Below are 58,877 nucleotides of genomic sequence, written 5' to 3'. Positions count from 1 at the left end.
GAAAGAGGGAACCATCGCTATGTTTAGATATACAGCATATTCACATGACGTATCCATTTGTTATTTCAGGTCATAGCGGAGCTCCAGAAAGACGAAGGGTGTGCGGCCTCCTGTATGTCAGGACTGCCCAGTCCCTGCCCACCTTCCAGCACCTCCTCAAGACTCACCTCTTCAGACAGCACCTGTAGAACTCCTATTTTCCCTGTGGACACTTTATCACTCTCCCTTAATGTGCTTACTTGCTCTTATCTGCTCCCTATTTTACTGCATTTACTGTACTGTAATCTGCCACAAGTGTTATTCAATCTGTAGTATTTTGCATTTAATCATATCCTGATGTAACTATCACTGACACTGTTATCTGCTCTGATTATTGAATCGTATTTTGTCATATACTTGTACTTTTTAGAACTGAAGTCATTGTATTTTCTCTTGCTCTTATATGTATGAATACTTGAACTGTGATTCTTGAAATGTATTTTTGTTTATGATTGTAAGTCACTGTGGGTAACGGCGTCTGTGTCCTCAGAAGGCTCTGATTATATTACGATTACTATCAGGATCATATAACAAGTACTGCTTTATTACAAATTGAGCATAAACTGCATTTTCGTTTTAAGTAAATAAAAAGTTGAAAAATGGTGAAAAGCTTTAAAATTGCATTGCTGCTGCTGCAAATAATAGGGTTAACACCTAAAACGAGTGTGTCCTCAGAATTAGCATGTGCCTTGTTTTATGGTCATTCCTTACTCAGCAATGCGACCATAGCTTCACTCTAATATGAAATCCATTTAATGTAAAACAAAATGTTTCTGGTAAAAGATGTACGATTCTTAACTCCAGAATAATTCATTTTCAGAGACAGCCTAAAACTATTGTAATTATTGCTATAGAAGTACCAGTTCTTTTGGATCAAAATACGGTTACTGCCAGGCTTGTGGACTGAGGCAGTACTGAAACTTTCAGTTCATTATTATGAAAACAATAAATAAAAAATGGGTGTATACTACAGCCGGTAGATGGTGTCAAGTGTTTTAAAAAAATACTATTTGCAAAATAGTATTTACTAATTTCTATTTAAAATACATGTCTGGCAACCTATTTTCTATTTGTATTTTAAATAAATATGGAGACCAATGTTTTCTATTTAAAGAGTTTCCGAGACTATTTTGCCCATCCTTGGCATTCAGCTGTTAACTGTAAGGTTGGTTTCCAGCCCGATTGCCTTTCCGGGCAGCCTTCTCAATAGAGTCCAAGCTTCCGATTTCATTTGCAGTCGTGAAGGGTGCGGTGGCCAAGTGGTAAGGCGTCGGTCTCGTAAACCGAAGATCACGGGTTCAATCCCCGTCCGTACCTTGTTGCTGTCTTTAAAACACTATTTGTTACTTGTTTGTACCTTTGCAGTTGAAATGAAAAATTCTATAATGCAACTTGTATTTTAATTTAAATAAAAATAGGGGTATTCGGATTTGAACCCGGGATCTCTTGATCAGCAGTCAAATGCTCTACCACTGAGTTATACCCCGACTCCAACAACACCATTTCCTATCAAGCACAACCAACGGTGCCGAGCTGTCAGTTTCAGAAATGCAACCTGTCAAGGCGAGTGATTTTTTACCTCGTATCCCGCAGAAAATTCCTGTGGTGCAATTGGTCGGTGTGTTTGGCTTTTAACCCTTTAAGGACCGAGATTGTGTCAATACCACATCATACTGAAATTTCAAATTGAAAGCCACAGCTTGCCTTGCCAGACGGCTTTGACAGATTATTTAAGAGAAGCTATAACGTTCCCCAGAGTGTCCTGAAAACAAGGACACCCATTCCAAGATGCGACTGTAACAAATTGATTTTTTGTGCATTGTTATAGGAAGAGAGTCAAATACAGCCAAAAAAACGCTTGGTCCTTAAATAGTTTAGCAAACGGTTGGTTGCTTGTGTAGCAGGTCTTTATATACATATAGCTACATTTATGTTAATAATTTGACTACGACACCTTGTGTTTATTGAGGACAAGGACGTCGAGTGGTTGGTTCCCGCGCAAACTCTTTTATCCAGGGGAAACCAAGCAATCATATACCAAAAATAATCTTTACAAGTTTTTATTAGTAATTGTTTTAAAAATCTCAAGCACATTAACAATAATGTAAACCATATGACAATGCCACCTTCACTTCACAGTCTAACAATTGTCTAGTAGATATACAGTATATATATATATATATATATATATATATATATATATATATATATATATATATATATATATATATGTATAGACATGAGGAGGACTTGCATGGACACAGTTAGTGATGAACCTAATGATCCTTGTGAACCCGGTCAGACAAACCAGCATAAGAGAGAAAAGAACCTCAACGGGCACAAGCCTGGAGTTAAATGACCAAGAGCTTGTGAGAACTGCATGGGACACAGTAAACACAGATCTCTGCTTTGCATTGGAAAGGTTAAGTGGAACAGTTGAAAAGAAGCTGGATAAATTTAGGGACATCATCTACGCATATGGAAGTGAGAGGTTTGGAGTTGAAAAAAGGAAGGAAAAAGTACACACTATTCCTGGAAAGTCTAGACGGCAGCAGGAGATTGAACGCTTAGTTAGAGAAAGGAGACAGCTGTAATCTGCCACAAGTGTTATTCAATCTCTAATATTCTGCATTTAATCATATCCTGATGTAACTATCACTGACACTGTTATCTGCTCTGATTATTGAATCGTATTTTGTCATATACTTGTACTTTTTAGAACTGAAGTCATTGTATTTTCTCTTGCTCTTATATGTATGAATACTTGAACTGTGATTCTTGAAATGTATTTTTGTTTACGATTGTAAGTCACTGTGGGTAACGGCGTCTGTGTCCTCAGAAGACTCTGATTATATTACGATTACTATCAGGATCATATAACAAGTACTGCTTTATTACAAATTGAGCATAAACTGCATTTTCGTTTTAAGTAAATAAAAAGTTGAAAAATGGTGAAAAGCTTTAAAATTGCATTGCTGCTGCTGCAAATAATAGGGTTAACACCTAAAACGAGTGTGTCCTCAGAATTAGCATGTGCCTTGTTTTATGGTCATTCCTTACTCAGCAATGCGACCATAGCTTCACTCTAATATGAAATCCATTTAATGTAAAACAAAATGTTTCTGGTAAAAGATGTACGATTCTTAACTCCAGAATAATTCATTTTCAGAGACAGCCTAAAACTATTGTAATTATTGCTATAGAAGTACCAGTTCTTTTGGATCAAAATACGGTTACTGCCAGGCTTGTGGACTGAGGCAGTACTGAAACTTTCAGTTCATTATTATAAAAACAATAAATAAAAAATGGGTGTATACTACAGCCGGTAGATGGTGTCAAGTGTTTTAAAAAAATACTATTTGCAAAATAGTATTTACTAATTTCTATTTAAAATACATGTCTGGCAACCTATTTTCTATTTGTATTTTAAATAAATATGGAGACCAATGTTTTCTATTTAAAGAGTTTCCGAGACTATTTTGCCCATCCTTGGCATTCAGCTGTTAACTGTAAGGTTGGTTTCCAGCCCGATTGCCTTTCCGGGCAGCCTTCTCAATAGAGTCCAAGCTTCCGATTTCATTTGCAGTCGTGAAGGGTGCGGTGGCCAAGTGGTAAGGCGTCGGTCTCGTAAACCGAAGATCACGGGTTCAATCCCCGTCCGTACCTTGTTGCTGTCTTTAAAACACTATTTGTTACTTGTTTGTACCTTTGCAGTTGAAATGAAAAATTCTATAATGCAACTTGTATTTTAATTTAAATAAAAATAGGGGTATTCGGATTTGAACCCGGGATCTCTTGATCAGCAGTCAAATGCTCTACCACTGAGTTATACCCCGACTCCAACAACACCATTTCCTATCAAGCACAACCAACGGTGCCGAGCTGTCAGTTTCAGAAATGCAACCTGTCAAGGCGAGTGATTTTTTACCTCGTATCCCGCAGAAAATTCCTGTGGTGCAATTGGTCGGTGTGTTTGGCTTTTAACCCTTTAAGGACCGAGATTGTGTCAATACCACATCATACTGAAATTTCAAATTGAAAGCCACAGCTTGCCTTGCCAGACGGCTTTGACAGATTATTTAAGAGAAGCTATAACGTTCCCCAGAGTGTCCTGAAAACAAGGACACCCATTCCAAGATGCGACTGTAACAAATTGATTTTTTGTGCATTGTTATAGGAAGAGAGTCAAATACAGCCAAAAAAACGCTTGGTCCTTAAATAGTTTAGCAAACGGTTGGTTGCTTGTGTAGCAGGTCTTTATATACATATAGCTACATTTATGTTAATAATTTGACTACGGCACCTTGTGTTTATTGAGGACAAGGACGTCGAGTGGTTGGTTCCCGCGCAAACTCTTTTATCCAGGGGAAACCAAGCAATCATATACCAAAAATAATCTTTACAAGTTTTTATTAGTAATTGTTTTAAAAATCTCAAGCACATTAACAATAATGTAAACCATATGACAATGCCACCTTCACTTCACAGTCTAACAATTGTCTAGTAGATATACAGTATATATATATATATATATATATATATATATATATATATATATATATATATATATATATATATATATATATATATATATATATGTATAGACATGAGGAGGACTTGCATGGACACAGTTAGTGATGAACCTAATGATCCTTGTGAACCCGGTCAGACAAACCAGCATAAGAGAGAAAAGAACCTCAACGGGCACAAGCCTGGAGTTAAATGACCAAGAGCTTGTGAGAACTGCATGGGACACAGTAAACACAGATCTCTGCTTTGCATTGGAAAGGTTAAGTGGAACAGTTGAAAAGAAGCTGGATAAATTTAGGGACATCATCTACGCATATGGAAGTGAGAGGTTTGGAGTTGAAAAAAGGAAGGAAAAAGTACACACTATTCCTGGAAAGTCTAGACGGCAGCAGGAGATTGAACGCTTAGTTAGAGAAAGGAGACAGCTGTAATCTGCCATAAGTGTTATTCAATCTCTAATATTCTGCATTTAATCATATCCTGATGTAACTATCACTGACACTGTTATCTGCTCTGATTATTGAATCGTATTTTGTCATATACTTGTACTTTTTAGAACTGAAGTCATTGTATTTTCTCTTGCTCTTATATGTATGAATACTTGAACTGTGATTCTTGAAATGTATTTTTGTTTACGATTGTAAGTCACTGTGGGTAACGGCGTCTGTGTCCTCAGAAGACTCTGATTATATTACGATTACTATCAGGATCATATAACAAGTACTGCTTTATTACAAATTGAGCATAAACTGCATTTTCGTTTTAAGTAAATAAAAAGTTGAAAAATGGTGAAAAGCTTTAAAATTGCATTGCTGCTGCTGCAAATAATAGGGTTAACACCTAAAACGAGTGTGTCCTCAGAATTAGCATGTGCCTTGTTTTATGGTCATTCCTTACTCAGCAATGCGACCATAGCTTCACTCTAATATGAAATCCATTTAATGTAAAACAAAATGTTTCTGGTAAAAGATGTACGATTCTTAACTCCAGAATAATTCATTTTCAGAGACAGCCTAAAACTATTGTAATTATTGCTATAGAAGTACCAGTTCTTTTGGATCAAAATACGGTTACTGCCAGGCTTGTGGACTGAGGCAGTACTGAAACTTTCAGTTCATTATTATGAAAACAATAAATAAAAAATGGGTGTATACTACAGCCGGTAGATGGTGTCAAGTGTTTTAAAAAAATACTATTTGCAAAATAGTATTTACTAATTTCTATTTAAAATACATGTCTGGCAACCTATTTTCTATTTGTATTTTAAATAAATATGGAGACCAATGTTTTCTATTTAAAGAGTTTCCGAGACTATTTTGCCCATCCTTGGCATTCAGCTGTTAACTGTAAGGTTGGTTTCCAGCCCGATTGCCTTTCCGGGCAGCCTTCTCAATAGAGTCCAAGCTTCCGATTTCATTTGCAGTCGTGAAGGGTGCGGTGGCCAAGTGGTAAGGCGTCGGTCTCGTAAACCGAAGATCACGGGTTCAATCCCCGTCCGTACCTTGTTGCTGTCTTTAAAACACTATTTGTTACTTGTTTGTACCTTTGCAGTTGAAATGAAAAATTCTATAATGCAACTTGTATTTTAATTTAAATAAAAATAGGGGTATTCGGATTTGAACCCGGGATCTCTTGATCAGCAGTCAAATGCTCTACCACTGAGTTATACCCCGACTCCAACAACACCATTTCCTATCAAGCACAACCAACGGTGCCGAGCTGTCAGTTTCAGAAATGCAACCTGTCAAGGCGAGTGATTTTTTACCTCGTATCCCGCAGAAAATTCCTGTGGTGCAATTGGTCAGTGTGTTTGGCTTTTAACCCTTTAAGGACCGAGATTGTGTCAATACCACATCATACTGAAATTTCAAATTGAAAGCCACAGCTTGCCTTGCCAGACGGCTTTGACAGATTATTTAAGAGAAGCTATAACGTTCCCCAGAGTGTCCTGAAAACAAGGACACCCATTCCAAGATGCGACTGTAACAAGTTGATTTTTTGTGCATTGTTATAGGAAGAGAGTCAAATACAGCCAAAAAAACGCTTGGTCCTTAAATAGTTTAGCAAACGGTTGGTTGCTTGTGTAGCAGGTCTTTATATACATATAGCTACATTTATGTTAATAATTTGACTACGGCACCTTGTGTTTATTGAGGACAAGGACGTCGAGTGGTTGGTTCCCGCGCAAACTCTTTTATCCAGGGGAAACCAAGCAATCATATACCAAAAATAATCTTTACAAGTTTTTATTAGTAATTGTTTTAAAAATCTCAAGCACATTAACAATAATGTAAACCATATGACAATGCCACCTTCACTTCACAGTCTAACAATTGTCTAGTAGATATACAGTATATATATATATATATATATATATATATATATATATATATATATATATATATATATATATATATATATATATATATGTATAGACATGAGGAGGACTTGCATGGACACAGTTAGTGATGAACCTAATGATCCTTGTGAACCCGGTCAGACAAACCAGCATAAGAGAGAAAAGAACCTCAACGGGCACAAGCCTGGAGTTAAATGACCAAGAGCTTGTGAGAACTGCATGGGACACAGTAAACACAGATCTCTGCTTTGCATTGGAAAGGTTAAGTGGAACAGTTGAAAAGAAGCTGGATAAATTTAGGGACATCATCTACGCATATGGAAGTGAGAGGTTTGGAGTTGAAAAAAGGAAGGAAAAAGTACACACTATTCCTGGAAAGTCTAGACGGCAGCAGGAGATTGAACGCTTAGTTAGAGAAAGGAGACAGCTGTAATCTGCCACAAGTGTTATTCAATCTCTAATATTCTGCATTTAATCATATCCTGATGTAACTATCACTGACACTGTTATCTGCTCTGATTATTGAATCGTATTTTGTCATATACTTGTACTTTTTAGAACTGAAGTCATTGTATTTTCTCTTGCTCTTATATGTATGAATACTTGAACTGTGATTCTTGAAATGTATTTTTGTTTACGATTGTAAGTCACTGTGGGTAACGGCGTCTGTGTCCTCAGAAGACTCTGATTATATTACGATTACTATCAGGATCATATAACAAGTACTGCTTTATTACAAATTGAGCATAAACTGCATTTTCGTTTTAAGTAAATAAAAAGTTGAAAAATGGTGAAAAGCTTTAAAATTGCATTGCTGCTGCTGCAAATAATAGGGTTAACACCTAAAACGAGTGTGTCCTCAGAATTAGCATGTGCCTTGTTTTATGGTCATTCCTTACTCAGCAATGTGACCATAGCTTCACTCTAATATGAAATCCATTTAATGTAAAACAAAATGTTTCTGGTAAAAGATGTACGATTCTTAACTCCAGATTAATTCATTTTCAAAAACAGCCTAAAACTACTTTAATTATTGCTATAGAAGTACCAGTTCTTTTGGATCAAAATACGGTTCCTGACAGGCTTGTGGACTGAGGCAGTACTGAAACTTTCAGTTCATTATTATGAAAACAATAAATAAAAAATGGGTGTATACTACTATTATTATTTATTTCTTAGCAGACACCCTTATCCAGGGCGACTTACAATTGTTACAAGATATCACCTTATACATTATTTCACATTATACAGATATCACATTATTTTTACATACACTTACCCATTTACACAGGTGGGTTTTTACTGGAGCAATCTTGGTAAAGTACCTTGCTCAAGGGTACAACAGCAGTGTCCCCCACTGGGGATTGAACCCACAACCCTCCGGTCAAGAGTCTGGAGCCCTAACCACTACACCACACTGCTGCCGGTAGATGATGGTATCAAGTGTTTTAAAAAAATACTATTTGCAAAATAGTATTTACTCATTTCTATTTAAAATACATGTCTGGCAACCTATTTTCTATTTGTATTTTAAATAAATATGGAGACCAATGTTTTCTATTTAAAGAGTTTCCGAGACTATTTTGCCCATCCTTGGCATTCAGTTGTTAACCGTAAGGTTGGTTTCCAGCCAGATTGCCTTTCCGGGCAGCCTTCTCAATAGAGTCCAAGCTTCCGATTTCATTTGTAGTCATGAAGGGTGCGGTGGCCAAGTGGTAAGGCGTCGGTCTCGTAAACCGAAGATCACGGGTTCAATCCCCGTCCGTACCTTGTTGCTGTCTTTAAAACACTATTTGTTACTTGTTTGTACCTTTGCAGCTGAAATGAAAAATTATAAAATGCAACTTGTCTTTTAATTTAAAAAACGGAGTATTCAGATTTGAACAGGGGACCTTTTGATCTGCAGGCAAACGTTCTACCACTGAGCTACACCCCGACTCCAACAACACCATTTCCTATCAAGCACAACCAACGGTGCCGAGCTGTCAGTTTCAGAAATGCAATCTATCAAGGCGCGTGATTTTTTTACCTTGTATGTCATTTGTAAAGAAACTAATTTGATTAAAAACCTAACGTATTAGAGGTCAATTGTCTATTTGAATGTGTCCACTAATGGGCACATTTCCTTGATTGCAAAACTTTCTTACCTCAAATGTGACATAAAGCGTACATACCTCTTATACACAATGAGATATAAGTCGTCAAACTAAGGAGAAATTCTTCTTCTTCCACTTTTTAAGGGTGTGCAGTGACTATTCAAACAGAAAAGCTAAATAACTGGACATCTACCAATCATGTGATTCCACATGTTGGTCAACGTCAAAACATACCAGGGTGCGCAAGCAGTTTGATATCCACACCGTTTATATTAAACAAACTAGAATCTTTGGTTCTGTTGTTCAGTATTTTCTTAAAGTGCCTTGCTCAAGGGTACAGCAGCAGTGTCTCCCACCTGGGATTGAACCCATGACCCTCCGGTCAAGAATCCAGAGCCCTAACCACTACTCCACACTGGAACTTGGCATTTAGAAGTTATGATCTGTAGCCTAATGTACATGAAAGACACCGTAAAGCACACTTTTTACAGGCTCTGTCAGTGTCATTTGTGACTTACAAAATGAAGTTACATTTTATAATGTCTCTGCTATCTGTTTATATATCAACCACACATGTGATTACCCAACAAAAAAGCCAGCCATGCATACGCATTATCATACTTGAAATGTAACATTGTTGTACAATCAAGAACACGATCAAGTTGCTTTAGAAAGGCAGGCATATCTGACCTGATGTACTCGGCTGGAAAATTAGCACTGAAACAAGTAAGATATTTGATATTTCATTTGTTAGCCAGTTTCCCGGTGGTGCAACAAGTGAGTAACTCATGTAATTAGAAATGCTTGTGAAGCGCAGGATCGAATTCCTACTTCTGTGAGGAAGTGTGCGTGTATGAACTTGTTTTAGATTTTAAATAATAATAATTACATTTTCCAAAATGCAAAACTAAAAGAATCATATTTTATGATATTTTTAAAATAAACTTTTAATCATACCCTGATGTAACTATCACTATTATCTGCTGTATTATTGAATTGTGGTTTGTCACACTTATACTTTGCTTGAACAAAAGTTATTGTATTTCTTGCTCTTATTGTATTACTTGTATTGTAACACTTGAAATGTATTTGCTTACTATTGTAAGTCGCCCTGGATAAGGGCGTCTGCTAAGAAATAAATAATAATAATAATAATAATAATAATAATAATAATAATAATAATAATAATAATAATAATAATAAATAACTAATTGAAAAAAAGAGAAAGAAATAATACATGCTTCCTTCCAGGAGTAATCTAGGCTATATTTCAAGGAAGCATTGTCTTGATTCTGGTTCAGTCAGATCACGTGATGTGGTGCTTCATGCGGAACACTGTTTGCTTCAGGGGGTTCGAGGCGGGTTACGTCATTTGTTTGCTTCACATGAAGCAGTGGTCATTTGAATCACCTGAAGTAGTGAATCACTGAATCATGTGACTGATCCGAAGCCTCAATGAACCCCGTGTATGATTTGAAGCCTGAATGAAGCAATGAACCCCGTGTATGATTTGAAGCCTCAATGAACGCCGTGTATGATTTGAAGCCTGAATGAAGCAATGAACCCCGTGTATGATTTGAAGCCTCAATGAACGCCGTGTATGATTTGAAGCCTGAATGAAGCAATGAACCCCGTGTATGATTTGAAGCCTCAATGAACGCCGTGTATGATTTGAAGCCTGAATGAAGCAATGAACCTCGTGAATGATTTGAAGCTCAGCGCTAATGTAATTGAATCACTTGAAGCCCCTCTCCAAGACACATAGGCATTCTAGTATCAGGCATAGCATTAATGGGTCATTAGTTCAGTGTCTCATCGGTGTCTCTCGGATGGCTAGATTATTACAGATTATTTTTAAGCATACAACATACTTGAAGTGTAACCCCAAGTCAATTAAAACCTATTGAACATTTAAAAAAAGAAAAGTGTTTTTAAAGAGCATAATATATAGAAACACAACATCATAATAATGTTGATTTTATTACATTTCAGTGAAACATACTTGAATGCAAAGATTTCTAAATATACATCCATATATATTTTTATAAAAAAAAAAAAAAAGCATATTACATATACGAACCCGGACCGCTAGATTGAGGTTGATTACTTCATCTCAATAAACTCATAGAGCCGTCACGGATCCCACAGTCATAACACAAACATCAACAAGATATGGTGCTTTAAGGTGTAGTGGTGTGTTTTCAATAGTATAGCAATTTGATATTTATAAATTATATTTATTTTGTTGATGTATCACAATGAAATAATATTGAATTCAAGGCTTCTTTGACAAAGGTTTGAAAACACATTTTACTAACAATTATTTCTGGAAAACATCTCAAATAATCATTACATTTATTTTTATAATAATTAACAATTATTAAACTCCCCCAATTTCACATAATAGCAGCCAGCATATGTTTATATATATATATATTGTGTGAGATGGCAGGGAGGGGGTTAAAACCTCTCTGCAGGAAAAACATGTGCGGAAGGCACACGTTTGTTTTGTTTAATTGTTTTGTTTAATTGTTTGTGTTAATTGTTTAATTGTTTTATTGATTGATCATTACCTGCACCTGGCTACTATTGAAAATTGGAGCCAGGTGCAGGGTTTAAAAGGAGAGCAGTCAGTCTGCTCTGGGCAGCTGCTGAAGAGGGTAGAAGCCCGACTGTGCTGGTGTGTGGGTACAGCCGTAAAATTAAAAAAAAGGTAGAGTGAAGCCTTTTTGTTGTGTGCGCTATTCTGTTTGTTTTTGTTGCAGGTAAACAGCTTAGCTGTCCTGTGTTTAGTTTAGGTTCCTGTTTTGTTTTAGTTATTGCTCAAAGAAGAGCTAGGTGTTTGTTTTGTTTATTTTTGTTTTTGTGTTTCATTAAAAAAATTGCGCAGCCGCGCTTCAAAAAATCAATTTCCGTGTGTTGGGTCAGTGTTTAAAGGGGCAACGAACCGTGGTGGGTGCGATTCTTTTACAATATATATATATATATATATATATATATATATATATATATATATAGTTTTTTAATTTAACAAAGATGAATTGAAATTCATTTAAAATGTAATTTGACAAACAGTATATTCTTCCTTCCAATTCTAACCTACGTCAACGAAGCATTATTGATTCGAATTAAAGCGATGTATTGGTGGTTTGTGTTTCCTTTTGTAAATATACCATCAAAACGGTTCGACAGTGAAGCTATGACACCGTCAGCAAGATTTTACTCCGTGAGCGTGCGTGACTGAACACCCCGAGCGTCTGCAGCTTCAGAGGATCCGTAGAACTGCAGGCGTTTGTGTCACGTGATGTATTGCTTCATGCGAACCAGTTGAACCTTTGATTCACAACACTGTTTGCTTCTAATGGTTCGAGACGGGTCGAAGCGGGTGAGGCTTTGTACCCATCACTAGGAATAGTCTGTCCCTGTTTAGAGAGGGACAATTTAACTAGACCCAAAAAATGCATTTGTTTTGTTTCAAATAAAGCCACGCCCTGGCGTGTTTCCTTCTAGGTTTTGTTTTCCTTGGATTTAGTATTGCCTCCTACACACCACAAGGACATGATCCTGAAAGACAGCAGAAAAAATCATTACTGTGTATATATATATATATATATATATATATATATATATATATATATGCATCAATGGATTATGGAAATGAAAAGTGGTGCTGTAGTAGATGCTGGGAAACCTCTCTCTCTCTCTCTCTCTCTCTTGCTTATTTTGGGGTCCATGAGAACATTCCTTTGGTAAAGTTTGTGAACAAAGGCATAATCCATGGTCTAGGTGGCTTGTGGCTGATTGCTTCAATGTTTGTTCTGAGTACTGAGTTAGGGAACACAAGGTACAGTAGTACAGGTCTAGTATTCATCTTAGGAGAACTAGCTAGCATGGTAAATACTTTGTAGAGAGCCTCCTATACTTTATAGGAGGCTGTGTGGTCCAGTGGTTAAAGAAAAGGGCTTGTAACCAGGAGGTTCCTGGTTCAAATCCCACCTCAGCCACTGACTCATTGTGTGACCCTGAGCAAGTCACTTAACCTCCTTGTGCTCTGTCTTTCGGGTGAGACGTAATTGTAAGTGACTCTGCAGCTGATGCATAGTTCACACACCCTAGTCTCTGTAAGTCGCCTTGGATAAAGGTGTCTGCTAAATAAACAAATAATAATCATAAGCGAGGGTCCAAAGGGAATTGTTCAAAATGCTGTATATACAATACATGTTATACAGTGACACTCGGTGGTGGTTCTTGGAACTGCAATGAAATAATTCAGGAAAAGCATTGCCAATTTTAGTTTAATTTTTCAATGGGTGATGTTCTAATTTACATATTATATTTGTTTGTGTTGAGACAAAGGGAGGATTTGCACTTTGTATGTTTCAATAGAGATCTTGCGAATTAATAATCATACTTATTATGATGAAACAGATAGTTGAAATAAAAGAAGCAAACATTTCTTCTCTCACAGACTGCATCATGTAGGCAGACATCACCAGGTGAAGAGGAAACCTCAAGGTTGAAATTAAATCATGTTATCAAAATAATTAATACTGCACTTGATTTTCTTCTAGGTGCTGAAATGAGGTGATTCTGATTTTGATGAAGATTCAAATGTTGGGACGGGTGAAGACAACAATGAAGCATTCAGCTGATGATCACATACCGAATCTCTTTCACTCCAAGAACAGGACTGAACATTGAAACTGTTGTTCTGTTAAAGAACAAATGGACTATGAGATCACCTTTCATGGACATTAGTTTTTTAAATAATGGGATATTTAAATGATATACTGTACCTGAGCGCTCTCGTCATGCCAATAAAGCATTTTTGAATTTGAATTTGAATTTGTATTATTGAATATGTCTGGAGTGAATGAAGGGAAATGTATGTTAATGTTATTTGTAACAATGGGTTAGCAATAGAAATATTGTGTAAAATGATTGCGTTTGTGGGTATTGTAAAGCATATCACAAGATGTAATGGGGTTTGCATAATTAAGGAGAAAAGGGGTAATTGTTTACTAATGTTGCAGATAGATAGTTAAGCATTGATAAACTATTTTAGTACTTATTCAATGTTGAGTGATCATTTTTGAAGTTAGTTTAAATCAATCTGATGTGAACATAATGTTGATATGGTCTGAAATATGGATTCTGGAAGAAGTGATTTTTACATACACAAATGTTAAAATACTGTTTTACTACAAATGCGAAAAATTGTAAGAAATCAAATCTGTAATAACTTTAGAATGTCTATTTTTGTGTTACACCTGTTAAACATCTGTACATGGAAAATGTGTTTTTTCCCCTCTATGCTAAAGAGAATGATGATTCATGCTGCTGACACCTATGATTCCAATAAGCTTCAAGTGAATCCCTTTCCTGAAATTACAGATAGATTGAAACAACTACTGGGAGAGGAAGAAAGGATAAAGGTACATTGAGCAGAAATACAGGTTCCAGTGGACGCTCATCAAGACAAAACTGATGAATTCATACATGAAAGAAATTTGGAATTTCTGTACAAGAATACATACTGGGATTGTCTGTTTAAGGGAGCAGTAACCTGGAGTTGAACTATTTTTGTAATCATACTGATGATGTTTATATATCTTCCTAGAATGATTCACTAGTATTATGGTGAAATAATTCGAATTCGCACAAAGAAACTTAAGGAGTTGTTGATTATAGGAATTATTGATTTAATAACCCTATCGATGGCAGGTATTCAAAGACGGGTAAGATCTAGGATGCATCTAGACAACCTAAAACAGAAGCTTGTCGCTGGGATTAAATTCAATCTTAAATCAATTCCTTATAAATCACTACTTTTGATAAAGTTTGTATTATTTTGCATCACTGTTATGTAATTGAATATGAACTATTGTGTCCTGTGTATGATGGTGAGATACTCTCATATATTATATTTAGAGCATCTAAGGGATGATTGTAAGGAAATTTGACAGTCCATATTAATACATTGTTTGTATGGTACTTTCAATGGAGAGATATTGAGCACAGAGTGCAGGTGGGGTATTTTGGAATGCAGTCTCTCTCAATAGATTGCAGGGACAGCAAATATGACCATTTATGGGCATTTGTGGAAAGGGTCTCTGTTGTGCTCTGTTTTGGTTGCACGGGGGGATGGGAGAATCTCAGAGATAAGAGATGCAGAGGAATGTCTGTGAGGCTTGGGGACTGGCCACGTACACAGGTTTAGGTGGGGAGGGTCTCAAATGATGTCATTACAGGGGAGTGTTCTATGTTATTAAAAAGTGATTGCAGCCATTGTCTGGGGCACAGATTCCATCCGCTGTGACCCAGAGCATGTGTCTCTGCTTTCTTCAAATAGTTATATTCTTGTATTGCACCAATAAACATATTTTTGACTTTCACTGATATTGTTTTTCAGTTTTCATCAGTTTTTCCTTACACAGCCTATGTCAAAACCAGACCTTGTTTAAAAGTCCAACAGCTGTTTCGACGGAAAGAGCAAAATATTTTTTATTAATTTTATTGAAATCTGTTTAGCTATTTTTCGGTATTTCTTAACAACAGAGATTAAAACATTGTTTGATGATTTGAACTCTGTATCCATTATTATGTTGACATTTCTACCAACAGAAATACTGTTAGCATCGCGATTTAATCCAGCTCTGTTATTATTAAGGCAGAGTAATAGTAATAGATCAGGTAAGAAATTACTGCACAGTCACGTGATCTTGTTTAGCCAATCACAGTACCTAATTTATCCAAGCCATTTTATTAACTCAGACAATTTCAATTAATTTGGTATTTTATTATTTTTTGATTACTTCACAACCCATAACCACAGAACACCACTTTATTATCTTAATTAAGAGTATTCAAGTTCAACAAAGAGCAAGTACAATATATATAGTAACTGTCTTCAGTGCTACATTAAGAGGAAATCCTGTTTAAAAGCAAGTACACTATTTTTACAGTTACTGTATTCAGTGCTAACAAAATCAGATTATTATTTATTAGTAGACACCCTGATCCAGGGCGACTTACAATTGTTACAAGATATCACATTATTTTTACATACAATTACCCATTTATACAGTTGGGTTTACTGGAGCAATCTAGGTAAAGTACCTTGCTCAAGGGTACAGCAGCAGTGTCCCCCACCTGGGATTGAACCCACGACCCTCCGGTCAAGAGTCCAGAGCACTAACCACTACTCCACACTGCAAAACATTGACCTTACATATTGTATTGTATATATAAGATAAATGTTTTTCAATCTGATTTTGTTTCCATCATTCTTTTGTACATCTGGAATCAATAGCAGGTTAATACGTTTCTAACTGAATACATTATTTTCAATGCTTATTAAAGTGTTTTTAAACACTTAAGGGAGCCAAAATATGTTATGCCAAAATAGATTTTCATATTCCTAGAGGAATCCTTTTGTAATGTTGTAAATTAATTTAAATATCGTATCATTGATATCGGAATTTCAAAAACCGTAGGAAAAAAATAATAATTTAAGACTCAAATACTGTGAATTTGATATTGTGGTAACGCTACTTCTAACAACTTCTTCCTCCCCCTCCCCCTGTCTCCCTCCCTCTTCAATTTCATGAAACTCCCCATCCCCTCCCCTCCTCCTCCACCACCTCCTCCCATAAACCCCCACTGCTACGGCGACCCCCACACCAGCCAACACCCCCAGGGCCACACCCACATAAGCGCCCGGTGACAAGCTCTCTTTTCAGGGGTTGAAAAGTTGGCTCATCTGGTGGAAATCCTCAGGCTGTGCGATCTTCCACAGATTGGTTTTGGAATCTTTGACCCAGGACAGATTGCCCTCGCTCATGATCATGATCGTGTTAGTCATGGCGTTGCTGACCAATGGTTTACGAATAAACGGCGGCAAGCGTATATCGGGCAGCTGCCCTTCGGTGAACTCGCTGGAACGCACGCAGTACATAATCTGGCATCCATCGCTCATTCCTGCTAGGTGTTGGCTAAAACCTTTAGGGCATTTTTGGGCTGAAACCTCTCCATTCTCCTTATCCTCCCCCCCCCTCTCCACACTTAAGGGATTCCCAGTGTGGCAGCTAAAAAACCCCCCGAACGGGACTGAATTCCCTGCCTGCATTTCATAATCATTACTCACGCACACTTTCATCCCATCAAACAGCTTCAACTCTACGAAGCCAGCCGGGCATGACTGTGATTTGGTGAGAGGGTTTGGACTAGCAGAGGTGTACAGGCCTCCGAAAAGGTACCCCGAAAGAGATGGCACTTGTTTTTGGGTCGCTACACACCAATAGGCATTGAAACGGGCTTTCCTGACCCTATAGATGTCACCACAGACTTGATTACAACTTTTAAAGAACAAAAATGTTGTTTTGCATTCCTGGTGGCATTCGTAAGTACTGTAGCCTTGTTCCTTGTTATCTGTTTGGAGTTTGACTGCGCTGTATTGTTCAGGACAGGAATAGGCACCTGTTAGTGGGTTTTTCTGTTCCAGTTCGTGGCATAGATCCTGAGAGTCTGTCGTTAGTGCCATACAGTCCTGAAACACGCCTCCGAACGAGAAATTCGTTACTGTGGCCTGGCAAGAGCCGTCGTCTACATTTGCATGGAAATTGAAATTCGGCGACTCTACCTTGACGCAGCCAGGGACGGTGTTGACTTGGTAATAGGTCTTGATGGCTTGGGTCACGGCCAGCACCAGTTTGTGGATTGTAGGCTCTGATAAGCCCAGTAGAGACTGCTGGTTAAACACAGCCGGCAAAGGCAGACCAGCGCGGTCAATCGCCACCAGATTATTGGCGATGCTTTCTTGCCATTTCTGCAAGGTAATACCAGGATAGAACAGGGCTCCTCCGTGGCTTTCAGTGACCGAATAGGTGATGTTTCCAACGTACTGCTGGCTAGCGGAGTCCTGAGTCGAGCTGGAGGCCCCACTTTGGTTGCCGAATCCCACGTTGACGACATCGAAGAAACGCAATCCAGCAGAGACGCTGATGGACCTGGAAGAAGAAGAGTCCTGGCTGCCCGAGAGGACGGTGGATTTGAGGAAGTCCTCCTGGACCAGGCTGGCTCCAGCGTGCACCGTGGTGAGGACGTGGGTCCCGTAGTTCAGCACCAGGGACTCGGAGAGGAAGCCAGCCAGTCGGGTCTGGTTGTTCTCCAGGGCCTCGGCGATCTTGTAGACCTGATCTTGGAACCGTGGGTCAAGGGAGAAGCCTGGAGTGGACTGGACTGAGTAGAGGAGATTACGAACCTGGAGAGATGGGGAGGGGGAAGGAGAGTGGAGGGGGAGAGGGTGAAAGAGGAGGGGGGAGGGAGAGAGAGAGAACATTATCAAGTTTAACTAAGAGTAAGTACAATACACAGTAACTGTCTTGCTAAGTTAAGAGTAAATCAAGTTTAACTAAGAGCAAGTACAATATATATAAATATATATATATATATATATATATATATATATATATATATATATATATACAGACGTGCTCAAATTTGTTGGTACCCTTACAGCTCATTGAAATAATGCTTCATTCCTCCTGAAAAGTGATGAAATTAAAAGCTATTTTATCATGTATACTTGCATGCCTTTGGTATGTCATAGAATAAAGCAAAGAAGCTGTGAAAAGAGATGAATTATTGCTTATTCTACAAAGATATTCTAAAATGGCCTGGACACATTTGTTGGTACCCCTTAGAAAAGATAATAAATAATTGGATTATAGTGATATTTCAAACTAATTAGTTTCTTTAATTAGTATCACACATGTCTCCAATCTTGTAATCAGTCATTCAGCCTATTTAAATGGAGAAAAGTAGTCACTGTGCTGTTTGGTATCATTGTGTGCACCACACTGAACATGGACCAGAGAAAGCAAAGGAGAGAGTTGTCTGAGGAGATCAGAAAGAAAATAATAGACAAGCATGGTAAAGGTAAAGGCTACAAGACCATCTCCAAGCAGCTTGATGTTCCTGTGACAACAGTTGCAAATATTATTAAGAAGTTTAAGGTCCATGGAACTGTAGCCAACCTCCCTGGGCGCGGCCGCAAGAGGAAAATCGACCCCAGATTGAACAGAAGGATAGTGCGAATGGTAGAAAAAGAACCAAGGATAACTGCCAAAGAGATACAAGCTGAACTCCAAGGTGAAGGTACGTCAGTTTCTGATTGCACCATCAGTCGCTTTTTGAGCGAAAGTGGGCTCCATGGAAGAAGACCCAGGAGGACTCCACTTTTGAAAGAAAAACATTAAAAAGCCAGACTGGAATTTGCTAAAATGCATATTGACAAGCCACAATCCTTCTGGGAGAATGTCCTTTGGACAGATGAGTCAAAACTGGAGCTTTTTGGCAAGTCACATCAGCTCTATGTTCTCAGACGAAAAAATGAAGCTTTCAAAGAAAAGAACACCATACCTACAGTGAAACATGGAGGAGGCTCGGTTATGTTTTGGGGCTGCTTTGCTGCGCCTGGCACAGGGTGCCTTGAATCTGTGCAGGGCACAATGAAATCTCAAGACTATCAAGGCATTCTGGAGCGAAACGTACTGCCCAGTGTCAGAAAGCTCTGTCTCAGTTGCAGGTCATGGGTCCTCCAACAGGATAATGACCCAAAACACACAGCTAAAAACACCCAAGAATGGATAAGAACAAAACATTGGACTATTCTGAAGTGGCCTCTATGAGTCCTGATCTGAATCCTATCGAACATCTATGGAAAGAGCTGAAACTTGCAGTCTGGAGAAGGCACCCATCAAACCTGAGACAGTTGGAGCAGTTTGCTCAGGAAGAGTGGGCCAAACTACCTGTTAACAGGTGCAGAAGTCTCATTGAGAGCTACAGAAAACGTTTGATTGCAGTGATTGCCTCTAAAGGTTGTGCAACAAAATATTAGGTTAGCGGTCCCATCATTTTTGTCCATGCCATTTTCATTTGTTTTCTTATTTACAATATTATGTTGAATAAAAAATCAAAAGCAAAGTCTGATTTCTATTAAATATGGAATAAACAATGGTGGATGCCAATTACTTTTGTCAGTTTCAAGTTATTTCAGAGAAAATTGTGCATTCTTCGTTTTTTGTGGAGGGGTACCAACAAATTTGAGCACGTCTGTATACACATACAGTAACTGCACTGTAAAACCAAAGAGCATGTGATGTGTTTATAAGATAAATGGTGTGTGTTTATTGATGCAGGGAGGTTTTCTATCCCTAAGCAGCAGTGTTTATATGTGATCCTGTAAACACTGGTATTTAGACTTTGTAATATGAACACATTCTTAAACGCTATGTTTTTTTTCACACACTCTGAATATCACTATCCGATTTGATTATCTACATTAGCATAATATCGAATCCAAGATTAGTGATAATTAAAGTATGTGAAATCATAGATGACCTCAACAGTTGAACTTTAAGGTAAGTCTATGTAAAATGAAATTGATTAATTTAAGACCACCGGTTTTAGCGGTGAAATACACACATCATGCGGAAACATTATTTGTAACAAAATGTTTAAATTATTAACTGTATGTTTCATCGAACTGTAGGCCAATGTTTCATCTATTTAAACAAATGAAAGATGAAACTGTGTTAAATAAAACAATGTAAACAAACTTGCCATACAAACATGGATCTGTCAAATAATATTTAGTTAAATAATAGCTAAACACTGGTTTCGATCAGCCCGATTCAGGCAGCAGCTGGTCAGGACCTCTTCAGCGCTCAGCTATTCAAAGTTGCCAATGTCTATTTTGTTTCCTGAGGTAAAGCATCTGTGGTCTGTCTGAGGTAAGTCATTTATATCTTTTTAATGGAATTTTAAATCATTTTTATTATATTTAATATAAAGTTATATGTAATAATAGGCTACAAAAAGTCTAATCTACTATTTTTTTGGCAATTGAGCTTGTTTTGGTTGTTACCTGCACAATAAATACAATAGGGTAAGTTCATTCACTTGTTTCTTTTGTTTAAGAGATTTGTCCTGTTTCTTCCCCCAGCATCGCTGCGCCGGTAACAGATTACTGTATTTTCATACTTGTGTTACTGTGCCAAAAATAAAAACACAGAGTTCATGCTGTAATGCACTTCCCCCCTACCACTTACCTCCTGCCCCCCTTTCCTGCTCCCTACTTCCTGGTATTTCCATATTGCCATAGCCTTGTCCCAGTTCAAGGACTTAAAAAGGGGTCACTTTAATCCTAGACAGTTTTCATTTATGTTATTGTTAAATTAAAATGTAAGTTATTTATCTTTTTAAAGTTGATGCAATTACACACCAGTTACAGTTTAGTGTATAGATTAAACATACTGAAAGAAGAAAAGATGCAAACAGAGCTATATAAAGCGTTACACAGACTGAAATAATGGAAAAAGCACATCTGAATGGTGACGGAACACTGAAACATCTGCTGGTGCGATGACTTTAATTACAGATTTTTCAATAGTAATTGCTGCTGGTGCGATGACTTTAATTACAGATCTTTCAATAGTAATTGCTGCTGGTATGATGACTTTAATTACAGAACTTTCAATAGTAATTGCTGCTGGTGTGATGACTTTAATTACAGAACTTTCAATAGTAATTGCTGCTGGTATGATGACTTTAATTACAGATCTTTCAATAGTAATTGCTGCTGGTGTGATGACTTTAATTACAGAACTTTCAATAGTAATTGCTGCTGGTATGATGACTTTAATTACAGAACTTTCAATAGTAATTGCTGCTGGTGTGATGACTTTAATTACAGAACTTTCAATAGTAATTGCTGCTGGTATGATGACTTTAATTACAGAACTTTCAATAGTAATTGCTGCTGGTATGATGACTTTAATTACATAACTTTCAATAGTAATTGCTGCTGGTATGATGACTTTAATTACAGAACTTTCAATAGTAATTGCTGCTGGTGTGATGACTTTAATTACAGATCTTTCAATAGTAATTGCTGCTGGTATGATGACTTTAATTACATAACTTTCAATAGTAATTGCTGCTGGTATGATGACTTTAATTACATAACTTTCAATAGTAATTGCTGCTGGTATGATGACTTTAATTACAGAACTTTCAATAGTAATTGCTGCTGGTATGATGACTTTAATTACAGAACTTTCAATAGTAATTGCTGCTGGTATGATGACTTTAATTACAGATCTTTCAATAGTAATTGCTGCTGGTATGATGACTTTAATTACAGAACTTTCAATAGTAATTGCTGCTGGTATGATGACTTTAATTACAGAACTTTCAATAGTAATTGCTGCTGGTGTGATGACTTTAATTACAGAACTTTCAATAGTAATTGCTGCTGGTATGATGACTTTAATTACAGAACTTTCAATAGTAATTGCTGCTGGTGTGATGACTTTAATTACAGATCTTTCAATAGTAATTGCTGCTGGTATGATGACTTTAATTACATAACTTTCAATAGTAATTGCTGCTGGTATGATGACTTTAATTACAGATCTTTCAATAGTAATTGCTGCTGGTATGATGACTTTAATTACAGAACTTTCAATAGTAATTGCTGCTGGTATGATGACTTTAATTACAGAACTTTCAATAGTAATTGGCCAGAAGCTACCTGAGCAGGAACCAAAATGTGGGAATTTTCTTAAGCTGATCCAAATAGTTTTCTTGGCAACAAATACAACTTGTACCAGAGAAAGTGCAGGAACACTTAAGTAGCTGGTTTACAATCATAATACTATGTTTGGTCCAGATTTGCAGAATATTTCACAACACAAGTATTGTACTTTTCATATCAGCAATGGCAATTTGGGTGTTCTTGATGATTACACAAGACGAAGGTTTCGGGTCCATATACAGAAATATATTTAAAATATTTGAGGTGGCGAGAGAATAAAATGCAGTAAATTATGCAAACCCAGCGCTGTAGCTTTTTTCATTTTTTGTAACTGGATTATATATAAGGATCTGTGGTAATAACTCTAAGGTAAACCAGCCGTCAATGTCCATATATATTTCAGCTTACAGTTACGTTATTATTAAATAAAATATTATTATTACTATTAAAAAAATGATACAATCTAGTTGTTTATTATAATGTATACTGGTAATTTAACCAGGCAACTACAATATCTTCTCTATGAAAGATGTAAAAAACATGTTTTAACTTGCTGTCATGTAGGCTACAGTCGTTCTTAACATATATTATTATTATTCACTTTGGGGGAATTGTCTACATAGCACCCATTTTGCTACTATTATTGTTACCGGTACAGTGCAGTAATGAATAAAATGCACACAACTTGGTGCATTGGCACGGTCTTTATCGTCAGCTATGTCATATATACTGGACAACTTACTTAGCATACTAAACTTTATTGGTTGTATGAAATCTTTTAACGTGCCGGTACAACATGACCGTCACTTTATTTATCCTGACGGTAGTTTTATGAATGAGAAAAAAATACCACCACCGTTTATTAACGGACCGTTGAGGAATATTTATGAATAACCCCCAGTGATGACTGTGAGAGAAATGTGTCAGAGCCATCAAAGGAATGGGCAAAACCACAGCCCAATGAAAATCATATAAACATGCTTTTAAAAGAGACACACGAAGGACGTCAAATGTGGTTGTCCCCAGTCCCCAGTGGGGACAAGTTCCCTTGTCTTGAAAAATATGTATTACACACAAATAAGAAAACATATTGCAGCAATGGGTGGTTAAAAGCAGTGTGATAAACTGTAACAGTGTTCTTTTCATTTTGTATACGTCTTTTGTGTCAATAAAAGATAACGACTAGGTAACTGGAGAGCCAGATTTAACAATATGATGACTTTTTTAATTCAGTTAAATTTAATGTACTCTCACATATTTTTATTGTATGATGCAATGGAAAGAGTGTTTAATCTTTGCACAAAACCAATTATTTTGATCAATCTTAGATTGAGTTATCCATATTAATTTTGTGCATACTTCTTTCAAGTGATATATGCTTAATGCTATTAAGGAGCTGATGGGGGAAGACTGCATTAACATGCAGGTAGTCAATAATTTAACCCTTTGGATTGAATTTATTCCATGTGGAAACTTGGAATTTTTCATGTCATTGACCGAATACCTAATAAAAGGCCTGGAGTTGAATAGCCTTGCTGTTGTACATCCATATATTATAGTTTGGTTGTTCCTTTTAAGGGGAAGACTCTTGATGTTCTCTTTCAATTCAAAAATAGCCATCAACTAATGAGTATCGCCGTCAGGTGATCCGAAATTACTGAGCTTTGTATAAAAAAGCTGCAAACAGGCAACTGTAGTGCACTGACGTCTGGAAACAGACAGCGTCACTACAGAACGGTCTCTTTTGCCCCCTGCGAGCACTGGCATCAGACAGCGTCATTACAGTACGGTCTCTTTTGCCCCTGTGAGCAGTGGCATCAGACAGCGTCACTACAGTACGGTCTCTTTTGCCCCCTGCGAGCAGTGGCATCAGACAGCGTCACTACAGTACGGTCTCTTTTGCCCCCTGCGAGCAGTGGCATCAGACAGCGTCACTACAGTACGGTCTCTTTTGCTTTCAGCGCTTGTCCTAGAAGGAGCTAAGTATTGGTTTATTCTTATTACTTATTGCTAATTTGGGAACGTGTCTAATTGTTGTACCCCTCTCGCTTTCTAGTTGCTGGCGGCTGCCCCTTCCCCGGGTTTACTCAATTGACCTCCCGCTGCCTGAGCTGCGATCGCAGCCCGCATATCACCGGGCTCTGTTGATATTGCGTCCACCCGCCTCGCTCTATTTTCGGCGTGCCGGCTGGCTCTGCTCGAGTTTCTACTACAATTTATCTGGCTGACCTTGGGGTTAGCCATTCTTGTAAGCATATATATATATATATAGACTGAAGAATGGCCGCAGGACAAGGAGTTACCGCGCTACTGGTTTCCTTCAGTCGCGCCCACTAGACAAAAAACCTCCCTTCCCTGACTTTGTTCGGGAGGTCCAATCCACATGGGGTAACCCGGCTTCAGCACCAGCTTCGGTGGCTGAAGCAAGGAGTTTATCGGCTCTGCATGACGCAGCTAGCGCCGGATTGCCAGAGTTCCCCCCGGTGGACTCAGCAATTGCCACCCTCTTAAAGGTTCCAGGCATTGGTCCAGCTAAGGACTTGCTATGCCAAAATAAGCAGTGTAGGTCAACCGAGGTCAACCTCAGGAAGGCCTACACTGCCTGTGTCCAAGTGACCAGGCTGTCAAACTCTTCCAGCCTGCTTATGATATATCAGTTGACTCTTATTCAAGAGCTCATTGATACTATCACGCTCGTGCAGAAACTGGAGCTGCAGCATGTGTCCGAGGCACTCGCTAGGCTGGTACAGTTCACTGGGAGGGCAGAGGGCAGGTGCCTAGCGGCCCTAGTGGTTGCCAGACGACAGCTGTGGCTCTCCTGTTGAGAAATATCCTCTGTACGATACCGTACTTCTAAGATTGTTACAGAAACTGTATCAGGACATACAGTATGTCATTTCGAACCCAGATGCTGAGGCGCTGTTCCATGCATCCTGGTATGCATGTCATGACCGATCATGTCCGTCTGCCGCAGTGTCTCCCTCGCGACTGCTTTGGTACACTGTACCCATTAGTTGATGGCTATTTTCGAATTGAAAGACAACGTAAGGTTGTGGATGCAACCCCAGTTCTCTGAAAGAGAAAATAGCAATCAAGCAGCGAGGTCGCTTCGGCAAGCCTCTGCGGCCTGAAGCAAAAGAGACCGAACTGTAGTGACGCTGTCTGATACCAGTGCTCGCAGGGGGAGGAGCGCTGAGGTCAGCGCACTACAGTGGCCTGTTGGCAGCTTTTTTATACAAAGCGGATCTCCTGACGGCGATACTCATTAGTTGATGGCTATTTTGACTAGCTCTACCACCGCTACGCTCTACCACTAGCTCTACCACCGCTACGCTCCCCTGCCTCCAAAGCCCGCTCCTTCTCCACCCTTGCTCCGCAGTGGTGGAATGACCTTCCTACAGATGTCAGGACTGCCCAGTCCCTGACCACATTCCGGCGCCTCCTTAAGACTTACCTCTTCAAAGAGCACCTGTAGAACTCCTCTGTTTGTATCCTGGGACACTATCACCCTTCATGTAAATGTGCTTTATTTTGCTCTTATCAGCCCCTATTTTACTGCATTTAATCCTGTACTTCAGAATACTGTAATCTGCCAAGTTTTTAACCTGTAGTACTTTGTATTTAATCACATCCTGATGTAACTATCACTATTTAATCATATCCTGATGTAACTATCACTATTACCTGCTGTATTATTGAATTGTGGTTTGTCAAACTTGTACTTTACTTGAACAAAAGTTATTGTATTTCTTGCTCTTATTGTATTACTTGTATTGTAACGCTTGAAATGTTTTTGCTTACGATTGTAAGTCGTCCTGGATAAGGGCGTCTGCTAAGAAATAAATAATAATAATAATAATATTTTCTCTTTCAGAGAACCGGGGTTGCATCCATAACCTTACGTTTTGAGCTACATGGAAAACAACACGATATGACAAGGGAAAGGGAGAAAAGATTAGAACTGTTTTTGTGGAGAAACAGGAACGTCATCCTACTATGCTGTATGGTCCAGTGGTTAAAGAAATGGGTTTGTAACCAGCAGGTCCCTGGTTCAAATCCCACCTCAGCCACTGACTCATTGTGTGACTCTGAGCAAGTCACTTAACCTCCTTGTGCTCCGTCTTTCGGGTGAGACGTAGTTGTAAGTGACTCTGCAGCTGATGCATAGTTCACACACCCTAGTCTCTGTAAGTTGCCTTGGATAAAGGCGTCTGCTAAATAAACAAATAATAATAATAATATTAGCCTTCGTGGCTTACACAATGCTATTGATACAAAGATGATCTCGATGTGGATTTTATTTTATTTTATTTAATCTTTCAAGTTTAGAGAGATGTTATGTATTATTTATTCTCAAAGATGGAGATGGAAATGATTAAAAAAACATGTCAAATATCCAAAGAATAGTGTTGTGACTCTAGGGCAGCTTTCCTTTTGCTGTAGATGGATGAATTGTTTTTTTAATGTGGAGTGCTTTTTACTACTCCATTGTGGAATATGTTTGCAAATGGCCTTATTTTCAAAAGTCAGTAAAAAGTTTAGTCCTAATTAAGGAAAGGACACTTGAAAGTCACAGTCAAAGCTTGTAAAACCAATCAGTAACTTAAGTGAAACTACAATTACAATTTTGAGGGCATTTCATATAGATGTACTCTAAAATATAGCTCAATTTTAAAAGTTTTTCCTCAGACATTGTCTTACTCATGTTTGTAGAACATCCCCGACGATGAGGTTGAAAAGCATACAGCAGCAACAACAATAGGAACAGCACCACACAGTCTGATTCTCTGAAGAAGGGAGACTGAAGGAGGCAGTGGTATTATTATTATTATTATTATTATTATTATTATTATTATTATTATTATTATTATTATTATTATTATTATTATTTATTTCTTAGCAGACGCCCTTATCCAGGGCGACTTACAATCGTAAGCAAATACATTTCAAGTGTTACAATACAAGTAATACAATAAGAGCAAGAAAGAGCAAGGTAGTGGGGGACAGCGTTACCCTGTCCTGTCAGGCTGAGACCATACTAGATATTTTTTTGCGGTGGATGGCCTTGAAAACTAATAGATTGATTACAGTGATTCAGTCAAGATTGGACGGGGCCAGCACCTGAATACCCTATACTACAGGGCAGCAGTGTGGAGTAGTGGTTAGGGCTCTGGACTCTTGACCGGAGGGTCATGGGTTCAATCCCCGGTGGGCACACTGCTGCTGTACCCTTGAGCAAGGTACTTTACCTAGATTGCTCCAGTAAAAAAAACCCAACTGTATAAATGGGTAATTGTATGTAAAAATAATGTGATATCTTGTAAGTCGCCCTGGATAAGGGCGTCTGCTAAGAAATAGATTATTATTATATTATTATTAATACCTAAATCAAACCCCTGTATGTATTTGTAAAGTAGTTAAGATTATTATTTTTTTTTACATATAATGTATCTTTCTATCGGGGCCCATAGTAATGCTATGGCTGGTGGTATGTACGCCTCTGAGTTTTGCATTGAACTCTGACGTGTTTCCAGCATTCCAGGGGAAGTGCAGGGTTCATTTAAATAGACACAAAAATAGAAAAAGTGGGCGTGGTGTGCCCCCAGTAAACAAGCTTGCGCTTTCAACCCAGACAAGAAGCGCTCATTTAAAATAGGAGTGCAGCAGCATTGACACAGGTGGAGCGTATTATTTAGACGCGAGGTAACTTGCGTTCAAATACAAATCCAACCCTAAGTGTTACGAGAATAAACACAAAGACGTGTTTATTATCTGTTGCCTGTAGGTGTTTATTTTGATGTTTAGAGCTTAAACATTTTGATTGACAGTGTGTCTTCAGTGCTAGATTAAGAGTAAATCAAGTTTAACTAAGAGCAAGTACAATATATAAACAGTAACTGTCTTCAGTGCTACAAAATACTACACTGCAGATATCCAGTTCCAGTTCTGAGCAAGATCAGAAAGACTAGTGCTAGAAGTAACTTGAACAATATTTAACGTTAAAATAAATAATAAAAATAACACATTCGCTTACCTGCACTCGTGTCGTCACTGTCCCGTCCCGAACTTGATGTGTTTTCACTCTCTTACTTTCACTCGAATATTTGCCGTTGATGGAAAATGAAAACGTCCCTGGCAAGCCGATTGAAAACGACGCTTCCGAATTGATGGAACTCGCCACGACGCTCCGGTACTGCAGCCAGCTGTCTATCAGTTCCGAACTCTGTTCCACACGGCTGTGTTTCTGAGGTATCGTGAACACCTCGTCCGGTATGAGATAAGACCCGTCTTCGGTAGTCCGACACTGTGAATAGTTAAAGTTCATCACCCGACCCAAGTCTACGTTACGAAGATTGTCCCACCCGCCGCCAGGTAACACTTCCAAAGCCGGTATTTTTAAAACTCGCCGGCATTCCAGTAGAAAGCGGTTAGGGTTCGATGATCTCAAGAAGCTGTTGGGAAAAAAGCCGTCTGCCTGCTCGGATGCTGTGGAGCCCTCCGCCGGGCGGTGTAAGAACAGCGAGACGCTGAGTATAAACGGTAGAGAGAGAGGGCCCATGATGAGAGATAATGGGTCTGGACGCGGTTCTGCTCTCAACATATATATATGTACGGTATGCGTGTTTCTCTATACAACATAGATGTCACGTGTATAGGGGAGATCCACGTAAAGTCGTTGAATAAATAACCAAGACAATGTTTCAAAAATACAAAACCAGAAATACGACATATTTAACAAGAGTAGCTTTCATAACACAGCCATGTAACCAAGAGAAACACACCCAACATCAATGTGCCAAATGTGAAGGTACAATGATATTGTGCAATATAGATACCAAAAACATCCGCCCATCTTTTAAGTTTCTTTATGAGAAATAGAACCAAACTTACTGGTGCTCAAGGGTACAAAATAGTAATACAAATTCTCCCTGAAGACTGGCCATAGGAACATAACTCTAGTGATTGGTAACATGTTCAGTAACTGCATTAGCATTCCCACAATCTTTGCAGTCAAACTCATTATTTCACCAATGTTCGAAATAAAAACTAATAAACTCAGAATACAGTAGATCAAATTAATTAGTTAGGGCCCTTCTTCGTATTACTGGAACTAATGTTAAACAAACCACATTTCTCCAAATGCTATCAGCAATATTGATACAATAGAGTGAAATGTAATGGAAAATGTTATCTTACATGTAGAGTACACATATTTCACGTCCTATTCGTTTTCAGGTACTCCTTTCCAAACATCAAATACTCATCACTACATACCTCAACATCAATTACACATTTCTGAGTACATGGACATCTATTGTTGGTTAAGGCACAATTTGACAGCAAAGATTTTGGGAATGCTAATACTGAACATGTTACCAATCACAAGGACTATGATTTCCCAGTATTAAGAACATAAGAAAGTTTCCAAACGAGAGGAGGCCATTCGGCCCATCTTGCTCGTTTGGTTGTTAGTAGCTTATTGATCCCAGAATCTCATCAAGCAGCTTCTCGAAGGATCCCAGGGTGTCAGCTTCAACAACATTACTGGGGAGTTGGTTCCAGACCCTCACAATTCTGTGTAAAAAGGTGCCTCCTATTTTCTCTTTTGAATGCCCCTTTATCTAATCTCCATTTGTGACCCCTGGTCCTTTTTTCTTTTTTCAAGTCAAAGAAGTCCCCCGGGTTGACATTGTCTATACCTTTTAGGATTTTGAATGTTTGAATCAGATCATCGCGTAGTCTTCTTTGTTCAAGACTGAACAGATTCAATTCTTTTAGCCTGTCTGCATACGACATGCCTTTTAAACCCGGGATAATTCTGGTTGTTCTTCTTTGCACTCTTTCTAGAGCAGCAATATCCTTTTTGTAACGAGGTGACCAGAACTGAACACAATATTCTAGGTGAGGTCTTACTAATGCATTGTAAAGTTTTAACATTACTTCCCTTTATTTAAATTCAACACTTCTCACAATATTATATTATATTCATATGGTGAGAATTTGTCATGTGCTTGGTGATGTGAAGTGTGACAGGAAACACACACATACGGGGGCAGGGTTAAGGTTGCATGACTACCTTAACTTGCAATTTCCTAACTGTTTGGACATTTGCAAACAAACCTTAACGTTACTTTAACAGAGTTTTTGCCATTGAATTTCCATTGTTTTGCAAAAGGCATCTTGGAAAATAAAAAACCACTAACACAAGAGACACACACCAGAACTACCCGCTGCGAGTAGTATTTATTAATTATGTCTTGTCATGTCTTATACTTTCCAAAATATATATATATTATTATTGACCCATATCATTAACAAAAGTGAAATAACTTGTTTTATTTTACTCATGGATGTTCAAGCATTCTGATCCACTTAAAGTCGTTGAATAAATAACCAAGGCAATTATGTTTCAAAAATACAAAACCAGAAATACGACATATTTAACAAGAGTAGCTTTCATAACACAGCCATGTAACCAAGAGAAACACACCCAACATCAATGTGCCAAATGTGAAGGTACAATGATATTGTGTAATATAGATACCAAAAACATCCGCCCATCTTTTAAGTTTCGTTAAGAGAAATAGAACTAAACATTCTTGTGTTAGGTCTTATTGTGTATTCTGTTTTCAATATGTATAGATACCAAAAATAGATACCAGTGTAGCATAGTGGTTAGGGCTCTGGACTCTTGACCGGAGGGGTGTGGGTTCAATCCCAGGTGGGGGACACTGCTGCTGTACCCTTCAGCAAGGTACTTTACCTAGATTGCTCCAGTAAAAACCCAACTGTGTAAATGGGTAATTGTATTAAAATAATGTGATATCTGTATAATGTGAAATAATGTATAATGTGATATCTTGTAACAATTGTAAGTCGCCCTGGATAAGGGCGTCTGCTAAGAAATAAATAATAATAATAAGTTAGAAAAACGTAACAGCTGTTTTAAAGGGGTGATATCAAACACAATGGCGGGGTTTACCTGCACGTTGGAGTCATGCCAAATATTGTGCTTTAAGTGTTAAATATAAGGTGGTACTGCTGAATTACAATAGCTGCGTTACATAGACAAGCCCTTACCAATTTTGACCTGATGGGCTTGCTGTCCATTGTCAGGAACGTGTTGCTATCCACGTTCTACGATTGTATGGCAAAGTCCTCAAATAACAGCAATATAGAGCGACCTTCACGGCACGCCAGCGTAGAGCGACATTTAAAAATCGTTCTTTTATTTCCGCAGTCGCTCTATTGCTGGTATACGAGGAATTCGCATGACAACTGTAGAATGTGGATAGCAACACGGTCCTGACGATGGACAGCAAGCCCATCAGGTCAAAACTGGTAAGGACTTGTCTATGTAACACAGCTATTGTAATTTAGCAAAACCATCTTAAATTTAGCATTTAAAGCACGACATTTAGCAGGACTCCAACTTGCATGTAAAAAGGGCCATATAGATGTCACTTGTATAGGGGATATCCACAAAAAGTCATTAAATAAATAACCAAGGCAATTCATTCCACTTAACTCATGGTTATTTTTACCAGAGCAAAAAAAAACAAATCTACACATTGCATCTAAAAAAATAATAAAGCAAGGAATTGCAAATGTTTTCTTGACAAAGTGGGGCATAACTGGTAAAGACATACATGTGAAAAGAACTTGTTTTTTTTCACCCTCACTTTACCTGTAATGCCAATGGCACTTCCTAGGCAGCATAAAGAGGGTTGACTGCACAAAATTCCCTTAAGTTCTGGCTCATGATTTTACCAAAAGTTATAATGTTGCTTGTTTAACAATATTGATAATTGATATTGTATGTAATTAAAAAAAAAAAAAAAAAACCTTTGGTTACAGGTATCAACAAACAAAATGAAAGGCAGCTGGAGGCTGTGTCATGATGGAACAACACACTGAACACAAGTCTGTAGTCAAAGCAAAAACAGTCGGCAGAGGAATTGACATTTTGAGATTATTTCTCAAGGATCGTGGTACAAGGTGCTGCTTGGAACATAATTCACCCACTTATATTCACATACACTGTATACAGAGATTACTTGCTCATACACTATAATGACATGCATGTACTCTATACTAAGACTTATGCACTATATAAGGGCTCTTCACACTGCAAGTTTCAGCCCAGGTCCAAGGGTTGCAAATCCACATGGCAGCTAGCCACAAAATGAATGCTGTGAGAAGCAGGGTCAAGGAAGCAATTCACTGCAAAATCGTAATGGGAGTGTTGTAGTCAGATGAAGAGGTACAGAAATGAATTACCATCTGAGAAAATGACAGCATATTCAGCACGTTGCTGCAGTCTCCTTGTCTGCACGACTGTAAACGAGACCATCTTCACAACATAATTATATATTAATAAAATACAGATACAGTGGCTCTCAAAAGTATTCACCCCTTGGACTTTTCCACATTTTATTGTGTTACAACATGGAATCAAAATGGATTTAATTAGGAGTTTTAGCCACTGATCAACACAAAAAAGTCCATTATGTCAAAGTAAAAAATAAAATCTACAAATTGTTCTAAATTAATTACAAATATAAAACAGAAAATTAATTGATTGAATAAGTATTCACCCCCTTTGCTATGACACACCTAAATAAGCTCTGGTGCAACCAATTGTCTTTAGAAGTCACATAATTAGTTGAATGGAGTCCACCTGTGTGCAATTAAGGTGTTTCACATGATTTCAGGTTAAATACACCTGTCTCTGGGAGGTCCCACAGTTGATTAGTACATTTCCTAACAAAAACTACATCATGAAGACAAAGGAACATTCAAAGCAAATCTGGAATAAGGTTCTTCAAAAAGCACCAATCAGGGGTAGGATATAAGAACATTTCCAAGGCATTGAATATCCTCTCAGAGCACAGTAAAGTCCATTATTAAGAAATGGAGAGAATATTGCACAACTGTGACACTGTCTAGAACAGGCCATCCTCAAAAACTGAGTATCCGGGCGAGATGGGAACTAGTCAGGGAGGCCACCAAGAGGCCTATGGCAACTCTAAATGAGTTACAGTCTTCCATGGCTGAGCTGGGAGACACTGTGCATACGGCAACAATAGCCTGGGTGCTTCACAGAACTGGCCTTTATTGGAGAGTGGCAAAAAGAAAGCCATTGTTGAAAAAAACTCACATCAAATTTCGGCTAGAGTTTGCCAGAAGGCATGTGGGAGACTCTGAGACCAAGTGGAAGAATATTCTATGGTCTGATGAGACCAAAATAGAGCTTTTTGGCCTCAACACCATCCCTACCGTGAAGCATGGTGGTGCCAGCATCATGCTATGGGGATGCTTCTCTGCGTCAGGGCCTGGAAAGCTCGTGAAGATAGAGGGCAAAATGGATGCAGCAAAGTACAGAGAAATCCTGGAGAAAAACCTGCTGAAGTCTGCAAGAGACCTGGGACTTGGGAGAAGATTCATCTTCCAGCAGGACAATGACCCCAAACATACAGCCAAAGGCACACTGGAGTGGCTTAAAAACAAAAAGGTCAATGTCCTGGAGTGGCCCAGTCAAAGCCCAGACCTCAATCCAATTGAGAATATGTGGAAAGAGTTGAAAATTGCTGTTCACCAAAGGTCCCCATCCAACTTGACAGAGCTTGAGCAATTTTGCAAAGAATGGACAAAAATTGCAGTGTCCAGATGTGCAAAGCTGGTAGAAACTTATCCAAATAGACTCATGGCTGTAATTGCTGCCAAAGGTGCCTCTGCCAAATATTGACTCAAGGGGGTGAATACTTATGCAATCAATTATTTTCTGTTTTGTATTTGTAATTAATTTAGAACAATTTGTAGATTTTATTTTTCACTTTGACATTATGGACATTTTTTGTGGTGAAAAACAAGTTCACAGCTCCTGAAACCTGAGAGCTCCATTTAAACTGGTGTATTTTAATCAATCATTATATCACTTTGAGAGTAAAACTGATGAGAGGGTCCGGCTTGAGAACGTACACAACACTTAATAAAGGAAGCTCCAATATAAATCACACTTACAACACGTCTTTATTGTTACACAAACTATTTTACTGCTGTTGGGAAACTGATGCAGACCCAACCTGAGACCCTGTTTGCATTATGAAATACCCGGTCATTTATCAAACTGACTTTGCAGTTTACGGCAGGACAGCTGCAGGGCCTGTGTTAAGAAACCATTTAAAACAATACAGGGCACAGAAGAGGAGCCGATACCGTCATACTGGGACAAGTTCATATGGAGAGAAAAGTACGACAGGAATTGTCTAGATGCATTTATAAATACTGCATCAGATCACAATAAAGAAAAAATAAACGCTGAAAGTTGCAGATACCTTTTAAGAACTATTTCTTTTCAGAATATGATTTTCAAATTCTGTAGTTTAGGGAGAAGGAGCAGATTTGATTTGAACACTCATTTTGAATTGATTTAAATGCTTATTTTGAATTGATTTGAATACTCATTTTGTAGTGAATGATACCTGATGTTCCAGGGACAGCCTCTTGTGTCTCCACTTCAACACTATCACTATGAATAGCATCTTCCAGTGCTGTTAGCAGATTTGGTATCCTTGACTTTATTAGGCTGTAAATCTGGGGCAGAGGTTGTGCAGGCTCTCCAGATGAATGCTGCTGGCATTGCTTTGTAACAGCATTGCATGTCTCTGCTTTCAGCCTCTTCCACAGATAGTGGTGTAGCGCACAGCACTTATACAAATCTGTTAAAGAGAATGTAGTTCTGGGATTTTAAAATGGCATCAGAACTACATTTCCCAGTGCCTAGTGCTCCTAATGAAGCCAGCAATGAGAACCATCTGGGTCAACTGCAACAAACTTGTGGATTCAGTACAGAGCTGCATACTAAGCTGTGGAGAAGCTAATCATAATCTACTTCAAACAAAAGATGGAGGCATTGTTGCTAAAAGTCCCATTTCCAAGTATTGAAAATGCCTGCTCTGTCTTCCATTCCTGATTCTGCAGTTTATAAATCCCCCATCCCTGATTCTAACTTCCATGCAGGCGTGTGAGATTGCTGTTTAAAATCTCACAACCTTGCAATCTAAAACACTACAAATAATAACGACTTGAAACTACAGATCATAAAATATCTAACGAGAGTGCATTTCCCAAAATCATAAATAATAAAAAGTTATAACAAACTTGTAAGCGCGGGGAACATTTTACAGGAAAGCGTAGAACTGAAATGGGCTTCAAAGCAACATCAAGTTAAACATGTAAAAACTATTTGTATAAACCACAGAGCTACAGAATACTTAATGACAAAATATATGCCTGATTGCACATGGATCGCTTGTATGAGCAGACAGCAGTTTAAAAAGCTGCTCCAGTCATGGTATATATAAGAAATGCAGAAACAAGGACATCTACGGTATTTATTACTGGAGTTTTAAAATGAAATCCTTGATTGACAAGACACTGAACAACATTTAAAACAGCATTTAATACAGGCAGCAAAACATTTTTAATATAGATTTTATTTGGTTTAGCAGTCTCGATGTCAATCAACAAATTGATATTAAAAACACAGAACCTGCGTTTGTTAATAGAGTACCCGAGAGAGAGAGAGAGGGCAGTATTAAACACATCCTGAGCAGAAATCATCTCGTTAAGAAGCAATGCTATGCAGCCCATTACATTCCTAAAAGCTCTCTGGTGCCCCCTGCTGGAAACAGTACTGCTTTACACTGCAAGCTGCCCGCATGATAACTGCAGTACACTGTGCTGTGTCTTGAGGTACCGCAGATTCACCGTGGTATCGGGGAAGCTTCCACAGAACCCACTGCAAGAGGCTGAGCAACGCAAGAGAAAGGAAAGAGAAACGTGCATTCATAATAACAATCTATTTAATATATTACTAATGTGAGGTAACACAATCCGAATGCTCAACAAGACGATGAATACAAGATGTACTTGTTCATATTTGAGTCTGTGAGCTTTTGATCTGAACAGATTGTGATTAGGGTGACCCTGTTTATCAAGCAAGTTTATTATTTTGTTTTCAGTAAATATTTTTGTATTTAGTCAAATGTCCTCCTGTTGTTTAAGTGTCTCTAAGTCTCTGCAATTCTGAGAATGTTCAATTCCTGTAAGAGCCAGCAATTAAGTACAGGGATAGGATTACACACCTGTGTGAATTTTATGGTGTCTTTTAAGGTTTCCAAACAGGCTGAATCTCTTCCCACAAACATCACAGTGATGAGGTTTCTCTCCTGTGTGAATGGCTTTGTGTTTTTTAAGGTTTCCTATGTGGCTGAATGTCTTCCCACAAACATCACAGTGATAAGGTTTCTCTCTTGTGTGAATTTGATGGTGTCTTTTAACGTCTCCTAACCGGCTGAATCTCTTCCCACAAACATCACAGTGGTAAGGTTTCTCTCCTGTGTGAATTTGATGGTGTCTTTTAAGGACTCCAGACTGGCTGAATCTCTTACCACAAACAGCAGAGTGATAAGGTTTCTCTCCTGTGTGAATTTTATGGTGTCTTTTAAGGTCTCCTAACTGACTGAATCTCTTCCCACACTCAGTGCAGTGATGAGGTTTCTCTCCTGTGTGAATGCGCTGGTGTGAATGAAGATTTCCTAACTGTGTGAAACTCTTATCACTGGACTGTATGTGGGAAGGTTTCTCTCCTGTGTGAATGCGCTGGTGTCTTTTAAGCAGTGATATATGATTGAAACTCTTCCCACAATCAGCCCAGGAACACGTAGTCCCTCCTGTGGGATTTCCCTTGTGAGTTTCAGGAGCGTCTAATTGACAGGAACTCTTCCCACCTTTAATAGAATGAGGCAAGGTCTTCAAGTTGCCCTGGGTTTCTGAATTGTTAAAACATGCAGAATGTGTCGTCTCTGTACTCTCCACAGTAAGTGGGTGTCTGTCTTGTAAAGAAGAGATTTTAACTGAGTGAGTTCTCAATGTCTTCACATATTCTTCTTGGGGTGTTGTTTCTCTGTGCTTCTTGCACTGTGGTTTGCCTCTAGAAGAGTTTTTGCACAGGGGTGATGGAGTGGAGTCGTGTTCTCCTTCAGCTACTTTAGAAGCTAAAGAAAGAAAGAGAAGAGAGACAAAGGTTATTGTACAGCATTCTTCCACATGCACTGTTCTGCAGGGCTTCATGTCATAAACATGACAATAATAACACAGCAATGCTTACTGTGAGACACACAAGAGTGAAATGTGCCACTGAGAGCAAGCATTACAGTCCCTGGGATAGTTGTTGTGAGATAAGCTTTTAAAACATGATATTGTATTTGAATAAAGTGTAAGAAATAAAATAAGACTGATGGGTCATACAATACGGGTTCACTCTCATTGTGGCGATGCTGCTGCATACTCTCCACAGAAATGCTCTACTGAAATGTTTCTTCTGGGGACGCTAAGCAACCAGACTGGATGTGACATCACCCAGTGATGGGACATTTGATCCCTGCAGCTCTGTAAAGCTGTGGGAGCAGCACAACTGCAAACAGTCTATCAGAAATGTGGAAAGGCACAGATCTAACACAGGGGTGTCCAAAGCTGGCCCTTCCACTCATGCTCTTTGTTCCAACCCTGTTCTGAGTTGTTTAAATGAACCAATTAAAGCTCCATCCAGGCACAGGAGCAGCACTTTATAGAAGTGAACCTGTTCAATGAGGAGTGGAATGGCCTCCAGGAACGTGATTGGACAGCTCTGATATCACAGCATTCTAAAGAGGCGTGGCAGTGGCTGCACATCTAGCGTGATTGGACAGCGCTGATCTCACAGCATTCTAAAGAGGTGTGGCAGTGGCAGCACAGTTAGCAGGAGCCTCAGGAGCAAGCACAGTGATGTCCTTGTTGACATTGTGGTTGGGCAGCTCCCCTTGGTTAATATATTAATCTCAAGCACACTGCTGGTGTTCAGTACCAGGTTCTGCAGGATGAATAGGCAGCTCAATGCTGCTTGTTTTGTAGGATTACCTCCAAATCCCAGATCACATTCAGATGGAGAATCATCACACAGGTTGGATCCCAGCTTGGTGTTCTCCTCAAGTGTACAGACATTATTTTCAGTAGGAAGTTCCTCTGCGATGGGGACACATTCCTGTTCTATGAATTCCTCTTTAATAGGAACACATTCCTGTTCAGGGATGTCTTCCTCTTTAACACATGTCAGCCCTGTAACCTGTATTAGACTTGCACACCACTCCTGCTCAAAGGACTCCTCTTGTGTGTAAACTGCTTCTATCTTTGGCCCTTCCTGTGCTTCAGATTCAGGGATAGCGTGGCTCTCAATGGGATCTGTGGGAAACAAAATTGTATAAAATTACAACTCTTACTTACTAGCTAGGCTCCTCTACAAAGCCAGCCCCTTGTCAGAATGACTGAATAGATTCAATTCTTTTAGCCTGTCTGCATACGACATGCCTTTTAAACCTGGGATAATTCTGGTTGCTCTTCTTTGCACTCTTTCTAGATCAGCAATATCCTTTTTGTAACGAGGTGACTAGAACTGAACACAATATTCTAGATGTGGTCTTGCTAATGCATTATAAAGTGTTAACATTACTTCCCTTGATTTAAATTCAACACTTTTCACAATATATCCGAGCATCTTGTTGGCTTTTTTTATAGCTTCCCCACATTGTCTAGATGAAGACATTTCTGAGTCAACATAATGTCACCGGGTCTAAGAGGAGCTATCTCTCTTATTTTATTGATTTATTTTTAATTAATACAGTTACTTTACCCTTTTTTAACTCCCAAATTACAACACATTTTCCCTCACAGCAGGAAACCGCACAACAGCTGAGGACAACAGAGGCAAGTCTCAGCAAAGTGTCTGAGGAATGTCTTTCTGTGAACTCATACTGTATTGTGATCATGGTTTGGATGGAAACTGTCAACACAGAATACAAGTTTCAATGTGTCAAATACAACGAGCAGACAAGGGGCTGCAGCAGGAGAGCTGCTTATTCTCAAAGCAGCTTCATGGACACAAGTGATTTACACAATTCTGACTTTTCAAAGTGCAGCAACATGTTTTTTTGTACAAACTCCACCTGTGTAATAATCATTAGTAACAACATTGGAAGCTTACTTGTGCAACGTCATGTGAACTGTAGATATGCATCCAATCACATCCCTTCTAGTATTACAATACATTTGTAATGGTGTGGCTCTCCCTATTGCATGCATCCTCTGCTCTTAAATAATACCATGTATTAGTAAATGTCTGGGTTTTAAACAATATGAGCGATCGTTTCCTAATTCTGTTATACCCTGTATTAGTAAGTGTCTGGGTTTGAAACAATATGACCGATCATTTCCTAATTCTGTTTACCATCAGCTGAACAATGTACTTTATTTATTTATTTTATGGTTAGAATTTTTCTAACAAACTGCAGAATAATACACACTGTTATAGTATAATATATACTGCACCACTATCCATTCTTAATAATACACACTGTTATAGTATAATATATACTGCACCACTATCCATTCTTAATAATACACACTGTTATAGTATAATATATACTGCACCACTATCCATTCTTAATACACACTGTTATAGTATAATATATACTGTACCACTATCCATTCTTAATAATACACACTGTTATAGTATAATATATACTGCACCACTATCCATTCTTAATAATACACACTGTTATAGTATAATATATACTGCACCACTATCCATTCTTAATAATACACACTGTTATAGTATAATATATACTGCAAAGCTATCCATTCTTAATACACACTGTTATAGTATAATATATACTGCACCACTATCCATTCTTAATAATATACACTGTTATAGTATAATATATACTGCACCACTATCCATTCTTAATAATACACACTGTTATAGTATAATATATACTGCACCACTATCCATTCTTAATAATACACACTGTAATAGTATAATATATACTGCACCACTATCCATTCCTAATACACACTGTTATAGTATAATATATACTGCACCGCTATCCATTCTTAATAATACACACTGTTATAGTATAATATATACTGTACCACTATCCATTCTTAATAATACACACTGTTATAGTATAATATATACTGCACCACTATCCATTCTTAATAATACACACTGTTATAGTATAATATATACTGTACCACTATCCATTCTTAATAATACACACTGTTATAGTATAATATATACTGCACCACTATCCATTCTTAATACACACTGTTATAGTATAATATATACTGCACCACTATCCATTCTTAATAATACACACTGTTATAGTATAATATATACTGCACCACTATCCATTCTTAATAATACACACTGTTATAGTATAATATATACTGCACCACTATCCATTCTTAATACACACTGTTATAGTATAATATATACTGCACCACTATCCATTCTTAATACACACTGTTATAGTATAATATATACTGCACCGCTATCCATTCTTAATAATACACACTGTTATAGTATAATATATACTGCACCACTATCCATTCTTAATACACACTGTTATAGTATAATATATACTGCACCACTATCCATTCTTAATAATACACACTGTTATAGTATAATATATACTGTACCACTATCCATTCTTAATAATACACACTGTTATAGTATAATATATACTGCACCACTATCCATTCTTAATAATACACACTGTTATAGTATAATATATACTGTACCACTATCCATTCTTAATAATACACACTGTTATAGTATAATATATACTGCACCACTATCCATTCTTAATAATACACACTGTTATAGTATAATATATACTGCACCACTATCCATTCTTAATAATACACACTGTTATAGTATAATATATACTGCACCACTATCCATTCTTAATAATACACACTGTTATAGTATAATATATACTGCACCACTATCCATTCTTAATACACACTGTTATAGTATAATATATACTGCACCACTATCCATTCTTAATAATACACACTGTTATAGTATAATATATACTGCACCACTATCCATTCTTAATAATACACACTGTTATAGTATAATATATACTGCACCGCTATTCATTCTTAATAATACACACTGTTATAGTATAATATATACTGTACCACTATCCATTCTTAATAATACACACTGTTATAGTATAATATATACTGCACCACTATCCATTCTTAATAATACACACTGTTATAGTATAATATATACTGCACCACTATCCATTCTTAATAATACACACTGTTATAGTATAATATATACTGCACCACTATCCATTCTTAATACACACTGTTATAGTATAATATATACTGTACCACTATCCATTCTTAATAATACACACTGTTATAGTATAATATATACTGCACCACTATCCATTCTTAATAATACACACTGTTATAGTATAATATATACTGCACCACTATCCATTCTTAATAATACACACTGTTATAGTATAATATATACTGCAAAGCTATCCATTCTTAATACACACTGTTATAGTATAATATATACTGCACCACTATCCATTCTTAATAATATACACTGTTATAGTATAATATATACTGCACCACTATCCATTCTTAATAATACACACTGTTATAGTATAATATATACTGCACCACTATCCATTCTTAATAATACACACTGTAATAGTATAATATATACTGCACCACTATCCATTCCTAATACACACTGTTATAGTATAATATATACTGCACCGCTATCCATTCTTAATAATACACACTGTTATAGTATAATATATACTGTACCACTATCCATTCTTAATAATACACACTGTTATAGTATAATATATACTGCACCACTATCCATTCTTAATAATACACACTGTTATAGTATAATATATACTGTACCACTATCCATTCTTAATAATACACACTGTTATAGTATAATATATACTGCACCACTATCCATTCTTAATACACACTGTTATAGTATAATATATACTGCACCACTATCCATTCTTAATAATACACACTGTTATAGTATAATATATACTGCACCACTATCCATTCTTAATAATACACACTGTTATAGTATAATATATACTGCACCACTATCCATTCTTAATACACACTGTTATAGTATAATATATACTGCACCACTATCCATTCTTAATACACACTGTTATAGTATAATATATACTGCACCGCTATCCATTCTTAATAATACACACTGTTATAGTATAATATATACTGCACCACTATCCATTCTTAATACACACTGTTATAGTATAATATATACTGCACCACTATCCATTCTTAATAATACACACTGTTATAGTATAATATATACTGTACCACTATCCATTCTTAATAATACACACTGTTATAGTATAATATATACTGCACCACTATCCATTCTTAATAATACACACTGTTATAGTATAATATATACTGTACCACTATCCATTCTTAATAATACACACTGTTATAGTATAATATATACTGCACCACTATCCATTCTTAATAATACACACTGTTATAGTATAATATATACTGCACCACTATCCATTCTTAATAATACACACTGTTATAGTATAATATATACTGCACCACTATCCATTCTTAATAATACACACTGTTATAGTATAATATATACTGCACCACTATCCATTCTTAATACACACTGTTATAGTATAATATATACTGCACCACTATCCATTCTTAATAATACACACTGTTATAGTATAATATATACTGCACCACTATCCATTCTTAATAATACACACTGTTATAGTATAATATATACTGCACCGCTATTCATTCTTAATAATACACACTGTTATAGTATAATATATACTGCACCACTATCCATTCTTAATACACACTGTTATAGTATAATATATACTGCACCACTATCCATTCTTAATACACACTGTTATAGTATAATATGCACCGCTATCCATTCTTAATAATACACACTGTTATAGTATAATATATACTGCACCACTATCCATTCTTAATAATACACACTGTTATAGTATAATATATACTGCACCGCTACCCATTCTTAATAATACACACTGTTATAGTATAATATATACTGCACCACTATCCATTCTTAATAATCCACACTGTTATAGTATAATATATACTGCACCACTATCCATTCTTAATAATACACACTGTTATAGTATAATATATACTGCACCACTATCCATTCTTAATAATACACACTGTTATAGTATAATATATACTGCACCACTATCCATTCTTAATACACACTGTTATAGTATAATATATACTGCACCACTATCCATTCTTAATAATACACACTGTTATAGTATAATATATACTGCACCACTATCCATTCTTAATACACACTGTTATAGTATAATATATACTGCACCACTATCCATTCTTAACAGACACTGTTATAGTATAATATATACTGCACCACTATCCATTCTTAATAATACACACTGTTATAGTATAATATATACTGCACCACTATCCATTCTTAATAATACACACTGTTATAGTATAATATATACTGCACCACTATCCATTCTTAATAATACACACTGTTATAGTATAATATATACTGCACCACTATCCATTCCTAATACACACTGTTATAGTATAATATATACTGCACCACTATCCATTCTTAATAATACACACTGTTATAGTATAATATATACTGCACCACTATCCATTCTTAATAATACACACTGTTATAGTATAATATATACTGCACCACTATCCATTCTTAATAATACACACTGTTATAGTATAATATATACTGCACCACTATCCATTCCTAATACACACTGTTATAGTATAATATATACTGCACCACTATCCATTCTTAATAATACACACTGTTATAGTATAATATATACTGCACCACTATCCATTCTTAATAATACACACTGTTATAGTATAATATATACTGCACCACTATCCATTCTTAACAGACACTGTTATAGTATAATATATACTGCACCACTATCCATTCTTAATAATACACACTGTTATAGTATAATATATACTGCACCACTATCCATTCTTAATACACACTGTTATAGTATAATATATACTGCACCACTATCCATTCTTAATACACACTGTTATAGTATAATATATACTGCACCGCTATCCATTCTTAATAATACACACTGTTATAGTATAATATATACTGCACCACTATCCATTCTTAATAATACACACTGTTATAGTATAATATATACCGCACCGCTATCCATTCTTAATAATACACACTGTTATAGTATAATATATACTGTACCACTATCCATTCTTAATAATACACACTGTTATAGTATAATATATACTGCACCACTATCCATTCTTAATACACACTGTTATAGTATAATATATACTGCACCACTATCCATTCTTAATAATACACACTGTTATAGTATAATATATACTGCACCACTATCCATTCTTAATACACACTGTTATAGTATAATATATACTGCACCGCTATCCATTCTTAATAATACACACTGTTATAGTATAATATATACTGCACCACTATCCATTCTTAATAATACACACTGTTATAGTATAATATGTACTGCACCACTATCCATTCTTAATAATACACACTGTTATAGTATAATATATACTGCACCACTACCCATTCTTAATAATACACACTGTTATAGTATAATATATACTGCACCACTATCCATTCTTAATAATACACACTGTTATAGTATAATATATACTGCACCACTATCCATTCTTAATAATACACACTGTTATAGTATAATATATACTGCACCGCTATTCATTCTTAATAATACACACTGTTATAGTATAATATATACTGCACCACTATCCATTCTTAATACACACTGTTATAGTATAATATATACTGCACCACTATCCATTCTTAATACACACTGTTATAGTATAATATGCACCGCTATCCATTCTTAATAATACACACTGTTATAGTATAATATATACTGCACCACTATCCATTCTTAATACACACTGTTATAGTATAATATATACTGCACCGCTATCCATTCTTAATAATACACACTGTTATAGTATAATATATACTGCACCGCTATCCATTCTTAATAATACACACTGTTATAGTATAATATATACTGCACCACTATCCATTCTTAATAATACACACTGTTATAGTATAATATATACTGCACCACTATCCATTCTTAATAATACACACTGTTATAGTATAATATATACTGTACCACTATCCATTCTTAATAATACACACTGTTATAGTATAATATATACTGCACCACTATCCATTCTTAATAATACACACTGTTATAGTATAATATATACTGCACCACTATCCATTCTTAATACACACTGTTATAGTATAATATATACTGCACCACTATCCATTCTTAATAATACACACTGTTATAGTATAATATATACTGCACCACTATCCATTCTTAATACACACTGTTATAGTATAATATATACTGCACCACTATCCATTCTTAATAATACACACTGTTATAGTATAATATATACTGTACCACTATCCATTCTTAATAATACACACTGTTATAGTATAATATATACTGCACCACTATCCATTCTTAATAATACACACTGTTATAGTATAATATATACTGTACCACTATCCATTCTTAATAATACACACTGTTATAGTATAATATATACTGCACCACTATCCATTCTTAATAATACACACTGTTATAGTATAATATATACTGCACCACTATCCATTCTTAATAATACACACTGTTATAGTATAATATATACTGCACCACTATCCATTCTTAATAATACACACTGTTATAATATAATATATACTGCACCACTATCCATTCTTAATACACACTGTTATAGTATAATATATACTGCACCACTATCCATTCTTAATAATACACACTGTTATAGTATAATATATACTGCACCACTATCCATTCTTAATAATACACACTGTTATAGTATAATATATACTGCACCGCTATTCATTCTTAATAATACACACTGTTATAGTATAATATATACTGCACCACTATCCATTCTTAATAATACACACTGTTATAGTATAATATATACTGCACCACTATCCATTCTTAATACACACTGTTATAGTATAATATATACTGCACCACTATCCATTCTTAATACACACTGTTATAGTATAATATGCACCGCTATCCATTCTTAATAATACACACTGTTATAGTATAATATATACTGCACCACTATCCATTCTTAATAATACACACTGTTATAGTATAATATATACTGCACCGCTACCCATTCTTAATAATACACACTGTTATAGTATAATATATACTGCACCACTATCCATTCTTAATAATACACACTGTTATAGTATAATATATACTGCACCACTATCCATTCTTAATACACACTGTTATAGTATAATATATACTGCACCACTATCCATTCTTAATAATACACACTGTTATAGTATAATATATACTGCACCACTATCCATTCTTAATACACACTGTTATAGTATAATATATACTGCACCACTATCCATTCTTAATAATACACACTGTTATAGTATAATATATACTGCACCACTATCCATTCTTAATAATACACACTGTTATAGTATAATATATACTGCACCACTATCCATTCTTAACAGACACTGTTATAGTATAATATATACTGCACCACTATCCATTCTTAATAATACACACTGTTATAGTATAATATATACTGCACCACTATCCATTCTTAATAATACACACTGTTATAGTATAATATATACTGCACCACTATCCATTCCTAATACACACTGTTATAGTATAATATATACTGCACCACTATCCATTCTTAATAATACACACTGTTATAGTATAATACATACTGCACCACTATCCATTCTTAATAATACACACTGTTATAGTATAATATATACTGCACCACTATCCATTCTTAACAGACACTGTTATAGTATAATATATACTGCACCACTATCCATTCTTAATACACACTGTTATAGTATAATATATACTGCACCGCTATCCATTCTTAATAATACACACTGTTATAGTATAATATATACTGCACCACTATCCATTCTTAATAATACACACTGTTATAGTATAATATATACCGCACCGCTATCCATTCTTAATAATACACACTGTTATAGTATAATATATACTGCACCACTATCCATTCTTAATAATACACACTGTTATAGTATAATATATACTGCGCCACTATCCATTCTTAATAATACACACTGTTATAGTATAATATATACTGCACCACTATCCATTCTTAATACACACTGTTATAGTATAATATATACTGCACCACTATCCATTCTTAATAATACACACTGTTATAGTATAATATATACTGCACCACTATCCATTCTTAATAATACACACTGTTATAGTATAATATATACTGCACCACTATCCATTCTTAATAATACACACTGTTATAGTATAATATATACTGCACCACTATCCATTCTTAATAATACACACTGTTATAGTATAATATATACTGCACCACTATCCATTCTTAATAATACACACTGTTATAGTATAATATATACTGCACCGCTATCCATTCTTAATAATACACACTGTTATAGTATAATATATACTGCACCACTATCCATTCTTAATAATACACACTGTTATAGTATAATATATACTGCACCACTATCCATTCTTAATACACACTGTTATAGTATAATATATACTGTACCACTATCCATTCTTAATAATACACACTGTTATAGTATAATATATACTGCACCACTATCCATTCTTAATACACACTGTTATAGTATAATATATACTGTACCACTATCCATTCTTAATAATACACACTGTTATAGTATAATATATACTGCACCACTATCCATTCTTAATAATACACACTGTTATAGTATAATATATACTGCACCACTATCCATTCTTAATAATACACACTGTTATAGTATAATATATACTGCACCACTATCCATTCTTAATAATACACACTGTTATAGTATAATATATACTGCACCACTATCCATTCTTAATACACACTGTTATAGTATAATATATACTGCACCACTATCCATTCTTAATAATACACACTGTTATAGTATAATATATACTGCACCACTATCCATTCTTAATAATACACACTGTTATAGTATAATATATACTGCACCGCTATCCATTCTTAATAATACACACTGTTATAGTATAATATATACTGCACCACTATCCATTCTTAATAATACACACTGTTATAGTATAATATATACTGCACCACTATCCATTCTTAATAATACACACTGTTATAGTATAATATATACTGCACCGCTATCCATTCTTAATAATACACACTGTTATAGTATAATATATACTGCACCACTATCCATTCTTAATAATACACACTGTTATAGTATAATATATACTGCACCACTATCCATTCTTAATAATACACACTGTTATAGTATAATATATACTGCACCGCTATCCATTCTTAATAATACACACTGTTATAGTATAATATATACTGTACCACTATCCATTCTTAATACACACTGTTATAGTATAATATATACTGCACCACTATCCATTCTTAATAATACACACTGTTATAGTATAATATATACTGCACCACTATCCATTCTTAATAATACACACTGTTATAGTATAATATATACTGCACCACTATCCATTCTTAATAATACACACTGTTATAGCATAATATATACTGTACCACTATCCATTCTTAATAATACACACTGTTATAGTATAATATATACTGCACCACTATCCATTCTTAATAATACACACTGTTATAGTATAATATATACTGCACCGCTATCCATTCTTAATAATACACACTGTTATAGTATAATATATACTGCACCACTATCCATTCTTAATAATACACACTGTTATAGTATAATATATACTGCACCACTATCCATTCTTAATAATACACACTGTTATAGTATAATATATACTGCACCACTATCCATTCTTAATAATACACACTGTTATAGTATAATATATACTGCACCACTATCCATTCTTAATAATACACACTGTTATAGTATAATATATACTGCACCACTATCCATTCTTAATAATACACACTGTTATAGTATAATATATACTGCACCACTATCCATTCTTAATACACACTGTTATAGTATAATATATACTGCACCACTATCCATTCTTAATAATACACACTGTTATAGTATAATATATACTGCACCACTATCCATTCTTAATAATACACACTGTTATAGTATAATATATACTGCACCGCTATCCATTCTTAATAATACACACTGTTATAGTATAATATATACTGCACCACTATCCATTCTTAATAATACACACTGTTATAGTATAATATATACTGCACCACTATCCATTCTTAATAATACACACTGTTATAGTATAATATATACTGCACCACTATCCATTCTTAATAATACACACTGTTATAGTATAATATATACTGCACCACTATCCATTCTTAATAATACACACTGTTATAGTATAATATATACTGCACCACTATCCATTCTTAATAATACATGAAGGCAGGGTGCTGATGCCACCCCCTGTATTGACCCAGTAAGGTCTGGAAAGGTCGCTGTAAATGTGTGTGAGGAACAATAAGGAAACAGGACTACAGCAAAATAATGAGCCGCGACTGTACCAAAGAGAAACACAGCACTGTAGCTGAAGACAATGCAACCACTGATCTAAAAACAGATGTGCAGTCAAACACGAAAACACGATGCGCTGCTGTGTGTTGATATGAGGTCCCAAATCATTATTCTAAAGCTCTGCAATATGGTCTGTGACTCTCAGTGGGACTCTATACAAGACATCACTTTACCTGAAGGATAGACACTGTGTAAGACTCTCTAATTACAGACTGGTTAAGACTTACCAATATAGTAGTTTCTTAGTTTCTAGAATACCTATTTAAATATGAATTAGACTAGGTTAGATGCACTACGTTCTTATAATCTATAAAATAACACAATGCCTCAATTAGACTGCTTATAACCAATATTAGGACAGAGCTGTGCTATTAACCGCGCTTATAATAATCAAACACTTTAAAACGTGTCTGAAGAGAGATTCGAAACAAGATCTTTCCAGTAGAAGGTGGTTTGAGGTGTTGGATTGACCGAGCAATACCACACAATAAAACCAATCTTACCTTGAAATATGAAAGGCTGTTTAATGTCTGCATGTGCAGCGTTTATACACCCTCGCACGGCTTTCAGCTCGCTCTCTGATATTTCCAATCTCAGCTTCAGACTTTCATTCTCTCTCTTCACTGCAGACATTTCCTCTTGTAATTCAGTGAATTTGCTGCTCACAGCTTCAGTAATCGCGCACACGACGCTGTCTGCAGCCGCTTTCACTGCGAGCTCGACGGTGGAGGCGAGCTCGTCTTGAAACAACGACACGGAGACACTGACGCGTCCATCTTCACTGGTTTAGTTTGAGACTGCTCTAGCGGAATCCTCTTTGCATTCAGAAACACCGCCTTCGGTTTGTATTTAGTAAGATATATCTGTTTTTATCGTAGCCTTCCCATTCAAATATATTCATCACTTCTTCTGGTGTGATAAAGAAAGAACACAAACAACAGGCTTTGCAAGGAGTAACTTTCCTTTGGTCTTTCAGAATCGCGCAGAGCTCTGCTGGAGCTTCAACGCGTTTGTTTCTCAGTAAATCATCTCATTGAAAAGCTCGACTTGTCTGTAGCTGCGACTGACGCGCTCTGCTCTGTGTGTGAAATTCAACACAGAAAAGGGATGCTTTCCTTTTCACGGAACTCCGTGCAGGTAATAAACAAACACAAAAATCACTAATTATTAGAAAACATTTCATCCCAGCCTAAATCCTTTAAACAGCAGGAGACAGCGTGTTGTAAAATCATCACTGACTGCAGCCTCCTCTCCACACATGAACAAAACAAACCTCTCTATTTCCTGCACTGAAATGAAAGCGTCACTAGCAGAAGGCGGGCCTGGTTGGACCCATCGCGTATTATTGGCTGTAGAAACACTCTATCCCCAGCATGTGAGCCTGATTGGCTGTAGAAACACTCTATCCCCAGCATGTGAGCCTGATTGGCTGGCCTCCCTGTCGAGGCGGTTATGAAACTGGATCGCAGAGTTCGCCATGTTGGCTCTTTCAGCGCGGTGTTCTATACGATGCGGACACTGCGCGAGATCCGAAATGGCGCCAGTTTCGAACGTCTCTGCGTTCTCATGCGCGCGCTCAATTCCAAAGCCGCCGCTGCTGCTGCGCGCGTGGGGTTTGAAAGCTGCAGAGGATTTTACATCATCAGAAAGCAGCGGACAGCGCAGCGAGTTAACATTTCCAAAAGCATGCTTTTGACAGCACCGATTAACTTGTGTACTGGTTCAGTACCGGCCTCCGTACAACCACGGGATCATATGCGTTACACGACACGTCACTGCACACACAATATATATATATATATATATATATATATATATATATATATATATATATATATATATATATATATATATATATATATTAGCTCAGAGCCAGCTGCCCAGCGTTTCGATATGTTGTACATATCTTTCTCAAGGGAGCCTGTGTTTGAATCCAAACATTGGAGGTATTTATAGGTTTTTGACGGCATGACAACTACTTGTTATTGTTTACATTCAAATTCATGATTTATTCTTATTAGATGTAATGGTGTTCTATATATTGTGACATAAATTTTGTTTATTTATTTAAATGTTATATATTTATTGAAGTTAATTAGTTCATTCTTTTCTGTTGAGTCCCGCTGGCATCATCGTGTTCAGTCTATTTATCCATTTACTTTCTTTTATTCTTCTATATGTCGCATTGTCTAATTTGAGCTGTTCTAATACTACAAACTTTACATCATTCATGTCATGTCCCTGACTGGTGAAGTGCTGTACTATTGGTTCATTCATTTTTTTATTTCTAATTAATGAAAGGTGGTTCTGAATTCTTTTATATAAAGTAGTTCCAGTCTCTCCAACATATTTGATTTAATCACATTTTTCACAGGCTATTCCATAAACAACATTGCTATTTTTACAGCAGCTATAGACAAGTCGAGCTTTTCAATGAGATGATTTACTGAGAAACAAACGCGTTGAAGCTCCAGCAGAGCTCTGCGCGATTCTAAAACACGAAAGGAAAGTTTATTTTTTTTTGTATTAGTTTTAGAGTGCTCTTAAGTTTAAACTCTTTTTCAGCTGATGCAGTTTATTTGCCATTCGGAAGAAAAACTGAAAAAAAGTTTATCTTGGAAGCAAAACCAAAAAAAAATAGCGTATAGTTTTCTTTGTGTTGAATTTGTACAAACACAGCTATTTCTCTCTCTTCTCCCTTCTCTCAAACAATTCATCTTAGCCACAGCTGTGATTATGTAGCTTTGTTACACAGTATAAATAATTATTAATTGTAAAATATTAAAATCAGAGCTGCAGGTTAACAGATCCATCATAAACTTTGTGAAATCAAATCCATTCAAGAAGCAAACATTTTGATTTTGCACATTGCTAATGTTGAGTGAAAATTTTCCAGTTTTTTTCCTGTGGACCCCCTGGACTGTCTCTGAGGACCCCAGGTTAAGAACCACTGCTCTGGATTAAAGAGCATCATTTTATTACTCTCTCTCTCCCTCTTGTGGTCACAGAGTGTAGTGCAGTTAGTTTTGTTTGGTGTTTTGACGAAACACTGATGAGAGTCCCTGCAATGTGGGACCTGTATGGGTGGTTCCATGGTGTAATGGCTAGCACTCTGAATCCAGCGAGCTGAGTTCAATCTCGGTGCATTCCTTTTATATTTGTCTCACAATAACACTTTATACACTGGTTTTGGTTTAAATAACTATTGGTTTAAACTCTGGTTGAGTGTCTTTCATAGTAACTAATATTAGTATATACACTAGTGATACTGCAGATTCCACCCTCGCCCCACAGTGGTGGAATGACCTTCCTACGGATGTCAGGACTGCCCAGTCCCTGACTGCCTCCTCAAGACTCACCTCTTCAGACAGGACCTGTAAAACTCAACTCTTCCCTTCTAGACAATATAGCACTCTGCCTTTAATGCACTTGTCTGCTCCCTATTTTACTGTATTTAATCCTGCACTTAACTCAATCTGTAGTATTTTGTATTTCACCTGCATTCATATCTAACCCTGATGTAGCTATCAACACTGTTATCTGCTCTTGAACTGCCCCGATATCAAATCGTACTGTGTTTTGTATTTGCTCTTATTAGGACTGAAGTCATTTTATTTTGTATCTTGCTCTTAATTGTACTGTAATTCTTGATATGTAAGTCTCCCTGGGTCAGGGCGTCTGCTAATCAATCAATCAATCAATCAATCGATCAAATCTAAGTAAGGGTTCCTCAATAAGAAGGCTTCCTGCAGGGAGTGGACGCGGGCTTCACGTGGGTGTGCTGCTCTAGCACTGAACTGTTAAATAACATTGACATCCACAACAAAAAGAGCAAAGTGCACTGTGTTAACATTGCTTCACCAATGAGATACCACCAGCCCTATATTTAGGAAACAGTGACAGCCATGTGTTATTATTACAGCCTTCCCCTGAAGCTAGCCTTTCCTTGAACAAACACAATATCCTACAGTAATCTGGACTAACACATCATTGTCACATTTTGAACTCTGTGCACAGGGGTCTGGTTGCTTTTTTGTGTGTCTCCACTTCATGGGTTGCACTACAATGTATTTCTTTCCATTTGAAATTTATACAGCAGAGGATTCGGGTAAAAAAAAAAAAAACTATGGAAATTCATTAACAAAGACTTTGTTAAAATAACGTTAATGTTGCAGAGTCAGGAAATGAGATGTTAAGGCACGCAACCTTACTCACCCCTGTCATGCCCATGCATCGCATCAGATATGACGTCATACATGACATCAGCAATGACTAATGACATGACAAATGCTCCAGCGAGACTGCCCAGAAGGACATTACCTGGGTGTGTTTATTGGTTTGCCGTATATTGTGCCATATGTCTATATATATATATATATATATATATACTGCAGCATGCGATGCACCCATGAGGAAGAGGAAGAATCTGAGGGGGAGGAGTGGTGTTGTGCGGCAGGTGAGCTGGGGTTAGGGTGCCCTTCATTTTCCCACGCTGGGAGGAGGTAGTGGCTGCCCAGGCACGTCAGAGCAAGACACCCCACAAGCAAGACAGGAGCTGCCGCCGTTCAGTTAGAGAGCAGGAGGAGCAGAAACAGAAATGGTGGTGCCTAGATTGTGGAGAGGGCGACCACAAAAACGCCTCGCTGCCCATTTCGAGAGTCGGAGGGGGCAGTGCCGTTGCCTACACATGAGCCAGAAGAGGTGGAGCTGTTGCCAGCATGTAAGCCAGAAGAGGCGGAGCCAGTGCCAGCACATAAGCCAGAAGAGGCGGAGCTATCACCAGCAAGTGAGTCAGAAGGGGCGGAGCCATTACCATCCCAAGAGATAGAGGGGGTGGAGCCGTTGCCAGCCCAAGAGCCAGAGGGGGTGGAGTTGTTGCAAGCCCAAGGACCATTGCTGGAAGAGAAGGTATGGGAGGAGCTGAAGCCACACCCCCCAGAAATTTTTTGGGGGGAGCAGGGGTGTGATGTTGGGACTCCCCAGCAACCATTGCTCATGTTGCTGAGGGGGGCACGACGAAGAGAGAAAGTGCTGTCCCAGGAGAAATGGCCAACATCACCAGTGTTGCTGTCTGCTGCTCCACTTGAAGTTGCTGTGCTGTCTGCTGCTCCACCTGAAGTTGCTGTGCTGTCTGCTGCTCCACTTGAAGTTGCTGTGCTGTCTGCTGCTCCACCTGAAGTTGCTGTGCTGTCTGCTGCTCCACCTGAAGTTGCTGTGCTGTCTGCTGCTCCACTTGAAGTTGCTGTGCTGTCTGCTGCTCCACTTGAAGTTGCTGTGCTGTCTGCTGCTCCACCTGAAGTTGCTGTGCTGTCTGCTGCTCCACCTGAAGTTGCTGTGCTGTCTGCTGCTCCACTTGAAGTTGCTGTGCTGTCTGCTGCTCCACCTGAAGTTGCTGTGCTGTCTGCCTCTCCACTTGAAGTTGCTGTGCTGTCTGCTGCTCCACCTGAAGTTGCTGTGCTGTCTGCTGCTCCACCTGAAGTTGCTGTGCTGTCTGCTGCTCCACTTGAAGTTGCTGTGCTGTCTGCTGTTCCACTTGAAGTTGCTGTGCTGTCTGCTGCTCCACTTGAAGTTGCTGTGCTGTCTGCTGCTCCACCTGAAGTTGCTGTGCTGTCTGCTGCTCCACTTGAAGTTGCTGTGCTGTCTGCCTCTCCACTTGAAGTTGCTGTGCTGTCTGCTGCTCCACTTGAAGTTGCTGTGCTGTCTGCTGCTCCACCTGAAGTTGCTGTGCTGTCTGCTGCTCCACCTGAAGTTGCTGTGCTGTCTGCTGCTCCACTTGAAGTTGCTGTGCTGTCTGCTGCTCCACCTGAAGTTGCTGTGCTGTCTGCTGCTCCACCTGAAGTTGCTGTGCTGTCTGCTGCTCCACTTGAAGTTGCTGTGCTGTCTGCTGCTCCACTTGAAGTTGCTGTGCTGCCTGCCGTGCCGGAGGGTCCAGCGCCAGTGCCAGTGGTTCCGGAGGGTCCAGCACCAGTGGTTCCGGAGGGTCCAGCGCCAGTGCCAGTGGTTCCGGAGGGTCCAGCGCCAGTGCCAGTGGTTCCGGAGGGTCCAGCACCAGTGGTTCCGGAGGGTCCAGCGCCAGTGCCAGTGGTTCCGGAGGGTCCAGCGCCAGTGGTTCCGGAGGGTCCAGTGCCAGTGGTTCCGGAGGGTCCAGCGCCAGTGCCAGTGGTTCTGGAGGGTCCAGCGCCAGTGCCAGTGGTTCCGGAGGGTCCAGTGCCAGTGGTTCCGGAGGGTCCAGTGCCAGTGGTTCCGGAGGGTCCAGCGCCAGTGCCAGTGGTTCCGGAGGGCCCAGTGCCAGTGGTTCCGGAGGGTCCAGTGCCAGTGGTTCCGGAGGGTCCAGCGCCAGCAGTTCCAGTGCCAGCGGAGGCACCCAAGCTAGTGCCTATGCCGCTAGGGGCGGCCAACCTGCCTGTGCCAGCTGACGGGTATCCAGGAGGGACCCGAGAAGGGACAATAAGGACACTGGGTTTATGGGGTAGGCCGGGGGTTAAACGGGAGCCCCCTTATAGAAGCCCAGGGGTAGTCACAGGGGTTAAACGGGCGCCCCCTTACAAAAGCCTCATGGTGGTGAAGGAGTGCTGGGGAGTGTTGGGGCCAGCGGACTCCAGGCGGCAGGGTGCACAAGGTGGGAGGACTGGCCCTGCCCGTCTGGTGTTTGACAGGGGATGGCTGGTCCCCAACATTTCCTCCCACCGTCCCTCCCTCCCAAATCTTGTGGAATGGTGGGGGGGAGGTGGCCCGTTGAGGGCCTGTATGTGCAACGCACATAAGGGGGGAGGAATGTGACAGAATGAGGGTACTGCCCTATGTTTATAGTGTGTGTGTGTGTATATGTGTGTTTTGTAGTGGTGGTGGGTAATTAAAGGGTTAATTCACTGGCACTTTAAATACATGTGAGAATGTGGTGGAGGGTTTAATTGATTAAGTGGGTGTAAATTGTTGCACAGGTGTATGTAAGGGAGCGCTGAGAGCACAGGTTTGGTTGGTGTTGGGATTCTGGAGAGGGTAGACCTCTGATCCTGTGTGTAGTGGTTTTCTTTGTTAAGAGTGTGTGCGAGATCTGTTTTTGTTTAAACTGTTTATTTTGTTGTGTTTGTCTAATAAATAAGTGCCTCATAACAGCACTATGACATCACCACGAGGGACATCACAGCGACTGCACATAACAGCACTATGACATCACCATGAGGGAATTTACAGCGACTGCACATAACAGCACTATGACATCACCATGAGGGAATTTACAGCGACTGCACATAACATCACTATGACATCACCCCGAGGGACTAGACAGCGACTGCACATAACAGCACTACGACATCACCCCGAGGGACATTACAGCGACTGCACATAACAGCACTACGACATCACCGCGAGGGACATGACAGCGACTGCACATAACAGCACTACGACATCACCATGACAGACATTACAGCGACTGCGCATAACAGCACTACGACATCACCATGACAGACATTACAGCGACTGCACATAACAGCACTACGACATCACCACGAGGGACATTACAGCGACTGCACATAACAGCACTACGACATCACCATGACAGACATTACAGCGACTGCACATAACAGCACTACGACATCACCATGACAGACATTACAGCGACTGCACATAACAGCACTACGACATCACCATGACAGACATTACAGCGACTGCACATAACAGCACTACGACATCACCATGACAGACATTACAGCGACTGCACATAACAGCACTACGACATCACCATGACAGACATTACAGCGACTGCACATAACAGCACTACGACATCACCACGAGGGACATTACAGCGACTGCGCATAACAGCACTACGACATCACCACGAGGGACATTACAGCGACTGCGCATAACAGCACTACGACATCACCGCGAGGGACATGACAGCGACTGCACATAACAGCACTACGACATCACCACGAGGGACATGACAGCGACTGCACATAACAGCACTATGACATCACCGCGAGGGACATGACAGCGACTGCACATAACAGCACTACGACATCACCACGAGGGACATTACAGCGACTGCACATAACAGCACTACGACATCACCGCGAGGGACATTACAGCGACTGCACATAACAGCACTACGACATCACCACGAGGGACATGACAGCGACTGCACATAACAGCACTACGACATCACCATGACAGACATTACAGCGACTGCACATAACAGCACTACGACATCACCACGAGGGACATGACAGCGACTGCACATAACAGCACTATGACATCACCACGAGGGACATGACAGCGACTGCACATAACAGCACTACGACATCACCACGAGGGACATGACAGCGACTGCACATAACAGCACTACGACATCACCACGAGGGACATGACAGCGACTGCACATAACTGCACTATGACATCACCACGAGGGACATTACAGCGACTGCACATAACAGCACTATGACATCACCACGAGGGACATTACAGCGACTGCACATAACAGCACTACGACATCACCAGAGGGACATCACAGCGACTGCACATAACAGCACTATGACATCACCACGAGGGCCATCACAGCGACTGCACATAACAGCACTA

The 58,877-nt window shown here is 37.9% G+C and overlaps 2 protein-coding genes and 4 non-coding genes across 6 annotated transcripts; 4 read left to right on the top strand and 2 right to left on the bottom strand.

Moving 5' to 3' along the window:
* Positions 1-1,284: 1,284 nt before the first annotated feature.
* trnat-cgu (transfer RNA threonine (anticodon CGU)) lies at positions 1,285-1,356 on the top strand. Its single transcript has one exon. It is a non-coding gene; the product is annotated as a tRNA-Thr (tRNA).
* Positions 1,357-3,633: 2,277 nt separating this feature from the next.
* Positions 3,634-3,705, top strand: trnat-cgu (transfer RNA threonine (anticodon CGU)). Its single transcript has one exon. It is a non-coding gene; the product is annotated as a tRNA-Thr (tRNA).
* Positions 3,706-6,000: 2,295 nt separating this feature from the next.
* Positions 6,001-6,072, top strand: trnat-cgu (transfer RNA threonine (anticodon CGU)). The gene has a single exon. It is a non-coding gene; the product is annotated as a tRNA-Thr (tRNA).
* A 2,554-nt stretch (positions 6,073-8,626) lies between these two features.
* Positions 8,627-8,698, top strand: trnat-cgu (transfer RNA threonine (anticodon CGU)). Its single transcript has one exon. It is a non-coding gene; the product is annotated as a tRNA-Thr (tRNA).
* A 7,967-nt stretch (positions 8,699-16,665) lies between these two features.
* LOC131709358 (macrophage-expressed gene 1 protein-like) lies at positions 16,666-29,338 on the bottom strand. The gene is made up of 2 exons (XM_059011821.1): positions 28,659-29,338; positions 16,666-18,286 (listed from the first exon to the last, which is right to left on the bottom strand). Exons 1-2 carry the CDS (start codon positions 29,223-29,225, stop codon positions 16,763-16,765), a joined length of 2,091 nt encoding a protein of 696 aa, XP_058867804.1. The 5' UTR covers positions 29,226-29,338; the 3' UTR covers positions 16,666-16,762.
* A 6,669-nt stretch (positions 29,339-36,007) lies between these two features.
* LOC131709371 (zinc finger protein 16-like) lies at positions 36,008-51,581 on the bottom strand. Its single transcript, XM_059011878.1, has 3 exons — positions 50,804-51,581; positions 38,588-38,908; positions 36,008-37,686 (listed from the first exon to the last, which is right to left on the bottom strand). Exons 1-3 carry the CDS (start codon positions 50,931-50,933, stop codon positions 36,767-36,769), a joined length of 1,371 nt encoding a protein of 456 aa, XP_058867861.1. The 5' UTR covers positions 50,934-51,581; the 3' UTR covers positions 36,008-36,766.
* Positions 51,582-58,877: the final 7,296 nt, after the last annotated feature.

This window comes from Acipenser ruthenus, chromosome 43 (genome assembly GCF_902713425.1).
Source record: "Acipenser ruthenus chromosome 43, fAciRut3.2 maternal haplotype, whole genome shotgun sequence".
Lineage (NCBI taxonomy): Eukaryota > Metazoa > Chordata > Actinopteri > Acipenseriformes > Acipenseridae > Acipenser > Acipenser ruthenus.
This window is presented reverse-complemented; position numbering and strand designations above follow the sequence as displayed.

What these genes read in the sequence shown, in the direction of transcription:
- LOC131709358 (XM_059011821.1), bottom strand. Translation starts at nt 29,225, where the DNA reads ATGTTGAGAGCAGAACCGCGTCCAGACCCATTATCTCTCATCATGGGC. An exon ending in CAGTGACGACACGAGTGCAG is followed by an intron (nt 18,287 to 28,658) that starts GTAAGCGAATGT and finishes CCATCTCTCCAG; the next exon opens with GTTCGTAATCTCCTCTACTC.
- LOC131709371 (XM_059011878.1), bottom strand. Translation starts at nt 50,933, where the DNA reads ATGTCTGCAGTGAAGAGAGAGAATGAAAGTCTGAAGCTGAGATTGGAA. An exon ending in ACAGCCTTTCATATTTCAAG is followed by an intron (nt 38,909 to 50,803) that starts GTAAGATTGGTT and finishes TGTTTCCCACAG; the next exon opens with ATCCCATTGAGAGCCACGCT. An exon ending in ATGTGATCTGGGATTTGGAG is followed by an intron (nt 37,687 to 38,587) that starts GTAATCCTACAA and finishes TTCTTTCTTTAG; the next exon opens with CTTCTAAAGTAGCTGAAGGA.